A 72,089-nucleotide genomic window follows, 5' to 3' on the forward strand; every position below is an offset into this window, starting at 1 on the left:
ATGTTTCTAGACGAGAAGACAACTGCACTACCATGTTTACTGCAGCACTGCTTACTATGGCCAAGAAATGAAAAAAACTTAAAGTGCTCATCAAAGGATGAGTATAGAAAGAAAATGTCTCACACACACACACACACACACACACACACACACACACACACACACACAGAGGTAGGGAATCCTATCCACCCATAGAAAGGTGAAAACCCGGGGCTTGTGAGATGGTTGTTGGTAAAGGTGTCTGCTGCCAACCTGGTGATCTATGTTTAATCTTTTAGGCCCACATAACGGAAGGAAAGAACCAACTCTTTGAAATTGCTCTATGATCTCTACATGTGCACTGTTATGCATGTATGTCCCAAAAATAATAAAATAAAGTGTAATTAGGAGTGAAAGTCTATCTTTTGTGACTCTGTGGTTGGACTGCAGAGATGGTTAGGTTACTAAGATGGGTCTGGTACTGAATGTTGAGGCCTATGACCTCATTGAAGCATCTGAAAGAGGTGACTTCACAGAAGCAGAGAGTAGAGTGCTGGTTACCACAGGCTAAGGTGTTAGTTGTGAGATGTCAGGCAAAGAATGTAATTCTAATTAGATGTGAGGAATAAGTTCAAGAGATCTGCAAACAGCATGGGATTCTAGCAATACAGTCTTGAAATCAGAGAGAGCAGATGTTTCCACCACACAATAACCATGTAAGGTCACATATTTGCTAAAAAAGAGCTTTTCATCACTCTAAAATGAATCTATACCCTAAAACATCATGAATGCAATCCCGTTATTAATAAGATAATAAAAAATAGACATTTGTATGCATTGTGGCTGGTAGAATATGAGACTGTGAACTCATCATTCTAAAAGAGCAAAGTAGTATTCTTTAAAAAGAGGCAAAACAAACAAGTTTCAAAGACATGTTATCATTTAATTAAGAAAGCCTGTTGCATAGAAAAGCAACCTTTCTCCATGCTTATGTGACAAATTATAGTTTATAGTTTTGGGGACTGAACATACTCAAGTTTAAATGAGAATCTTACAAATTCCCATTTCCTTTAGCCTGATATGAAGCACTGACCAGCATTGTCTTACAGCAATGACACTGTGAGTTCCTTTGTGTCTTCTTCACTATTGCCAGGCTCTGGAAAGCAGTTCAAGTCAATGGTGGCAACTGATCAGACTGAATCATCAACCCTGATAGGGGTGACAGTTCTTGGATTGCTCCCTTCATGATCCAACAGTGTACAGGGTTTTTTTTTCCTTATATATCAATGCACAATAGGTCCCAAGAAACAACACAGAGAACAGAAAGGAATGTATCTTCTTTGGGTACCATTTTCTTCTGCGAGGTACTATTAGAATTGATTTATCCATCAGAGTTATTGACTAGTAGTCATTATTAAAGAGAAATTATTAAAACATATCAATAAGGCTATAATTAAAGCTGGCTCACCATTCTCAATGGCCAACGGAATGGGGAAGAACTGCACAGGTCTCTTTCTACTGTCAGACTCAGCATAGGAAATCCTGTCTCACTACAAACCCCATCTATCCCCATTAGTGAATGCTGATAATTTGAATCTATTGGTCTTAAAGATTTGCATGCAATAAGTATGTATACTTACTTGGCTGTTTCCTGGCTACTTAAAAGTGACACTTATCTGATATTTCTGATGTTTATAGCTGTACAAGTTTAAATTAAGTGTTTGTATGTATGCATGTATGTATATATACATAAATAGAGATAATCTATTATAATTTTTTTCAAGACAGGGTTTCTTTATGTAGCTTTGGCTGTCCTAGAACTTGCTCTGTAGACCAGATTGGCCTTGAACTCACAGAAATCTGACTCCCTCTGCCTCTGAGTGCTGAGACTAAATATGTAAGCCACGGCCTCCTTGATCCCATTGTGATTTGACATGCAGCTTTTAAGCTTTCCAGTGGGGCAGTAGTAGTACATCAGCTGCCCCTTCGAGATGGATGGCCTTAGAATGGTTCTTTGTTCCACTTTCAGTACAATGTTCAAGAACTCGCGTGAGATATCCAGGACTTTATTGTGTTGGGGGAGATTGGGTTCTTTGGCTTTGTGGGGTGCCAGAGACAGTAGTGTACTGCACAACACTAGTTGGGACAGAAGCCAAACAAAGAATCTGAAACGCAGTTTCCTACAACCTATGCCACTTTTGCATGTTCTGAAGCTGAGAAATAAGTTAATAGACATGTGAATTAAATGAATTTTTTAATTAAGTCCTTTTCTTTCCATAGAATGGGGTTGTTAGGATAAAACCTCACTGCAAATAAAGGAGTACAAAGTGTATTACTCAAATGTCCATGAGTTGATTCTTTCCAACTGGGTGACCCTTGCTGTGGGTGACAACTCAGACACCATTACGGGCCTCCACTTCTGGGCCAGAACATTAGTTCAATGAGTGGTCGAAATGGATTCTCCCCCTAGTGGTAAAAGTGTAGCACTGCGCTTAAGCCCTCGGCCACCATCAAACTCTAATCAGGGGTAAAGCAGAACACAATTCCCAGCAGGAGCTGCTGTAGAATGATGGGAAAAAACACAGAAACTGTTATGACTCCTGTTTTACTTTCTTGACTTCCGGAGCTGAGCAGACATGGTGATCCTCATGTGGGCCACCTGCCGTCTTTCCTAGACAAATCAGGGGCGAAACACCAGCGATGGTACCCTGTGCTATACCCTGTTCATCAGTTTCAGACCCTTGCTCATTCTAGCTTATTCTTCTGTCAATCATGTTATTACAAAATAATGAGCATTGTTTGTTTGGTGCCAAACAAGAAACTACATTAGAGCCAAAGTCTTTATTTAGTTGGTCTACAGATGTGACCACCACCTCCACAGAAATTTAGGTTAAAAGTTTCATGAGGAGTCAAACTAATTCAGAACCAGTTATGGGTAAGAGGCTGTATTTGTTCAGGCATTTGTAAAATATTCTCTGTGGGCCAAATCCAGTGTGTTGTCCATTTTGAATAAAGTTTTATTGGTGCACATCCCGGCCACTCATTTTTATTTTCTCCAGGGCTATTTTTGCACTACAATGAGATAATTGAGGACTTGACACAAATCTTTAGTTGCTGGTCCTGTACAGAAAGTTTACTGACTTCTGAATGCCAGAAACAATAGAAAAATTGTCCCTTCGTGGAGAAGCTGAAAGGGGCCACAGATTTTGCCAGCATGGAAGAACTTTTAAGCCACCTCTAACTCTCGGTTGCAAATAGTCAAAGCTCATTGAGCCTACCTTGGTAAATAATTTTAGACTTCATAATCCATCTTTTGCAAAACCATTAACAACAGAAGAACCACATTCCATAGGGTTGCGAAGTGTTTAATATAGGCTAAGACTGTAGATGGACTGCGGATGGGTAAATGGGAGTCCCTCTCTGCCAACCCGGCTGCATGTCAGCGTAGGATGAGGGTAGTGGAAAGTTTGAATTTCACTGGGCTTTTATATGAAAAGAAGTACAAACCTTAAAGAATTTGGACATGACCTTGATACTTACTGCTTAGTAGATACAGTTAATAACAGGATTTTTCAGTTAATTAACTTCAGAGACCTCATGGCCACACTGCACCTATCAGAAGAGGAACGGGAGGTTCAGGGCCTCACATTCTCCTACCACAGTGAGTGTAGGATATTGCCAGACCGGATGGAATGCTTGTCAAGGGCCCATAGTGTGCTGGCCCTTCCTCTGTGTATTTCCTGTGTGGGAAGTTAAGTGTCCATTTGCTCCCAATCTTTCAGAGAGAGAGAGAGAGAGAGAGAGAGAGAGAGAGAGAGAGAGAGAGAGAGAGAGAGAGAGAGAGAGAGAGAGAGAGAGAGAGAAAGAGAGAGAGAGAGAGAGGCAGACAGAGCAGACAGAGACAGATAAGACAGAGAACTAGAACAAGAGCAGAGTATGCATGGTCGAATCTTCCACTCTGTTCATAGATCAACCTAGGAGAAACACAGGACCCTGGGGTCTTGGAACAATCAACAGCCCAGAGCTTCCCTAGAAAATACAACACCAAAGGGTTGAAGCCAGAACCTTCGTCGCCCCTGCCCCTTTTGTGTCTGCATTGCGCTTGCGCCATCTAGTGGACAAACACGAGAAGTTCCACAGCCAGGTATCTTCACAGTCAAGTAGCAAGCAAGCAATTTTTGTCATCTTATTCCAGTGTCCCTGAAGGCCTCCTCCGAAGGCCTGGGGACAGGCCGACAGGCTCAAGTCTGGGAGTCAACATGGTAATGAATATGTCTGTGGCAGTACATGGGAACGAACGTGTTAGTAGCCAACTTTCTCCTCTGCAAGACTTACGTTCTTTTCAACACCTAGAGACATTTGGCAATGTCTGGAGCATTTTAGGTTTTTAGGACAGAAGATGTTACTGGAATCTTGTGGGTGGAGACAAGGCATACAGCTAAGCATCCTCCATAATTCAGGGTACCCCTACACTGTGAGTGACTTAATTTCCTATGTAACCTATCATGGGGAAGCCAAATAGTTCTCCCCTAGAAAATACATCAACACCAAAGGGTTGAAGCCAGACCCATCCTTGCCCAAGGAATGTAGGGGCACCAAATAGTATCCCTATGTGCAGATCACAAATAAAACCCCAGTATGGGCAGCCCAATATAATATTCCCAATGTAGGGAATCTGAATAATATTATCAATATGAGGGGCTCAAACAATACCCCAATATGGAAGTCTGCCTAAGAACTCTTCAATGTGAAGAGGCCTGCTCTGCCTTGCCTATAGAGCTAGTGTGTAGGAGGTCCTGACCCTGTGAGACTGTACACAGAGCCCTTGAACACATCATTCCGTCTGCATACCGCTCACTCTTTCAGAGCATATTTCCCCCCAAACTCTGCCCAGCCCTCATTCCCTCAGGGCTTCTCACTTGCACACCTGTCTTCTAGGCTTGGCTTGCTTTTCTATGGATGGATCTTAGATAAAGATGAAGAGACAAGCACTTTATATTCAAAGGGGACTCCAGAAGGTTCTGTAAGGGAGAAGGGAAGAGAGGCCAGAAGTGATGGGGCAAGAGGCAGAAGAGGGCAGGGAGCTGAAGTTTGGGGTCCCTGGTGGGAAGGGGTTACAGAGATTCATGCTGAGTGGGTTCTACAAGAAGGCAGAAGTGGGGTGCCCCTCTGATTCCAGCCCTCTGTCTTGAGGGACTGACAGAAGAACTGTGTATATACAGATGATACTTCTCTGATCTGCACAGATTTTTCCCTCCTCCTCTCCTCTTCCTCACTACTACTACTACTACTACTACTACTACTACTACTACTACTACTACTGCTACTGCTACTACTACTATCACTACTACTACTGTTGTTGTTGTTGTTATTTCTGAGACAGAGTCTTAACTATGTGGTTCCCCTCTGATCTAAAAAATCTTGAGCCAACTGCTCATATGCGCCCTTAATTTCTCACATGCTCTGACTGCAGGTGACATTGTGTCATGCAGTTAAACACGCACCTTCCTGCTCTGGTCTTTAGAAATGAGCAGGCTGCCTCAATCCACTAAAGCTCTAGAACACACACACGGGTTGGTTCAGTTGAAGAGTCCACATGGCAGGAGACTAGCCCAGCCCCGGAGGATCCTCAGGCTGTGATGTCATGTGATGTCATTGAATGGGCAATACTAGTGTGTGTGAAAGCCACTTTTCAACACTTAGGGAACTTATGGGCTTGTCAGCAGATCCCCCAGGAAACCGGTTACAGCGCATCCCAGACTAACTTGGCTTAGTTTGCTAAGTAAGAAAAGCAATACTTTTGTTGAATTTCCTTTTTTTTTTTTTTATCAAGTAATGAATTAACCTTTTGGAAACCACAGAGGAGATGCAGAAGAGAAATGAAGCTGTGTTAAGAGCAAGCAGGAGGATGGAGAGAGGAGAGTCCGGAGCACTCAGTTCTGAGGATTCCAAGCCTCCAGTGACAACCTGCTATCCCTGGATCCTGGTATCCTCCTATGTGGCCTGCTTCTGCGCTGTGTGCCAGTGGTACAGGGGTCCTCACACCTGAGCTGCATGCCAGGGCTCCTAAGAGCCCTCAGTGAGCCTTCTCCCTGCTCTCAGCTACATGAGTCAGTGTGAATGCGATGCATGTGTGAGTGATTGAGGAAATGTGCAGGGGAATGTGGATCGCTCTGCAGAGACACCAACTCACGGCTGAGGTGCTAGGTGGAACCACGGAGGCGAAGTCAGGTGAGCTGGCTGTCAGGGTGGAGCGCCAGGCTGATTTCAGAGGGCGTTGTGATAGGTGGGCAGCTGGGATTTCATTGTTCTTATTGTAATTGGGAACATGGCAGGGGCGTGTGTATGGTGATAGAAACAGACAGTTTACTAGACACATCTAAGACAGGAAGTGGGACAGGGCTGGGAAAAAATCAGAAGCTCAGTGCCAACTATGCCCAACAGAATGTAACCTTTCTCTATAGGCCATTTTTATAGTGTAAGATTTTGTTTTTTTCCTGAACATTTCTTTATCAGTTCCATAGTGGTCTTGGTGGTGATTTTAGTGTTTTTCTCTGCCAAGTAGTTTCTTTCATATGCTATTCAATAATTATATTTTATAATAATTATTATATATTATATATTATAACAATATGTGGGCATGTGATATATAAGAAGTCAGAGGACAACTTGGGAAAGATGATTTTCCCTCTTTTCAGTGTGGGTTTCAGGTATCAGACTTACTTGACAACAGGTACTGAAACATCTTTCTAGACTCTCATTCAATAATGTTGACCTCACTTTTTGTCCTACTGTCTCGTCAGAGAGTGACTGAAGTCTTCTTCCACATCATTTGGTCAGAATTTTTTCATTTTTTGGAGTCACTTCAATAAGCGTTCACTGAACACTTAATCTGGCCCCCGTATTGAGAGCGAAATGTGCAAGCAATAGAGTAGGCTGCTGTCTAAGTAGTAAATCAAAGGGTGTGTGCTACAGGACACAGACTACATTCCCCAGGCTCCCTTGCTCTCTAGCAGGTTCAGCCTATAGGAGGGGCTGATGGGAGATTGACAGGTGTTTGTCCCACCTTCTTCCTGATTTGTCTGTGTGCCCCACCCTGCTGTGTAATCCTGCACAAGATGGTCTGTCTTGCCATCTTCCATCGGTCCCCAACAGTCTCAGACAGAGACACCAGGCTCTTGTGAGCCTCATCATCTTTTTGGCACTGAGGCCTAGAGGTGATGTGGGTTCTGGTGCCGCAAAGATTGCATGTTGTTTCTAGTTTGGCTCCTGAGCTCTCTTTTCGCCTGTGTTGCAAATTTCCCGTCTTCAGTGGTCTCTGTGTAAGACCCCTAATGTGGCTTAGTCCTCTTTGGGGTCCTTTCCACCCCATGGAGACAAGGGGAGCAGGTACAAGGGCCCTGGATCGGAAGATCTCTTAGGACATAAAGGACGCCATGCAAGACGTCTGGAACCTCTCCTCCTGTGCCTTTCTTACACAGCCCCCTACTGTGCTTTTATTCCAGCAAATTCCTTTCCAGCATGTTCCCCTGGTGACACAATTCCAGCAAATCTTTGCCTCTGGGCTCACATGGGGAAGAATGCACTGGAAAGAGTCAGGGCATAGTAAGTAGTGCACTTTCTCTATCCCTCTAACTTAGTATCTTCCTCATCAGGACAGAGCCTGCGCCACTGGCAAGCCTGGCCTCTACCTGGGCCTGTGGAGGATGATCTTCCAGGAGTGTGCTGGACCACCAGCGTTATTATTATTATTATTTTATTTAAGATGAAATTTCTTTTTTTTATTGAATATAATCTTCATTTACATTTTAAATGCTAAAACCTTTCCCAGTCCCCTCCCCGCCCCACCCCAAAACCACCAACCCCTCCTCCCACCCCCACCTCCAAGTATATGCCCCGCCCCCCTCGATTTCCCTTTATTGGAGCATCTATTGAGCCTTCATCTGACCAAGGACCACTCCTCCCACTGATGCCCGGCAAGGCATTCCTCTGCCACATTTTTGGCTAGAACTGTGTTTTGGTTGATGGTCTGGTCACTGGGAGTCCTGGGGTGTCTGCATGGCCGACATCTGTTCTTCCCATGGGGCTGTAAACCCCTTCAGCTCCCCCAGACCACCCTCCAACTTATCCATCGGGGACCCCATGCTCAGTTCAATGGTTGGCTCACCAACAGCAATATTTACCAGTCAGTTAGTACGCAGAGGCTCAGGCTCTGCCCTGGAGCTGTGGGATCAGAATCTGAGAGTTGGTTCAGCACCACAGATGCCAATACTAACAGCTTTCCACAGGATCCAGCTCCAGGAAGTGTGGGGACACCACTTTAAAGTCACTCCAGTCAAATGGATGGTCAGTTCTCTTCTGCACTGACTACTGTTGGAAGGTTTACTTAGTCTAGGATCATGTGATGACTGTTGGCAATGATGACAGATAGTCTTAATATTATTTTACAAATATGGTTATTTTTGTTGTAGATAGATGGCATAGGGCTTTGCATTGGAGACCCCTATGTGGACCATGAGCTTTCATTAGTGTTGGGTGCATCCCTGGGTACTTTATCATCTCCATACTTGCCATTCTGGGGCTCATTCGTGCTTCCAGCAGCCAGTGCCTGTGTACCTCAGGGTGTCTGTCCTGACGCTTTGATTGTTTTGCTTGTGTGGGAAGCTGGGATGAGCCATTAACTAGTGATGCAAGAGAACACAACTCGTTTTGACCCACAGGACTCAGAAAGGCAATCAGAACCACCTATGTGTAGTTACAATGGCAGGACACAGATTAAAATCAGCACAGTGGAGTCACTGGGGTCAGGCTCCACCAAGCTGTGGCATTCCAGCTTTCCTTCCACGTGGGGCTCTGCTGGCAGAGCCTGATTCCCCTCCACTGATGAGGTAAGCCACACTCATAGAGCTTTGCTAACCAGGGACATCGAGTACCCAATAGTCACACACACATGAGTCCTCACCTGCCTCACCATTATCTCCAGCGCCCTCTGAGGTCAAACGGACACCAAGGTCCCTACCGTAAATGGAATTGTTAGCATGGGCTATCTGGTGTGGCTCAAGGTCCCAGCTAAATAAAGACTCTTATCACCTGGGACATTCCAAGGTCTCAGAGGTGGCTTCCCTTAAGCTGTCCAATAACCAGATCTTTCTTAGGATGAATTTAACCCTTTGCTGTATGTAGAACAAAGTATTCCAGATGTCTCCTCACTGCCCATTGAGCCTGCCCTAGCTGTGTCCAGCTGTAACACCATCTCCAGTGCTCCCTGGTGGAATGGATCCCTCTAGAGGACTGGGTCCTGGCTTATTTCTCCCTTTCCCAGTTTTGTCATCTCCCTTGTTTGTTGTTATTCTGGGGCCATATCCTACCTGACTCCATCCCCTTGTTTTAGGAATATATTCTTCAGGGAATTCAGACAACATTAGATGCTATAAGGCTTTTTTATGCCCCAAATTTCCATTTCCTTGAACCCCCCGTGAGTCATGGTGATGTCCTAGCCTCTACGTGCAGGTCCCCACACCAGATAGAGTCCTTCTGACATTGATCATGCTCTCTTACTAGTGCTCAGCTCACACCATTCCCTGCAGTGTTGCTCTCTTTGCACCTACATCTTTTCAGAAGACCCCTGGGGTACTGCGGTCCTATGCAGCATCCTTATCCTCTAGAGTCTGCCATTTCTGCTGGCCTCTGCTCCCATGGCTCCCCATACAACTCCGTGCCAGGTACCACAGACGCCATGATGGGTTCCCTGAGGACTGAAGCCACCTGCTCTGAAGCATGTTTTACATCTTTTGAAGCATCTGACAGTCCTAAGGGAGCTGGGACCCTGCTGAGGCTGCCATGCTCTTTTACTTGGTGACCCACTGTCATTAGCACAACAGTTCTCAACCTGTGGGGCTGTGAGCTCCACAGGGGGCATGCATCAGATATCCTGCATATCAGATATTCACATTATGATTCCTAACAGTAGCAAAATTACAGTTATGAAATAGCAACAAAATAACTTTATGGGTGTGGGGGTCACCAGAGCATGAGGAAGTGTATTAAAGGGTCCCAGCATTAGGAAGATTGAGAAGGACTGTTTGTAGGAGGGCTTCTCACTCAGGCAATGAATTTTCTTAAAACCTCTCAGGCAATTTCTCAGGCAAGGAGGATGGGAGTAAGGAGTGGAAGAGGTTTCACCTTAAACTTGGATTCTCCACACACAGGAAGGACTTTGTCCTCTGCCTACTGATATTTCTCTTTCCTCTCCCTCTATCCTTTGTCCTGTTAGTGAGAGCCTCCTTGTATGACTTCTGTTCAGCAGGACCAAGCCCTTCTTACACACCAGTGCCTCATTACAACATCATTGCAGTCTCTAATTCCATCCAAACCGCATGAAAGCCAGAGATAAGAGGACAGAACCATTTTACTGATGGAAAGATGTAGACCAGAGAAGTATATGGCCAGCTGTGCATGCCAGATGCTAGCATATCAATGTAGGATTATACTGTAGGAATTAAAATATTATTATTTTATAATACTATATTATTATTATTATTACATAGTTGATTGCCATTTTCATTTAAGATCCTGTGTATTTTGGACCCATATTCATCACCACTCTCCTCTCTTGCTCTCCTCCTAGCCACCTTTCTCTGACTAAATATCCCTGCCTCTGCTTCCATGTTATATGTTTGTGTGTATACGCATATAAAGCAAATAGCATTCTTCTTTCTGAATCTGTCTTATCTCATTAATATGGTGGTCTCAAGTCCCATCCATTTTCCCACAAATGATAGACTTTTATTTTTCTTGATAGTATGGAAAACTCCAGTGTGTGCATGTATGCCCATGTGTGTGTTTTGTTCTCTTTGTCTAGTCATCTGTGGTCAACACATCTTTTGAAGGGCACAGTTCCACAATTTCTTAGCTCACACAACTGATAAGTGGACATGACTCTCAGAGAGGAGAATGCAAGAATGAATCTAACACATGTACTGTTATTGTTAGAGACAATGCCTCTGGGTGGGCAGCCATGATCTGGGTGGTCCTGGCCCCTGAACATCTGTGGTAGTGTGAATGTTTCCTCTCCAAAAGTTGTTTGATGCTAATAGGATGTTGACAAGAGATGGGTCTCTTCAGAGGTGATCAAGCCATGAAGACTGTTCTCTCACAGGTGATATTAGGAGGCTCCTCACAGCATTTGTCCTCCCCCCATCTTTAGCTTCCACAGATACAAGGGCATCATGTCTCTTTCCATCCAATCCCAAAGGATGCAACAACACCAAGGCACCGTGTTGGAGGCAGAGAGCTGTTCTCACCTTCTGAATCCTTGATCTTGGGCTTTCTAGGCCCCAGCTCCAGTTAGGGAACTAGCCCATGATATGTATCCCAGCTGAAGGAATTTAGTACAAAGCGCTGTTAATAAACTTGGAACAACTGATAGGTAAGTTAGCACTTCATGCATCTTCCATGAGCTAGTGAGGATGATTTAAGATAGGGGAGCCTTTCAGAGGCCAGAGTCAGTCTCCAAATGGAATGAACTCAAGAGACCATCTGTCTATACCTGTGGCAAAGGAGAGGCTGGTCCTCCAGGGACACCATGAAAAGTGATGGGGCAGAGAAATACCCCAGCTTCTCCTTATGCTCAGTTCTTTCTTTCTTTTTTTCCTTTTATGTTCATTCTTTCTTTTTTGGAAATGAGGTTACTATGCACCTTAGGGTGGCCTTGCTATTTCAGTGATCCTCTGATCCTTCTGCCCCAGCCTTACAAGTACTGAAACTGCAGCTGTGACCTATTATGATGAGCTTGGTGGCTACATCTCTGTCTCTTGTCATAAGTTCTCACTGGTCAAACCTCAATGGAAACCACTTAACAAGAAAGTCCAAGAAAGATTGAATTGTTCTGGAGGTAGCAGCAACTCCTGGGCTCATGTGCTTTGCAAACACTGATAGGGAACGGAGATTAAAAATAAAATAATATGGACTTAGTGATGATTGGAGTGATTTAAGCAAAACGAACAAACTAGAAGAGCTATATAGTTTTTTGAACAGTAGGGCTGATGTGTACACGTTCTATTTGTTCTGTGCACTATCAAAGCTTGAGAGACCTTGGTGGCAGTATTGGGTTCCTCTATCCCTCCCATGGGTGGGCAGTCAATAGGCTGGTGTTGCCTCTTCTAGAAGATTAAACAGCCAGAGCACCTCACCCCTAACAGCTTAAAATGACATACTGAGAACAGCAAGTATAATCCCCTTATGTTTACATGGTATGAGTGCCCTTTGAAAATCTGATTAGCTCTTTTAATTACCAGGGACCCTTTCAGCATTTAGCTGGCAAATAGCTGGATCTAATTAATACTCTCTGTGTGTCAGGAAAACATCATTTACTTCACTATCTGTGCTCTCAGCTTTGGAGGCTTCAGAGGTCAGCACCCAAGTCGTATCTCTGCAATGTCCTATTCTCTTTCACCATTGCTCCACATGCTTCTGCTGGACCATAAAGTGGACAGGAACATTAAGGATGGTCTACCTAGGAGGGACAGATGCTCGCTGAATTTCATAAGTGCTAATTATGGTGGAAAGCTGGCACAGAAGAGATATGGGTGAGAAGAGGAGACAGTCTTCAGACTGTCCCTACCAAGTGCTGTGGATGGGAGGGGAACACTTCCCTGTTTGGGACAGTGATTAAAGTAAGTTATTTCCATGCTGTCTGAGAGCTGTGTGCTGTACAACTGGAAAAGAATAAGAACAAGAGCCTGGGGATGGGGAGAGCTGACATATGTATTGATTTGATCCTCATCTTCCACAGTGACAAGTGTTGCATACAGACTCACTCTACACCACAGGGTAAAGGTAGAGTCTTGAAAGTTCCTGTAAATCCAGGCAAAGGAAAAGTCTACAGAAGCTACCTGGTGGGTTGGTGAGGATGGAGCCAGGGGACTCACTTAAGCAAGTGCTTACATAGCCCCAGGGGTCATGACTATTGTCAGACAAGACCAGAAGCACACAAACTTCCATCTCTTAGTGTTCAGATGATCAGAGCTGTGACTGGACAAAGAGCTGGAAGGCCGTGGAGAAGCTAGAGTTCAGACTGGCACTCACATGTTCCTGCTGAGGGGAATAAATACCCACAGTTTCCATCTTCACATGCTGTGGATCTGAGTGTGTGTACAGACAGACTCTCAGACAATCTACAAGGGCTTCCTAGAATCCCATTAACCAATAATACTGCTGTTACAATCTAGAACTGACAGGAAAAACAAGTCCTGACTCCGGGGACTATCACTGGGACGTTCTCAGTATAAAGTATTGTCAACTAGGGTATCTATGCTAATACAAAACTATCCAAAATGCTTTAAAGAAGGTGAAAGAGAAATCATGCCCAAGAGCTAACTGCAATGAAGCATAATTAGCAGCAGAGGGCAGCAGAGGACACCCTTTGGAAGTTCATTCTGCAGCTGGGCACATTCTGCACTTTCTTCCTGTGCCACACCAGCTAGAGTTCACACACACACACACACACACACACACACACACACACACACACACACACTCGCCAGATCTGTTTGCCAAGGTCTGACCCTTCTTATATGACTACTAGTCACTGGGCCGGTGACCCACAGCTCAGGTCTGATGGAGAAGCTTTTTTTTAAAACAAAATTCAGATGGTGAGAGCTTCTTTACACTGGGGTCATCAGGAGGGTTAGGACAGGAATAAGGCAGAACGAGTTGGTTGGAAGTTTCACTTTCTATCCACGTGACCAGGCAGTGGAACCCAGATGTTGTTCAGTTGGTAAGCAACCTTTTCTATTGTCCTGGTGCTAATAAGAAGTGCCTTGGGGTTTAGGCAGCTGCTTGTTTGGAGGAAGACAGAAAACTGGTAACCTGTGATTTTCTCCAGACCCTCAAGCTCTGGATACTATAGACAAAAAGCCCCGTGTCTCTTCCCTGAGCATGGCTCAGGGGTCAGATGCCATCAGCCTGACTCTTCTTAGAGTCCTCTGAAGCTGGGATGAGTGTGTGGCAACACTAACAATGGGGGGAGAAAAGACAGAGTTGTTACAAACCTGGGAGAAAAGCAGGCCCCATTGTGAGAGCAGAGCACACTTTGCTGCTTTTATGTTCCATTAGCTCTGAGCTCTGGTACAATGTTTCCAAATGAGTGGCAGCAGGGACCGGGGTACTCTCATTTCTTCAGGGTCACGGATGAACCCTCTCTAACTTAACTGTTCCCTCTCCTTTTCTATCCCACCCCACCCCACACCCAGGTCCTGATAATTGCTCCTTTGCTCTGCTTCAAGGACAGTACAGAGGGCCTTGCATTTACCAATGGCAGTACCAAGGACCTTGCATTTAAGCTTTGCTAGGAGAGGCCAGATCTGTGCATTTCATTTCCCATTGAGCCAGTGATGTCCAACTCTCTGTTGATGCCTGTGTGTGTGAAGGAGGGGCAGTGCCTAGTCTCCTGTCCCAAAAGGCAGTTTTTTTTCCCTCTTGTCTTTTATTCCCAGGTTGCTGTACCATAGACTGGATGACTTATAAAGGACAGGTTTTATTTAGGTGATAGTTCTGGAGGCCCAAGGTCAAAGGGTAGAATCTAAGGACCTTCTAGCTGTTGGGGACTCTGCGGGGACACAAGGTTGAGCCACCACATGGTGAGAAGACACGGTAGACAGAGGGAGATAGCTTTGTTTGCAAAGTCACTCACTTGATACCTCATCTGCCTATCAAGGTGTTAACATATTCAGGAGAGCAGAACTCTTAGGACTTAGTCACTTCTGGAAGGTTCTCTTGGTCCAATAGCATAATACCTCCCAGTGGGGTGAGGATTAAATTTCAACACAAGCTTTGGTAGAGACCTTCAGACCAGAGAGGAGACATTGCCTACACTCAAGTCTGTTTAGCTGGAGACCTGAAGGGCTTCCGGCTGCCTGGAGCTGTCTCTGAGCCTCTCCTGAATACTTTTGGCTGCTTTACCCTTCGTCCCAATTTTCAGGATGCTCTTCACATGGGAGACAGCACCTCCTATGTAAGGTCTTCCTGGGCTTTGGGTTTATGTGTCATAGGTTCACCTGACATTGCTCCTTTCTCTGGGACTCCTATCTGAACTGTTTTCTAATATCTAAAAACCATCGCTTGGTGTTATATGATATGTATGTATGTGTCATATACATATGGCAGAGGGAGGAAGGGACCAAGTTATATGAATATATATGGAGAGGGGCCTTTTAGTTGTTAAGGGGATTGTCAATCTGTTACTCCGAGTCACACATCTCCATTTTCATTTCTTTTCACTCTGCTCCTGACCAAGCTCAAATCTCATGGTCAGTCACCACACACACAGTCTTACTCTTTTCCTCTTGCCAGCTAGACCCAGCTTTCTTCTGACTCCTTGTGGGATTCATGGCCAGGGAATAGGTCTGGCTTTGACTTCCTGGCCAGGAGTCCTCTGGACCAATGGTGATGCCTGACAATACCATTGCCGGTCCCACATTTCTCTTACGTTTTCTTACCTAGCTATGTCATCATATCTTCTCTGCTTACCTGCCAGTATCTCTCCCTCCCAACTTCGCTGAGAAAATATAATCAACCAGGTCCATTCTGAAGATCCTCTGTCACCTTTCACTTACCCCCCCCCCCCAGCACCCTCTCTGCCTTCTTGCCTGTTTCTGCTCCTATCCTCTCTCCTCGAGTGTCTGCCTTCTAGGGGCTCACATTTCTCCTCCTGCCTCCATCAAGTTTGCTATCACTGATCTCACCTTAAATCTCTCTCGGGATTCTTCTTCCTCAGCCCTTGTCCCCTGCTCCCCCTGTGAAGCAAAGCTTTTGATAAACCTCACTAGGGACATTGAAGCATGTCCTCCTGTCTCTCTTCACCCCACTTTATCGGGGTTCAGTGCCGACACCCGCCTGAACCTGCTCTTGGCAAGGTTGCAGTGAGCTTTGCGTTGCTGACGTCAGTTCTCTGCTTCCCCTTCTTTCCTTCAGTGGCAGCATCTGACTTCTTCCATGCCTCCTTGTTTCTGGAACATTCTCTGCTCTTGGTTTCTTTTTTTTTTTAATTTTATTCAATATATTTTTTATTTACATTTCAAATGATTTCCCCTTTTCTGGTTCTCCACTCCCCGAAAGTCACATAAGCCCCCTTCCCTCCCTCTGTTCTCCCACCCACCCCTTCCCACGTCCCTGTTCTGGTTTTGTCTTATACTGCTACACTGGGTCTTTCCAGAACAAGCGGCCACTCCTCCTTTCTTCTTGTACCTCATTTGAAGTGTGGATTATGTTTTGCATATTCCAGTTTTCCAAGCTAATATCCACTTATTAGTGAGTGCATACTATGATTGATCTTTTGAGTCTGGGTTACCTCACTTAGTATGATGTTCTCCAGCTCCATTCATTTGCCTAAGAATTTCATGAATTCATTGTTTCTAATGGCTGAATAGTACTCCATTGTGTATATATACCACATTTTTTGCGTCCATTCTTCTGTTGAGGGATACCTGTGTTCTTTCCAGCTTCTGGCTATTATAAATAGGGCTGCTATGAACATAGTGGAACATATATCCTTATTACGTGCTGGGGAATCCTCTGGGTATATGCCCAGGCTGCTCTTGGTAGCACTCCACAGCCTACTTGGCCTTCTTTCTCAGCTATGTTTGCTGGCTTTTTATGTTCTCGACCTCTAAAGGTGGGATATCTCACACTCAGTCCCTTGGTCTTTTCTTTCATTAAGAGATAACCCTATCTTCTTTCATGACTTGAAGTAACATTAATATCCTTAGACCCCCATGCTTTTTTATTGCTATTATTTTTCTGTTTTTGAGACAGGACCCTGTTCTGTAGCTCTGGCTGGTCTTGAACTGGTAGCAATTCTCCTGCTTCACCCTCCCAAATTCAGAAGCTACCAGGCCTGACTATGCCCTGTGTTTATATATTTAGCCCAAACTCCTCTCACAATCTCTCACTTCTGCCTTAAAAATAATTCTAGGAAAATAACACTAGGATTTCTAAGGATGCCTCAGGGTCATAGCTAATAAAGAATTCTTGTTTTTGAGACTGGACCTAGCCACCTTATCTACACTGATTAATGAGAACTCCATCATCTTCCCCCTCATCTTTTTAATGATTCTTTGCGAGTTTCACATCATACATCCCAGTTTCACGCATCTCCCTTTCCCCTTGTATCTGTCCTCTGCCCTTGCAACCTCCCCTCAAAAGAAAATAAACAATCAATAAACAAACCAAATCAAAACATCTCATTCTGGAAGCTACAGTGTGTCGCAGTGTGTCCCACAGTATACCCACCTATTCACACACCCTCACTTGCCAAGGTTCATTGTTCAAGGCCTCTGGCTTCTGACACACCATCAATATTGGATCCTCACTGGGACTCCTCCCCATTATCTTAATGTTGTTCTGTGTCATGGAGATCCTGTCGCTTTGGATCAGCAGGGCCAGCCCTTCCACAGGCTCCAACAGTTCACAGGTGATGAAGATTTTGAGGTGGGCCGACTGAAAGCCCTGGATCTGGGCCTGTGTGGTATCTAGGCTGGTCAGCCTGCCAGCTTCCCCTTTTCTACATGGCTAGGGTGGGCTCTCCAGCACTGCTTTGGCTAACCCACCCAAAGCAGACATCATCAGGAGGTAGGTAGGGCCAGCTCCACCATGCTGCCTAGTTGAGGTACCTGGGGTCCACTCTCCAAGTGCTGCATATAGCAAGGATCTGGGCAGCTCTCCCTCTCTTATACCCTCAGGGCTGGCTCACCCATGCCTTCACCATGAGGGCCAGCTCCACTGTATTTCCTAGACAGAACTCCATCATCTTAATAGCTCAGGCCTTGGCTTGTCCCCTTATATGCCACATATAACTGCCTGGACAAGATTGTTTGTCATCCCAAGATGCTAAGAACAGAAACAGCTTCATCTTTTTATTTCTCTCCAGACACCACAATTGAGTGGTTTTCCAGGCTTTCATACCTGTCAATCTATAGCCTATTATTAATAGAACATCAGAATAAGTGATCTCTTTAAAAATCTTGATAACTTGCTGTTGGGACTGTGTTCACAGTCGCTCCTGCTTCTGTTTAATTCTGAATGAAGACAAGTTCCTGCAATGTCTTTCAGAACTCTCTGATCTGGGTCTTCGGTGTCAGCGTCTGGGACTCTCTCTTCTACCCACTTTTGGCCACAGTGGTCTCTGTCATGCCAGGCTTGCACGTTCTGTCTCTCCAAGCCCACTTGCTCTTCGCTTAAGCCACAGCCCACCCTCTCAGGGATTCCTCCCGGCACTTCGCTTAGCTCTGCCTACCCTCTCTCTCCAGCTCTGCCTTCTCTCTGTCCCAAGCCCTCACTGCTGGGATGATGGTCTGCTCTTAGATTCTGCTTACTGGCTTCCGATTCTGGGATGTAGATATCTCACCTCCCATCCCTTGCTTTGTCTGCTGATGTCACCGAGTCCCTAGGACAGTTACAGCACTTGCAAATATTACAAGACTCTGTTAACAGATGCCGTTTCATCAATTGTCTTGCCTGCATATCTGGCTTTTCTTTACCTTTCCTGAGATGTCTAGCTGTTTTAATCTGATTTGACCTAGATTAAAAATATCAGGGCGTGGAGAAACAGAAGGACATTCCAATGACTTTGTACCATGGGCCATTTCATTAAAACTGTTGTTCCCATCTGTACTCCGCCAACGATGCATGGAAGCTGCCTGCCACCACGGTTTCTCTAGCGTTTGTTGTTTTTGTCTCTGTGACTATAGCTATCATCCTTAGGTGAGATGGTCAGTCGTGGTTCTGGATGCATTTCCGCAGTGGTAAGCATATTTTCATTGCAGTGTCATGGGGTAGTCAGAGAACGTTATATTAAGTGACGTAAGCTGAGCACAGAAAGAGAAATACCTCATGCTCTCATTTGTTTGTGGCAGATAAAGAAAACTGACTCTGGAGGAATAGAGTGGAACGATATGGTTATCAGAGGCAAGGAAGGAAGGGTGACAAAAACTCAGTGACTTGGGTGTAAAATTCAGTTAGATGGGAGGAATAAGTTCTAGTGTATTCTAGAGCAAAGTGCTATCCACACCTTACTAGTTCAGAAGAGCTGGAAGAAAGTATTTTGAATATTTGCAGCACAAATGACAGATGGTTGAGACAATGAGATGCTAATTACCTGATTCTAATCCCATAGGATAAGTTGTATAATTATTATGTACCCATTAAAATAATAAAGGAAACAGAAGGAAAAATTGTTATGCCCAAGTGTCAGGACTAAGATCAGTGAAGACAGTGTACACTTTCTTTGAACAAAGACACCTTGGTGTTTACTTCTTATTCCAGTGGTAGCTCTTTGCCCTTGTCTTCTAATAAAAGTGATGGGTCACTAATAATGCGCCTTACTGTTATCCCTTGGGCCACAGAGCGGGGGAAGTCGCTTTCCCAGGCAGTGCGCTGAGACAGGGTCATGCCACTAGAACACTCTATTCTATTTGATTGCCCCTGTGATTTCCATGGATCAGTACAGAAGCCAGCCACTCTGCTCAGCCTGTTTGATGGCTGATAAAAATAGGTGATGTCTACAAGTCTGGATCACACAGGTGGCATTCTCTTCCTTCTTGACTTCATGCAGATAGATAATTAAATCTTCCTACTCTATGCCTCACAGGTGAGATCTGTGTGTCTGGAGTTCTCACCTGGTCTGCCCCACCCCAGTACCCAGAGTATAGCCTTTGCATGCATACACACACACACACACACACACAGCCATATGATGATGAGAGTAACTGTGACACAAGGTTCTTAGGAATAAGTTCACAGTCTCATAGCTCAGATGATATGGTACCTGCTCTGCATTAGAAAATCTCATGAAATGAGCTAGTGGTAGTCAGTTTGGCATCTATAGTGGCACAGGTAATTGACTGTAGACATGAACAGTTGTCTCAAGACTGTGGTCAATCTCTCCACTTACTCTTCTTACCATCATTCTTTCTGTCTTATGAGTTAGGGGTGACATCTATTCTCTTCTTATCAGAAGGAATTACAAGCTCTTCCAGACTTAAACACACGGGCAGTGTGTTCATAGATAGATTTGATGCTGAAGGCTTAGGGACTGATGAAATTTTAACTATTTTGCTCTGTGGTGAAGACTGGACCCAAAGTGCTAGACACAGGTATGGTAAGTAGCTGCAGGGAGACAAGCTCATCTTCTCCATTCACTGTGCAGTGAAGATCCTACAAGTTCTCACAGTGCAGATGCATTAAACAGTAGTGATATGTGCACATGTTGTATATGAGAATACATGCATGTATGTCCATATATGTATGTACATGGATGCTGTCTAATGTTATATGTGCTTTGAGAAACAAGAGTAAAAGAACGTTTGTATTAGAGAGGCTAGGCAGGGCAGGAGACTTCTGCATTTTTTTTTTTGAGTTAGAGTCACTGGAGACCCAATGAAGTTGGGGTGTGAAATGCTGGCCCTGGTGGCTATTTTAATAATATCACTCAGCTCTACTGATTAAATGATTGTTAGAATAAAAGAGAAGTGGCAGTGATCTGTCACAGGGGGAGGAGGACAGGGCTGCCTGAGCCAAGTGACCTTAGATTAGTTGCTATTCTTCTTGGATCTTCTTCTGCATTCCAGATGTGATGGAATCGCACAGGAGAGGCCCAGTTTGCTCTTGCTCATAGCTGGAGCCATAGCCAGTCATGCTCGCTAGAATTCAGTTCCCAAGGGGGCTCAGATGAGCCCTAGATTGTTTCCCAGGAAGCCCCATCCAACACTCCCAGCAGACTGGAGCAGAGAATAGCGGTTCTACTTGAGTTCACCATGAAGAGCACCAGAGAGCACAACACTCTCACAAGGAAACACTTTCATTAGAGTTCTGTTTGCTTTATCTAGAAGGGAACAGAGCTGAATTAGAAAGGGTAAGGTCAAGTGTGTTCAAAGCCCAGAGAGAGGAGAAGATGGGGAGCAAGAGGAGAGGGGCCATTGACAGCACAGTAATGAAGCTTTGCAGCTTGCATTTTTGTGGCCTGTACCTGGCACAAATGATGGAGGCCGTTTCTCCTCATACCACAGGACAGCAGACCTATGAAGGTTTTGGATCTTTCCAAGGCCTCCTTTTTTTTGGTCTCAGCCTTACTTTTAGAGTCTCAAGGCAGAGATAGTGAAATATAAGGCTTTCACCCCAAATCCTTTATGTTTGTTCAGAGATTGACATCTCTTCCTTTCTTATGGCTTGGGTGGTAGCTTGTGGCTGTGCCCCGGAAGCCAGTGATGTAGACTGATGTCAAAGTCCGTTGTACCTTCCTCTCTGCTCAGTCCATGAACAATAAGGTTTCCCAAGATTCTCAGAGGAAGATGGAGGGACCAGGTAGAAGGTATACAGGTCTCTAAATGACTTTGTAAACCATAGCTGTCATGTTCCCACTCCAACCCCTGCACTGACTCTGAGTGATCATTCAATCAGTAGGCATCTCATTAGTGTGCTAAGACAGTTTTCCAAAGGAACTATGACGAAATGTCATAAAGTGTGTTGCCATAAAACATTTTTGTTTCATAGCTCATGTCTTTCATGCTATATGTGAAAGATTTATAATCATACCCAAATTCACCTAGGTTATCCCCTGTCTTTATTTTTTAGGAACTTTATAACTTTCTTTTATATTTCTATCTATGATGCATTTTCAGTTAATTTCTTATGCTGCATCTAAGGCTTTGTCTAGATTCAATTTTCTTTTCCTTTTTCTCCCCACATCGGGTGTTTGGTTGTTCCAGGATCACTTGTAAAATACACTTTGTGTGCCCTATTGTATCTTTTTGATCTTGTTGGAGGAAGATCATTGTCTGTTTTATGTGGGTTTATCTCTGGGTTCTTTGTTCTGCTCCAGGCAGAAGTTTGTGGTCTCAAAGCTGGATCAGTCTGTTCTTCGATAATCCTTTCAGTACTGAGCTTATTATTCTGGATATTTTGCCTCTTTTATGGACTTTCCAGTTTGGAAATATCTACAAAATGATCCTCTGATCCTCAGTGTTGCACTGAGCCTGTAGATTACATCTGGAGGAATTATTATTTTGATAGTCCTAAGACTTCCCCTCCAGTAGAGTAGAATGTTACTCTGTTTCACCTTCTCTCCCACTCCCAATTCCCACTTGTCCTAGTTTCCTTTCTGTTTCTGTGATAAAACCCTCACCAAGACCATCATTAAGAACAGAGAATTTGTTTCATTTTATAGGTTACTGCCCATCGTTGAGGGAAGCCAAGGCAGGAGCTCAAGGCATGAGTTTGAAGCAGAGACCATAGAGGAACACTGCTTGCTGGCTTGTTCTCCCGGGCTCATACACAGCAAGTTTCTTTATACAAGCTATACTACACCTGTCCAGGAATAGCACTGCCCAAAGTGGGTGGTACTAATTATCCATCGTTTGCAATCAAGAAAATGACAGAGAGATATGCCTCCAGGCCAATCTGATGGAGGCATTCCTGATTTGATGCTCACTTTTCTGAGGTGTGTCAAGTTGATAATCAAGATTAGCCATCACACAACTTAAATGTTTATCTGGAGTATTAGCCCCCCTGCTCATTTATGTCTGTGCTTACTAGCTCATACACACACACACACACACACACACACACATAATTTGACTTGCAAGATCAAGCTTTATCATGTATCATTCATTTTGATTAAGCCACACCCTATGCCTACTTATTTCTATATGTCCCCACCTCATCTATGTTTGAACAGTTCTGCCTCCATTATTTCCCATTTACTTTTATTTAACTTTTTTTCTGATTTTCCTCTCTTAAGAACTAGAAGACTTTAAAAATATGGAATTTCTAGATATGTGGGGATTTCCCAGCTACTTTTGCTTGCTGATTTCTATTTACCCCACCATGGTCTGAGGGAAGTCATTATATTATTTTATGGCTCAGAATGGGGTGTCCTTCAGTGCAGTTTCAATGTGATCTAGAGAAGAATGTGTGTTCCAGCGTACGCTGCAGATTTCAATTATGTCCAATTGATTGGTTGTACTTTTGAGTTCAATTTTGTCCTTATTGAGTTTCTGCAAGCTGGTTCTGTACATTCTGAGAGAGGAACATTGAAGCCTCCAACTATTACAATGGACTGGATCATTTACCTCTGCAGGGTTATTGATTTCCCCACATGTATTGAATGTTATGTTAGATTCATGCTTATTAAGGACTGATATCACTTCTTGAAAAACACCAGGTTATCATCATATAATTTGTATTTCTGAAAATTTTCCTTATTCTGGAGCTAGCATGACATCAGCATAGTCTTTCTCCATTTATTTGCTTTTAATCTATCTATCTATGCCTTCATATGTTTAAAAAGAGTTTTTTGTATACAATGTATACCAAATCTTGCTTTTAATTTGTCTATTTAGATTATCTAAGATTTGCAGTATACATTCAAGCTGGGTTTCTTTTCTCAGTTAATCGCCGCAGGAAACAACTTTACAGATCTGGAGTTATGTCTCCTAGGTGATTCTAAATCGAGTAAAATTGACAAGATGAATCATTGTCACAGGAAACATCCTGGACATTCAGTGAGTTTCTGCTCCTGGCAGTGGACTTCAATTGTGTTTTCTAACCCTTTCCCAGCAGCTGGAAGAGGGCGGCCAGACAAGGCAGCTACAGCTGGCAGGTTAGCTTTCTGGGCTGTGGCTTTTATGTTTCTAATAGAGTTTGAGAATAGTCACTGCATCCTAACAGAACAACTGATCAAGCTGGTTGTGGATAGAGCTCAGCAGAAGAGTGTTTGCTTAGATTGCACAGCGCCCTAATTTTGATCTCTAGCACTTGGGGGCTGGGGTGGCTATGGGTGATCAAACTGTATATATGCCAACGACTCTTCAGTAATCCTTCAAAGAAGTGGGGCTATGGGGGAGCTCACTGCACCCAAAGCTGGAGAAGTGAGTGGTTCTGGGAGTCACAGCTTTACCACTGCAGATGACCATCAGCAAAGCCTCTGCAGGAGCCACAGGTGGGAAAGGCTGGCTGTGGCTGAAGAATGGCTGTTGATTTGACCTTGACCCTATGCCTAGGTCTGTGCATATGCACACTTGTCCTTTCTCTCTTGCTGCCACTAGGACATAAAATGAAGGACAACATCTTTGGCAACATGTACTTAATCCTACTTTAAACTGTGATTAGTCTTTGGTTGGATGCTAGATATCTCTGTAGGTATCTGTTTAGTAGGTTTGCTGTAAAAATAGGAGGAATGTTTGGGACTGTCCATTAGGTGTCAAGACTGTGCTAGGACTTGCACAAATGCTTAGGGATTAATTCACTATGTTTCATACTGAAGATGAAGAAGCCAAATTTGATCAATAGGCTGGATTCCATTGGAAGGCTGAGAAATAGGTTTAGTTTTTAAACAAGATACCATGGTCACCCAGCTCATAAGTGGTGTTCTTTACATCTCTGACTCCAAGACTCCATGTTTGGTGTAGGATTGATGGAAATGTGGTAGGTGATGAATAAAACCAACCAATCTAGATCCTAATTTCTTTTAAGGATAGTAGGAAGTACTTTTATTTTTATTTTTTACATAGAATGACTATATTAGTTATCTATATTGTATTCCAAACTACAGTAAGATTTAGCTGATTAAAACAACAGATGTACATTTTTTTCCCCAAAGACCAGAAATTCATCTGTGGCTTAGTGTATGCCTAAGTTCAAAGTCTTGCATGAAGCTGAAGGGGAAATCACGGGTGAGCCTATGGCCTCTGAAATGGAAAGTTCTAGTTCTTTGGAAAGTCAGTTATGCCAAATTATGGTTTGCTGAGGGCACACAGGTGAAAGAATGTCTTGCTAAAGCAAACACATAAAAGACTATTTTTCCTGAAGTAGACACAGGTGAAAGGATGTTTGGATATAGCAGATATGTGAAAGGATGCTTGATAAAGGAGTATAAATATGATCCCACAGATAGTGGGAGACAAACACTGAACCTTTGTTGGATTTGCTCCTCCTTGTTCTTCCCTAAAGACATGCATGTATTGGTACACCTTACATAATGTTGTTGAGCTCAACTTGTGATAATTCTACTATTGAGAGAAATTCACCCAAGAACTGCTCCCGAGGTTCCTGCAGCAGCTTGTGGCTTCCATGGCCTCCCCTCAGGCTGGTTGGTGAGCCTGGTGGTTTCTTCAGAATTGAACTACAGCTGCCTGGTGTCTGCTTGTTGAAAGGACTGGACTGTAGCTGGTGGTTCATGCCTGGTGTCTGCCTGCCTAGAGGACTGATCTGCAGTTGATGAATCACATTTGGTGTTTTCCATGGGACTGAACTGCTGCCCAAAAAGATAAAGCTCAGCCACAAAGAACTATTGCTGAACAGATTCACTTTCCCCATATCCTAGTAACTTTTCTTTTCCGCTACTTCTGGTGGTGGTGGGCTAGGGGTGAGGTTGAACCCTTATCAAAAGGAGGTTGCAAAAACACTTATGCCTACAGATCTCTTGTGAAATTGTAATGTGTTAAAACACCAGGACCAAATGCAAGTTTGTAATGAAAGAGTTTGTTTTACTTTATAGCTTGTAAGTCCATCATCCAGGGAAGTCATGGCAGGAGGAACTCAAGACAGGAAACTGGAGGCAGTAACTGGAATGCAGAGGCCATGGAAGAGTGCTGTTTATCAGATTGCTCCTCATGGCTTGCTAAGTCTGCTTTTTTATAGCACACAAGAATACCTATCCAGGGTTGGTATCACCTACAATGGGTCATCTATATCGTCAACCAAGAAAATATACCACAAGCTTGTCCACAGGGCTATCTCGCGGGATATTTTCTCAAGTGAGGTTTCCTCTTCTAAGAGGATTTTAGATTTCTCAAATTGACAGAAAACTGGTAGGTATGGCTGCATCACTGATGGTGGCAGCCCACACATGTGGTTACTAGCAGGTTCTACACTCTAGTGTTTGGGCCATTATACATTTGGATGACTCCTCTATGGTGGGCAACTCACTGCAGGGGGACAGATAGTGCCAACATGAGAGGCATCTTCTTTCACATGCCATGTCTACCATATGCTGTGTATGAGAAGGACTCATTCGGTTCAGCTTCCACTCAAGAGGTAGTTCTGTCAAAGAGGTGAGAGAACTCAGGGTGGGGGGTGGCGTAAGGTAGAAATAGCTGCTATTGAGGCTTCCTGGCACAAAGCCTGTAGAAAACCATTTGTGCTAAGAAGTTTTTATAACTGATGAAGAAGTCATGTATATTTTTTCTAAGTCTGAAATTGCTTCAGGGCATAATTTTCACACTTTGCAGTCAGGGTGGTAAATTTTATGATTAATCCACTGGTGGATACAAGGATTTCTGTAAAAATCTCACTTTCCAGATTTGTTACTGTCATGTATGTTTCTCTGAAGAAGAAAAAACAATTCTGGAAAATATTAAGTGAGACAACCTCAGGATCGAACTTGGTGACATCTAGGCTAATGAAACTCTCATAAGCAAGAGGATTGGGAAAGCAAACAAAAATTCTGGGTTTGAAGTGTCTGAATATCAAGAAGATTTCATTGTTCAAAAAAGTCTTACTACCCCATTTCAGTCCCAAAGTAGAATACCTGATCCTTTGTGGGACCTTTGCAAGTTAAATTACTCTCACCAAACAGCCATATTGAGCCTATAAAATTGGAAACAGAAATGTGTCTGTAAATGCTTCCCAAATGAGTGTCAATTACCATACCCAAACATTTTCCCAGTAGACTTACAAGCAGGTACCACACAGTGACCAAGGATGCCTGGGGCTTTGACTAAAAGAAACAAGCAACCATCCAGAGAACTGTGACTCTGAAAATGAGATTTTGCTTAAATAGCAGAAATATTTAAATTGGGACTATGAGACCATAATCTTAAAAAGAAGGACAGCTGGAAAACAGTCATTAAAAGTCTGAGTTCCCAAGAAAGATTGGAGGGCACAGCCCAACTGCAATATTACAACTGGTTTGGCAAAAATAATTACAGAGAACACAAACTTATATATAAATTACTTTTGTAATGTTTTTAAATGTTTGAGGGTTTCATACAATTTGAATTTCATATGAAATATGACCAGATCTACCCTTATTCCACTCAACTTACCCCATAACTCCCTAATACAACCAACTTCATGTAAAATGTATATTCACTATGCCTAGTTAGTGCTGACAATATGCACATAGGTGTGGATCCATCCATGACAAACCCATAGTAGATCCATCCCTCCCCCAGCAATTGTTCATTGTCACTAGTGATAGAACTAAGCAGTAGGTTCCAACAAAATCACATCAGGCAACAGGTCTCATGTGGGAGGTTTATTAAAAGCAAGAAGTACAGAGGCTACCTATGGAGGGAAGAAAATAGGTTCGGGGAAGAGAATCACAACCTTTCATAGGTCCATGGTGCATGCATGGGAGGACATGTGCCAGGGGCATCAATGGAAATGTGTCATCTCTGGGCAGCTAGTGATGATGTGTTTTGTTGTCGGGCCAAGTCCCTCTGGGGCTGGAAAATTTCTGATTGCCAGCATTGTTGTTGCAGGGCTCATGGAGGTGCCTGATTGCTAAAAACTAGCTCCTTAGATAGGGTAGGATTGGAGATTATATCAACGTATCCCTGGGGTTTTAACTGGTTTGACCTTGTGCAGGTACTCATTGCTTCTGTGATTCATGATTGCTGTAGCCATGTCATGTCCAGAAGAACCAATTTTACAGCATGCATGCTCGTGTTCTCTGGCTCTTATGTTCCCTGAGCCTTGGTAGTGAAATGGTTAATATAGTTGACATATTTAGGACTGAACATTCAGTTTTTTATTCTCAATGCTTTGACTAGTTATGCATTCTTCTAGTGACTGCTGCCTACTGCAAAAATAAGCTCCTCTAACTGAGGATGGTAACCACTCAGGTCTATGGGTATAAACATAAATATTTGTAAGGCAATTTGACATTAGCATTTAGCAAAATAACAATAGTAGGTTCTACCTTAGGGAGTATAAACTGTATGAATGCAGACTTTTAACTAGGATTACAGACCAGGCCTAAAATTCCTTTGTGGAACAGGCCTCAAATCCAACCAGAAATCAGATAGTTGTGACTGTTATACCAGTAAGTACATCTTTCTTGACCTGTTGGTATTATAGCATCCAGGGTTCAGAGCTGGGTAAGACCATTGCTGTGCTCTATCATTCTGCATAGTATTTTCTGCCTCCATGAAAGCTAACCATCAGGGAGACAGTGTCCCAGATGATGTTTAGACTGATTCATCAATGCCCTACAGACAATGTGTAGCACATAATTATGATGGATAATCAATGTCAATGATTGTTTTGGAGACTTCTGGAGCTTCCATGTCCAATAACTCATAAGGAGGTACTCCGTTCTTTGAACTACAATATTAATTTATTAATTCATGCTCTCTGGAAGGGGCACTGTCCACCAATGATGGGTAATTCCATTTAAACTCTTTCTAAAGCTTTAACGGCTTTTGAAATTAGCTTATTAACCAGGAGGTTTCCATAAGGCTTGTTTCATACATCCTTTGTTTTGGTAAAGTCATTTGCTAACATCTTTTTTTCTCCATCATCTCAATGCCTATCTTTTCTTAATCTTTCAACCCTCAGTAGTCCCCCTATTCATCCTTTAGTCGGAGTTGGAAGTCATAAAACCACTCAGTCCTTCCCAGGGATCAGTGTGGTCCCATTGCTCACTCCCACTGGTGACCATGGCTTTGGGCTCCTGACTTCTCATCTGATTTCTCTTTCCTGATGATGTCATACTTCAAAGCCATTTTTAATTTTTACAGATGAAAGTCATGAATGTCACATGCAGCATTCCCTGGTTTGACAGAATCCAAGGCATACCTTCCCCAAATGTAACATTTTTATCACAGTGTACAGTGCCCCTTATATCAATCCAGTAAGCTATAATAAGTGCGGTCCTGAGACATGAGGTAATCATTTTCCACCTAAGGCCACTCTTTGCCTTTCCTTTGATTCACCCTGAAGCTGCTTGCTTTATTGATAAGCTCTGTAATGTTTCCTGAGATGATTTCTATCCCAAGTCACTTTTCTCTTTTGTAGCATTTCTTAAGTTATATGTTTTAAAGACATTTATCCATTGTGATGTTTGTATATGTTTACCCCAGGGAGTGGCACTATTAGAAGGTATGGCCCTATTGGAGTAGGTATGTCACTGTGAGTGTGGAATTTAAGACTCTCACCTTAGCTGCCTTGAAGCCAGTATTCTTCTAACATACTTCAGATGATGTAGAACTCTCAGCTCCTCTTCTACCATGCCTGCCTGAATGTTGCCATGTTCCTGCTTTGGTGATAATGGACTGAACCTCTGAGCCTGTAAGCAAGACCCAGTTAAATGTTATCCTTATAAGAGTTGCCTTGATCATAGTGTCTGTTCACAGCAGTAAAACCTTAAGAAAGACACCGATATAATTTTGGCACAAAGTTGACCATACTGTTCTTCAAAAATTGCTCTGCTGTCTGAAGAATCTGTACTGTATCTTCTCTCCTTCTTCTAGTCTGTTCTATCTACCTTCTTCCATTGTAAACCCAGGATTACTATTCTTGACCCCTTTCTTGATTATTTCTATCTATATCTTTTAAATCAAGTTTTAATTCAAACTATTTATGTCATTTTATTTTTCTTTCCTAAAATGTGATTTGGTCAGCAGATGGGGAGTCTACAAGACTGGGTGAGGTCAGCTCACATGAGGCTAGGGGAACAGTGGAGGTGGGAGGCAGGGCCTGATAAGGGACACATTCAGTGACTCATAAAGTGGGTGGATGCAGAACTGGAGTGGAAAATAGCAGTGTCTACACACCCTTCCGCAGTCAGCCCAGGGATATTTCCTGGGAATGTATTGTTAAAGGACTACTTCCCCGGCTGTTAAGGAACTGCCAGTTTGTGTTCTATAGATGCATACTAAACCTACAGGAACTTCAGGAGAGTTGAACTATATATAGAGTGTATATTTCCCCTAAATCAGAAAGGAAAGAACACAATATTGAAGAGTCCAGACAGGAAAGAGATGCGTTTTCTATGCTCTGTTTATGTAAGCCATAATTACCTCCGGGATACTGAAATTGTGGCGTTTCCTACCTCTCATTTTTCTCACAAGTGTTATCAATTGTTTAATTAAAAATACATATTTTATTACTGTTGAAGCTACAGTTTTGACTATGAGAACGTGTGTTAAACAGCACAGGAAAATACCAAGAATTTCAAGAATAAGAATAAAATTGAAAAAATAAGATAAATCAAATAAATATAAAATAAAAATTCAAGGGCAAGAGGAAAACAAACAATGGCAGCAAAAAACAAAGACTGACCTCCACTGTAGAGGATCCAAACTGGCCCTTGCCCTCAGCTAGAGCCAGACAGGGCACTTAGCCTGGGTGTCAGCTGCTTTGACAGTTATGACAAGCTCATCACTGTATGCAGTGGGCCTCTGCGTCACTGTAGTGTGGACTGTTAGTAGACTTTCTAAAGAGCTGGTGGTAAGGAACAGTCAACCATTAGGGGTCCCTGAGTAAGTGAAAGAGCTAAAGGTAAAATTTTCCCATGATTCTGTAAGAAGTTTGGATTCCTCAGGCTAGCAGTGTGGCTATGGAAGCTGGCCCACCTGGTCTTGTTTTCTGGTCTGGCTACTTTCTACCCTTCTCCATCCTTCCTCCACCCTTACAAGCCCCTAACACTAGATAGGAGAGAAAAAAAAGGATAGAAAGAATAGGGGGTGACATTTTTATTAGACTGCTTCCTGCTGATTAGGGACATTGAGTTTCTTGGGGAAAGTGTGATCTTCACTATCAGGATACCTAATTTCCTATTCTTTTTGTTTCTTCTTTGTGCACCAGTACTTAACAAACCTACTTAACAAAGTGCAACCACCAACAACCAACCAACAACTAACTAAAACCAACAACCCATCATCCCTCCCAGGGCCCTTGTAGTTATATAACCTCTGAAAAGTGCCCAGAATTCCAAAAGTCACACAATTGCTGAAACTATCTGCTGCTGGCAAAATTACATGCCTGCTAAAGCACCAGGCAAATCATAGTCAGTGGCTGTGGACAACCTAAAGCAGTCCCATACCCTACATCTGGGATTAGAATGGAAACATATTCCCATAATATTCTCTCTCTCTCTCTCTCTCTCTCTCTCTCTCTCTCTCTCTCTCTCTCTCTCTCTTCTGTCTCTCTCTCTGTTTGTGTGTGTGTTTTAAAGAAATGAAAATTATTGCCAACAGTAACCTTTCAAGAATAATTGTTTCACAGTTTAAATGAGGAAGCCCAGTCTTTCATTGTGTAAAACATCTTCACAGAGGTAGACAGTGCTGAAATGTACCTATAAAGAAATGTTACACATTCAGATTTCATATGCATCAAGAACATGTTAAACCTGGCCTGGGAGAGGGTTCAGGAGATGTAACTCAGCTAATAGAATGCTTTTCTATCATGTATAAAGCCCTGGGTTGGATTCTCCAGCACCACATGAGAGCAGGCCTGAGATGCACAATTGTAATGCTAGCACAAGGGTAGAGGCAGGAAGGCCAAAAATTAAAGGTCCTTCCAAGGCACATAGTAAGTTTAATCCAACCTGCCTATTTGAAATCCTACTTCAAAACAAAATCTGATCTTGAATATTCACTGAGGTCTGTTGTTCTTGCTTCAGGTCCCTAAACCACTCTATGAGACTCATGGCCTCACATTCCACATAATAGGTTCAAAATGTGACCTCAAGGGTTCACAGAGCTGCTGAAACTCATATGTATCCTACTCCAGAACACTGCTTCAAGTTTACACTCTAGATAAGGGGATTCAGAAAGCAATGTCATAACCGGGTGGTGGTGGCTCACACCTTTAATCCCAGCACTTGGGAGGCAGAGGCAGGTGGATTTCTGAGTTCGAGGCCAGCCTGGTCTGCAAAGTGAGTTCCAGGACAGCCAGCTCTACACAGAGAAACCCTGGTTTGAAAAAACCAAATAAATAAATAAATATACATACATAAATAAATAAATAAATAAATAAATAAAGCAATGTCATAGAATGTTCTGTGATGGTCCCCACAAACTTCCCTTTGCTACCAGATGTTCAGAAGTAAAGCTTTTAGCTGTTATATTTTGCTTTAGTTGAGTATTCTCAGAGTTCTATATATGTTAATATATTAGAGGAGTCTTCATAGTATTGATTTCAAACACCGTGGTCCACAGACCCCATCAGAGTCCCGCCTTACAGTTGCTCCAGAGCCTCAGGTCTGCAGCATCCCTGCAACAAACATTTCCCTCTAGAAATAGCATAATGCAAGATCCAAGCTGCAGAGACATTCACAGAGAGGGGAAGCCATGGATGGTGTTAATAGTATCCTTTGGCCTCTTTTCTTTTTCTCAAGAGGGAACCTGGGTGGAGGCTGAGATGAACTAATAAGGTCCATCCATAACAGTTCTAGGGCATTGGCAGCAGGAAGACTTCCTTAGTTCTAAACCCAGGAGGAAGGCTTCCAGCCAGCTCAGGGATGTGCTAGGCTAGTAACTATCTTCCTTCCCTGTGGGATGATCCTATGGGCTGGGCCAGGAGGAGGAAGGGCAGGGGTGGGATACCCTGGCATTGTTTCATATACTCTGCTGCATTCCTCACAAGATGAAGCAAAGACAGGCTCTGTCTTAAAATAGAACTTTATCCCAAGTCTTAGTTTTTCCTTCTGGCTTTTCCCAAAGCTAACTAAGTTTAATTAAAAAAAATAATCATTACAGGAGAATTAGGTAGGAGGGGTGATCTGCACTCAATGCACACAGACATTGTTTTTGACATTATTATTTTCTAAATGCTGTGTTCATATAATGTTTTTAATATATTAGATAGTAAAGATAGAATAAAAGATCTCTATTATGGAAAACATAGGACAAAAATGAAAATATACTCCCATGTAGCTGTAACTGATCGAGAGTGACCTGTGACTTCAATGCCTCTCAGCCCCTGGGGGTATCTTTGCAGCAAACTTCATACAATATTTTGTCTTTCAGCTTGTATTCTGATTGGTAAGAATATAAGCATGCACTCTTGTGATACGGGAGCTTATGGTTCCTTATATCATATCCAGTAAGAACTCTTCTGACCTCATGATTTCACAAATGCCTTTGAAGGGTATTTTGTTTGAAAAACAGGCTCAAAATAAGCTGTGTGTAATGTACTTAGTGAGCAAGTCACAGTCTTCCTTCATTTCAAGGCTACTGTTGCCAGCTGTACTGTGCACTGTTTTTGATTGTGCTAATTAACGATGTGTTAGACGTTGACCTCTGAGTCTCTCATCAACCAAGAACATTTCTGGCTTCTGCTGCTTCTGTAGTTAGCCCACCGCTGCCACAGCTGAGGCTCCTCTTAACAGGCATTTATACCTGTTCCTGGGAGTTCTCATCAGGTGTTTTTTGGTGTACGTGTCTTGTCTGTGAGACTCACTTGTGCTGTTGTGATCAACATTTGATTCGCAGTAATCCACTGGTGAATTATAAATTCTCTTATGCTATTCGTATGATAGATTGCTGTTGTTTGGGTTGTTATTATCAGCTCTACTATTGATCATCTTGTCCTTGTGTTTTACAACATGAACCCTCTTTTCTGAAATATCTTAATAGACTGCCTGCACATTCTAGCTTTTAGAAACACCCCTGGCAGTTTTCCAAAGTGTGAGTAGCAGTTATCCCAGGCCCTTACACATATTGGGCACAGGTAGAGCTGCAGATCTCAAATCTCTCCAAGGACCAATTCAGCACCACCAATGGGGAACACACCACCACAGGGCTTTAGTTCATGTGCTGAATGTTGATTGAAGTATTGTAGAGCTTATTGTGAGAAAATGGCATAAAACTCCCTCCAAGCTGCTTGGACAGATGCACAGGAAGCATGAATGAGCTCTGCCTTTTGACTTGAGTCCCATCCCTGGGATGTCCCAAAATGCATGTATGAATATTACAGTAGCTGAACAACACAAAATCCACAACACCATGGTTCTGAGTATACTAGGTGAGACATACTTGTGTATGCTATCTTTTATCCTTTTTGTTTTTAAGGCTAGTTTTAAAGGTTTATCTTAGTTTTAAAATTTGTGTGTACATTTTGTGTCTTATGTGTGGATATGTGCACCTGAGTATAGGGTAGGCTTGAAGACTAGAAGAGGGCATCAGATCCCTTAGAGATGCTGGATGTGGATGCTGAGAACAGAACTCAGGTTCTCTGTACTCTTGACTGCTGAGCCATCTTACCAGAAAAAGGTTGGTTTTATATAGTGACAGATTATTTCTTTGCCTGAGCCCTTACTAGGCCTCCACTGTGACCTGTAAGGACTTGAATAAACACTCTTTCTAACAGCTCAGCCATGTCCCCCCAATTCTACCCTCCCTCTTTGAGAGCACACAGACTGCCAAGATGATGTCCTATGTGAAGCAGCCTTACCTGAGTATAGAGCTCTATCTGCAGTCTCAGTTACCAAGGAATCCAGACTCCTAGCCCTGGTGACAGTCTGCTAGTAGATGCTGCAGGCTTAGTCATAGCTGCTGACTCATAGCTACACTTCACTTCCCCGACTCCCCTGCAGCCTGTCCTGCCTTCTCCTCCTACCTCTCTCTTCCTTTCTCTCTTGTAAGCAGATTTCACCTTTGCACAAATTGAACATGAGCTCGCTTCCACTGACTTTCTGATTGCAGTATATCTGACCAACTTCACTCTGCCATCTAGCAAGGGGGGGGTGTCTTTTTGAATGTGCTCACTGGCCATATTTCTTTTCTGTTTACTTTATGTTGCCTATTTACTTTTTTTGTTTGTTTATTAGGTTGGGCTATCTTCTTGAGTGTTTTTGTGTGTATAAATGTTTTCCCCTGTATTGAGAACATATTGTCCACAGAGAACCAAATGCATTAGTTAGGACCACACAGTTGAAGAATTAAAGAACAGAAATTAAACATAAGGCAGTTGCAAAATAATGTCCTTGGAGAATTTAGAAAGGGTGGGATTATGCATGGAGCCTCTTCAGGGGAAGCCTAAACCCTGAGAAGAACAAGAATAGGGGCAAATAGAATAAAAACAGAAATTCCATAGAGGGTTTGTGATGTGTGTGTGTGTGTGTGTTTGTCTGAGGAATCATTTGCCAATGTGTGCTAGACTATGGGTTCCAAGCCCAGCACTACCAAGAGTAAAAAAAAGACTTAGCAATTTAGAAGAAAGGATGGAGTCTTTAAGATTATTGGAAGGTTTCTGTAAATCCTTGATTTACATCTATGGATTCCAATGGAAAGAGTACAAACTTCAATATATGAAACTGCGGATAGAGTAGCTGTTGTGCACAGCACTGGAAGGCTTACCTCAAGGCAGGATACAAAACAACCCTAGTTTACTTAGTGTGTTTTAAATGTTTAGGGAATACTCCATGAGTCTCTAAAATAGCCCTTTGCTGTACAAATGGAGAAAGGTTGCTTCTGATGAGGCCCATTCTGATCACTCTGATGAGGCCCATTCCTCTGCATCCCCTGGAATAGTCCTGTAAGTCTGAAGCCGCCAGCACTGTTGAGGCTTCTTGGGGATTTGCTGGGTGGGGAGCATCCTGCCTAGGGGAGCTTGCCTTTCCTGAAGGAAAAGTGAGGTGTCCCAAGCGGAAGGAAAAGACATTCAGAACTAGGGAAGTTGTCCACTCCCAGGGATGATGGGGGAGGGATGGCTAGGGAGTATCCTGGTTTAGAAGGAGACAGCTCTGAGCTACCAGGTCACTGGGGCCACTGTCATTCAGGGCAATGCAAGCTTCAACTCGGCCTGCCCTTATTCGCATGCAGATCTATAGTCATATCCATGAGGCACCATGGAATAGTCCATCTTGGCAGGAGGTAAGAGTTAGTGTGCTGCAGCCTAGGCCAGAGTGCAGAAGGAGTCTCAGCCACACAGGCTTGTGCTTGGCTTAGTGAAGAAGCTCTATAAAGACGTGACCCTGTTCATCTCTCCAGGTTGGGTAACAGTTGGAAATGAGCCAGGGGCCTTCTGCATGCAGGGATGCTTCACTCCTGGAATCCATAGCACTCAATTCCAAAAGCTCGTTGTGGCCATACTTCCTGCTGCCTCAGCCCAGTGGTAAATAAACTCTTGAGTCAAGAATCAAGGTCTATCCAAGGATGCCTAGAGTGAGTTGCTGGCCTGTTGAAAGCACTGAATGCTGGGAGCTTCAAGTCGACAGAGATTAAGCAATAATACCTAAAGCCCACAAGACATTTGAACTTTCATGAAGTAGATTTTAGAAATATCCACTCACATAATTCACTAAGACAGCTTATGGCCTACTGGGCCAGGTCAATTTTACTTTATGCAGCTTGGGATGTATTTACAGACTTCATTCTACTTTATATTTTTCTACTCCAAGGACCATGTAAGGAAACTATGTTCAAATTTTTGCTTTGCCTAGATTAGTCTGATCATTGCTTACTTAGCTGTTCCTTATTTTCCTACAAACCCTTACGGGATACTCCCATGGGCCAGTAGCAGTGCTCCTCTCTGGAGGCTCAGGACACAGATGTCTGAAGGTATGGCAATCTTGTGTGACAGATGCTACCCAATAGGGCATCACAGTAGGTGCCAGGCAATTTATCAATTCCAATTCTGTATGGAATGTTGAGTGTCTTGTGCCCCGAGTTTCAGAACTTTCATCTTTACATGGAAAAAGGCACAGGGCAAAGAGGCAAAGATTGTACCAACTGTATTCATGGGAGCACAGATTTGATGTCTGAGTTACCTCTTAAGGACACACCTCTTATTACTCAGATAAAGATAACTAAAATTCAACATGAGTTTGGGAGGCAACAGGCACTAAAATCTTAGCAGACACCTCAGCTCTTTATAGAGATGTTTAATTTGATACCGCAAACTTTGGGTAGAAACTTAATTTTCACATATAGACACAAGCAAAGAAACAGGTCCAGGTGAGTTTGTGGGTTTACCATTTAGCAAATGTTTGTAATGAGAATGTAGCAAAAGGTTGGAAAGGACTATTTTTCCTGATTGAGGAGACAGCAGGAAATGGGTTTGTTTTCACTGGAGAATTTAGCTACATCAAATATTCAGACTTTGACAGGAACAATGTATGCATGTATTAGTTTTATAACCAAAAATAAACTTAGCTTAGACATTTCCATTTTGGGAAAATGAAAAGCAGAATTAAAATTGGTGTTTCATGAAATTTTTGTTACAAGTCAAATAAGAGAACTACATACCAAGTCTGTAATCTTGGTAGAAACAGAGTCTCCACTGTATGATATGTGCAGACCAGCAAACACCTTTCCAACTATCAACCACCTCACTCCCTCTGAGGCGATTCTTCAGTTACCATGAAGAAGTTGTAAACTGGAATGGGAGTAGAAACAGTCCATATTCAAGTTACCAGCATCACTGGTCTCAAAGGACTTGGCTGTGTCGTAGCCACTGTCAGATGAAGTGCATATATTTGGTGATTTGATAGGTGCAAGAAAAAAAAGATTGCACACATTTTTAGATTAAGCTTTTCAGTTAACATATAAAAAAATAGGTCTGGAACTATTAGACTCAAATCTGCACACAATCAAACTGTAGCCTTTGGGGCAAAGCTTGCCCCATCTGAAGGCAAAAGCACTGGTCTATTTAAACAGCTTGCCTCTCTGCTCTCTGCATATGTGACTAGCAGGCCTTTGTTTCCTGTGCCCTGCCCATCTGCTGTTCCTGAAGAAAAACTCCTTCCCCAAATCACTCTCAATGGGATGCAAATCATTTCAATCTATGGCCATTTCTGCCTTATAAACTCAGTGGGTCTACAGCTGCCTATATCTAGTTGTGAGATTTTTTTCATGCATTTTTTGGACAGGGCCATATTGGGGCAGTCCTGCACATGGTCAGAGTTTGACTTTGGTCAAGGTTAACTTCTCCCAGATAGCCAGGATCCTGCTCCACCTAGGGCCGAGTGCTCGAAGTAAAGGTTAAGTTCATTGTTCCTCCAGGTCTAGGAATTCCTGAATTAAGCAGGTGACCCACTCAGCTGCCAGAGCAGTCAAGACGAGGACCTCCAAGAGAAGCTAGACAACTTCCACCGGAACTCAGCCTGGAGTCTGGGGGGAAGGGTTTGCCCAAACTGTTAAAAAGTCTGGCGCCATTAAAGTTTCGGGCTTTGATCAGTGAATATTGTCTTAGCCATACTTCTTTTCGCCCCTCTTCCCCATTTATCCCTCAGCTTCTGTTCCAGAAACCCACTTCGTAATAGCTGCAGGCAGCTATGGAACCCAACATTTTTTAAATTTGATGTATTTTTTATTTACATTTCAAAATGATTTCCCCTTTTCTGCTCCCTCACTCCCGAAAGTCACATAAGGCCCCTTCCCTCCCTCTGTTCTCCCACCCACCCCTTCCCACTTCCCTGTTCTGGTTTTGCCCTATACTGCTACACTGAGTCTTTCCAGAACCAGGGGCCACTCCTCCGTTCTTGTACCTCACTTGATGTGTGGATTATGTTTTGGGTATTCCAGTTTTCTAGGCTAATATCCACTTATTAGTGAGTGCATACCATGATTGATCTTTTGAGACTGGGTTACCTCACTTAGTATGATGTTCTCCGGCTCCCATTTGCCTAAGAATTTCATGAATTCATTGTTTCTAATGGCTGAATAGTACTCCATTGTGTATATATACCACATTTTTTGCATCCATTCTTCTGTTGAGGGATACCTGGGTGAGATTTTTTTCTTTTGAATTGAATGGACTCTGAGAGGCAGAATCCAGGCAATTTGCATTTTCAGTGGGAACAGTTTGTTTAGTTTCATTGTTACCCTCACAGAGAGGGTGGACGATGCTTGCATCTTCTGGAGTGTCATGAGATGAGGTCCCAGAGGGACTCACTCCCTGCAGAATGCCTTGAGAAAATGAGGAAGACCTGGCTGCACTGAGCTACCAGGCTTGTGGGTGGCAGCTTCCAGCTTGTTCTGTGATTTTGCTCAGCAGATAACATGTGTGCACCCCACATACACATTTACATAAGTACACACACACACATTTAAACACAGATCCACACTTTCCTCCTTATTGTACTTTCTTCACTATTTTTATTTCTAGTGCTGGGACTTCTGTCTAGTATTCCATGAGTGCTCAATAAATATTTCTGAAAGAATAAACAATGACACAATGGAATGGCTTCCCCAACTTTCCCAGAGAGCAACAAGGCAACAGCAGTATCTTCATCGTGTGACTGTAGTATCCTAAATTTTCCATAAAGCAAGAGTGTTAGTGCTATAACTTTCTGTGTGCGCACGTGTGTGAACAGATTTATGTGAAATGCTCTTAAGCTTTATGAAAACTTATGCAGTAGACACTAATGAACATGCCAAGTTTGACAGAGAAAAACCCATAAAGTCTCAACTCTACATAAAGAACTATAGGCGACTGAGAAAATCTGAGAGCACAAATGATTTTTATCCAAGGAAGAACACACTAATTGGCTGTCCAGTGCCAAGCAGTCAGCCCTGAAAACATATGTGCAAGTAACATCATATGGACTGTGCAGGTTGTATTTAGGAATATTTGTGCATATACAAATACATATCTTCATGTGATAATAATTGATGAAAAAGAGGCCATGAATTTGAAGAAGGGTAGGGAGGGGTGTATGAGAGGATTTGGAGGGAGGGAAGGGAACCGGAAAATATTGTAAACAAATTAGGACTTCAAAAATTAGCCAAATGACATCATTTTTCTGTGTCAAAGTGGATGAATTTAGAGAACATGGTGCTGATGAAATAAGCCAGACAGGAAAAGACAGGCCGTGCATCTCACTTATATGTAATCTAAAACAGTCAAACTCATAGAGTGAGTGGGACCAGGGATGGTGTGGAGGATGGGGAGATGGGCATCAAGGGGGTTGACATGTCAGTTAAACAAGGATTTCTGATATCGGTCATACAGCAGAGTTATTTTATTTTTTGGATGTGTTTTTTTTCCCCTGAGACACGGTTTCTCTGTATAGCCCTGGCTGTCCTGGAGCTCAGTCTGTAGACCAGGCTAGCCTCGAACTCAGAAATCCACCTGTCTCTGCCTCCCAGAGTGCTGGGATTACAGGCATGCGCCACCACCGCCCGGATGCAGCAGAGTTATTATAATTAATTATAGGGCACTTGTATCCATTTCTTTTGCACGATTGTTTCAAAAATACTCAATAAAAGCAATCTAATGCAAGAATATGTTCTTTTTTTGATGATGGTATCAAAATTCAGTCTATGATCACTTGGCTACATGATGTTGGGCAGAACATCTTGGGGTAGGACCATGAAGTGAGAGAGTTTTTTCATCTCAGGTAGACAGAAAGCTGAGAAAGTCACATGGAAGGAAAGCAAGGCAGGGTCACGATTTAGGCTCCAAGGATCTGTCCTCAGGCAACCACATCCTCCATTAAGTTGCTCCTCTTAAAAGTTTCCAAAACCTCTTAAGACAGTCCCCCAAGCTGGGGGCCAAGCACCTAACATGTAGGCCTGACATCTCATGTTTAAACCTTAACAAAATTATGTATTTCAAAATATCTGAGAAAAATATCAAATACACTAGAAGCCTGACTTCCAATGAAGATCAGTTAGGACACTAAAAGCCGGTACAGGGCCCTAGGTACTCAAAGCAGACAACTATTTGAGAGGGTCAAGCCTTAATGCCAGTCCCTCACCTGAGCTTATTGCGACAGAGAGGGAAAAGCTAGTTTTTGATAACATTGCTTTTGTACACACATAATCGGAATAAACTGGCAGTTTCTGTTTTCTTCTGAAACTAGAGTGGATTAGAAATGTGGATTGATAATGATCAGTCTAAAGAGATAAGTGATCTTGGTGCCCAGATGATAAGAGAGCTTCTCCACATGGGGCGTGGCAGCCACTGCTCCACATCCCAGTAACATCTCCTTGGCATCCTTTTCTTCCCTGGAAAGGCCTTTGCCATTCTGGGCAGGCACACGGGTGTGATAAGCAGGGTTTACTCTGCTCCTCTTCTGAAGAAGGGGTGCATTCCCTGGCCAGACGCCATGGCTCACTTGATCTGTATATTGCTTTGAACTTCACAGGGAAAAAAAATAAAACTTTTATGAAAGTGTCTATAGAACAGGAATGCTGAAAGCCCCGCTTACATTTCACAGGTGCCAAACAGCCTGCATTCTTGCCAGCAGAGATGTGCCGATTGATGGAAATGGGGTGGAGTCAGCTTTCTTTTTTTTTCCGTTTTCTTTTTTTAATTCGATATATTTTTTATTTATATTTCAAATGATTTCCCCTTTTCTGGATTCCCACTTCCCGAAAGTCCCATAAACCATCTTCCCTCCCCCTATTTCCCCATCCACCCCTTCCCACTTCCCTGTTCTGGTATTGCCCTATACTGCTACACTGAGTCTTTCCATAACTAGGGGCCACTCCTCTGTTCTTCTTGTACCTCATTTGATGTGTGGATTATGTTTTGGGTATTCCAATTTTCTAGGCTAATATCCACTTATTAGTGAGTGCATACCGTGATTGATCTTTCGAGACTGGGTTACCTCACTTAGTATGATGTTCTCCAGCTCCATCCATTTGTCTAAGAATTTCATGAATTCATTGTTTCTAATGGCTGAATAGTACTCCATTGTGTATATACACCACATTTTTTGAATCCATTCCTCATGCCCAATTTTCTGAGGAACCGCCAGGCTTTCTTGACTATGACCAAATACCTTAAATACTCAGCTTGAAAGAAGAAGGGTTTGTTTTGGCCCCCAGGAGGTCTCAGCACTGGATTGGATGACTCATTTCTCTGGGGTTGTGTAGAGGCAGTACTGCAAGGCTAGGCTTTCTCCAGCTCAGTGGTTCTCCAACCGTGGGTCATGATCCCTTTGTGTAAGTTACACATCAGATAACCGGCATATCAGATATTATGGTTTATAACATTATCAAAATCACAGTTATGAAATAGCAACAAAATTACTTTCATGGTTGGGCATCACCACAACATGAAGAACTGTGTAAAGGGGTCACAGCATTAGGAAGATTGAGAACCATTGGGTTAGCTGGATCAGTGCCCTCCAGGGACCCCATCTCAAAAAGCAAGGTGGTTAGTGACTAAATGACAGACTGGGGACCATGTCTTTATCACATGGGTATTTTGGGGGAAGTGGTGACAGTCATTCAAACCATAGCCAACAAACAGAGATTTTATATCCTGTTACTATGTGCAAACCACCTCAGGAGATCTTCTACAGGTGCCTGTAGTCGGGCGAGGTTCCTCAGTGTCTTTTCTATTGTTTCCCCCACTTCCGTAGCTCTGCTTGATGCCCGGTGAAGTGATGCTCACTGACTGGACATGGGAGGACACCAACAAAGTTAAAAGAAGAAAACTTTTTTCAAATGTCTCTCCTACCTCAACTGCTTCAAGGACATCAGTGTCAGTGAAAATGATATGGATACTGTACCATCTGGGCTTCCTGCTCCGATTTACATATGTTATTTTCAGTTAAACAACAAGGAAGAGAAGGTCAAGGGCACTTGTGTATGAGGTGATGGTGGGAGCTGCACTGGAGTTCTCTGATGTCTATGTGTATCTGTCACTGATATGACACTTCTACCCTCATCTCCAAAGCCACAATTGCTCCTACATGAAAAGTACCATTGACAGCATAGTATAAGCAAGTTCAGTGGGAGTGTGAGGACCTGATTTCAGACCCTCAGTACCCATGTAAAACTCTAGGTGTGGTGACACATTCCTGTTAACCTGCACTGGGGAGATGGCGACAGGAGAAGCCCTGGAGTTCATCAGCCAGTCAGGCTAGCTGAATCAGTGAGCTTCAAGGCTAGTGAGCTTCAAGGCTAGTGTGAGACTCTATCTCCAAACTTAAAGTGGAAAGTAAAGACAGAGTCTAGCCAGCATGCTATGGGCTGAATCATTGCCCCGGCCCTTTGCTGAGACTTCTTAGCCATTCTGGATAAACAGGCACTGGCTCTTGGAATAAGTCATGGGCTAAAATGTTGAGTGACAAGGACATCCAAGGATCCTTTGTGGAGCTAAAACATGTGGGCTCTAGTGTTTCTGCTAGAAGCAGGGATTGATCATGGCATGGTGGAATCTTTCTGGAAACTTCTGTGTAAGTTTCTTACCTTTGCCATTCATCTGACACAGTATGGAGAAAGCTATTCCTGACAGGGGTCTTAAAAGTACCAGTTCTCAGATATGCTTTAAAATCCTTACTGACAAATCATCTTAAAATCTGAAACTACCTACCTAGGTGACAAAAGACTTGAAGGGAACATGATGATAACTTCCAGGCACATCTACAGATTCCTTGAAAGAGATTGAACTTGATTCTTCTTTCCTGAGAGTAGCCTGGACTGACTGACTGACTGCACACAAAATGAGGCCTATATGGAAGTGTCTTTCTCTTTCTTTCTTTCTTTCTTTCTTTCTTTCTTTCTTTCTTTCTTTCTTTCTTTCTTTCTTTCTTTCTTCCTTCCTTCCTTCCTTCCTTCCTTCCTTCCTTCCTTCCTTCCTTCCTTTCTTCCTTCCTTTCTTTCTTTCTTTCTTTCTTTCTTTCTTTCTTTCTTTCTTTCTTTCTTTCTTTCTTTCTTTCTTTCTTTCTTTCTTCCTTTCTTCTATTTACAATGCTAATTTATTTGGGGGGAATTTTTAATTTTTTACTGGATATTTTACTTATTTACATTTCAAATGTTATTCCCCTTTCCAGGTTCCTCCTCTGGAAACCCCCATTCCATTCTCCCTCTCCCTGCTTCTATAAGGGTGTTCCCCCACCCACATACCCACTCTGGCCTCCCCATCCTGGCATTCCCCTACACTGGGGCATCAAGCTTCCCAAGACCAAGGGCCTATCTTGCCATTGATGTCCAACAAGGCAATCCTCTGCTACATATGTGACTAGAGCCATGGGTCCCTCCATGTGGTCTCTTTGGTTGGTGGTTTAGTCCCTCGGAGCTCTGGAGGGGGGTCTGGTTGATTGATATTGTTGTTCTTCCTATGGAGTTGCAAACCCCTTCAGCTCCTTCAGTCCTTTCTTTAACTCCTCCATTGGGGACCATGTGCTCAGTTCAGTGGCTGGTTGTGAGCATTCACATTGTATTTGTCAGTCTCTGGCAGAGCCTCACAGGAAACAGCTATATAAGGCTCCTGTCAGCAAGCCCTTCTTGGCATCCATAATAGTGTCTGGGTTTGGTGTCTGTTTATGGCATGGATTCCTAGGTTGGGGCAGTCTCTGGATGGCCTTTCCTTCAGTCTCTGCTCCACAGTTTGTCTCCCTATTTCCTCCCTAGAGAATTTTGTTCCCCTTCTAAGAAGAACTGAAGCATCCACATTTTGGTCTTCCTTCTTCTTGAGCTTCATGTGGTCTGTAAATTGTATCTTGGATATTCCGAGCTTTTGGGCTAATAGTCACTTATCAGTGAATGCATAAAACATGTGTTCTTTTAACTGGGTATACCTTACTCAGGTGTTACGGACAGTCCCAGCCGGGAACTATCAGATCCGAGGGGGAATTCTGGATATCAGGAGAATAACAGGTTTCTGCGAGTGACAAACAGACAAGATCACAGAGGTGGCTTGAATCTGAATGTATGTTTTCTGGGTATCCCCTAGTCCAGTCAAGTTAACATCTCAAATTAAGCATCACATTCATCTGTCAAAGCTTCAGTTTTCTCTCGCAGTACAGGGTGTTTACCCATTGTCCAGGGCACATGCAGTTAAACAGCTTCTTTGTGGCCCTGTTGTGCTAGCCCAGGAGCTAGGGAAGGACGGCTCCAGCGCCTAGCTTCCCGGCAACGATGGTGACATTGCAAAGCTTGGAGAGCCGCCTGGCCTGTGCTGTCTTCCTAGAGCACCTCCGCCTAGTCCTCCCACTGCATTCTTCTTTGTGCCATGCCCGGGGCTGCTCTAGGTGCCTAGCAACTAGCTCCAGCTGCAGCCCCCTAGTCCCAGCCTGGTGAACTAACTGGTGAGTCCCTGTGTCAAACTCCCTGAGTCTAAAATGAGTCTTCGTGAGTATTAATTATGAACTGTATCCCGAATTGCTAAGAAGGTTGTTTTGGTCAAAGACTCCCTAGGTTGGGTCTGCAAAACAAAAGCAGCTCCTCACAAACTTCCTTTGAGGCAAATCACACCTAGATAAGTTAAGAATGTTGTTTGGCTAAAGATTCCCTAGGTGGGGTCTGCAAGCATCTTTAACAGACACTGTGGCACTCAGGATGATATTTTCTAATTCCATCCATTTGCCTAAGAATTTCATGAAGTCAATATTTTTAGTAGCTGAGTGGTACTCCATTGTGTAAATATACCACATTTTCTGTATCCATTCCTCACTTGAAGGACATCTGGGTTCTTTCCAGCTTCTGGCTATAATAAATAAGGCTGCTATGAACATAGTGGTCAGAAAAAGATGGTTGCTTTCTGATTTATTCTGTCCCTTGTGTAGGCTGATGTTCCCAGAAAGAAAAAAATGCTTTACCTGTGCTAAATACTTCACAAAGCTACTTGACTGATTAGGACTTCTTGGTTGTGGTAAGTAGGAAGGTCTATAGCCACATTATCTTAGACTGTCTTTCGCTCCAATGTGCCGTGATTTATGACTTCATCTTGTCCTATAACTACAAAAACTTCACGAATCCATTTCCACATTAGAATGTGGTGTTTAAGGACAACCCGAATCTGTTCTTTGGCTATGATTGCTCCCATTCGGCTCCAGAACAAACTCAGTCCCTTTGAGCTGAGAGCTGTGTTTTGTATTGACATGATCTTGGACTGTTCCCAAGAAGCCTGCTGCCTTGTTGGAAGACTAGCATTCCCCTGGAGAAGACACCTAGCCCACAGGTAAGCACTCTTTTGGACAGTTATATGAATGAGTCAACTTTAGACCAGCTCCAGAAGCCCAGCGACCAGCATCCTTCCTAGGTCTCCTAGACAAGAGTCTTCAAGCCAGTGACCAGCTAAGTCACACTCAATATAGTTTTTATCCTCAGAAACTGAGTATAATAGTAAATGTTTGTCTGTTTGATGTGCTAAGTTTCAGGGCAGTGTTTTCTCCCAAATTAGACAGCTGATACACAGTGCGTAATATAGATACTATAGTCTGAGGCTTCGATACCTTGAAGTTGTTATATGGGTGGCTAGTCCTGGTTAGTCCGGGTCTAGAAATACAACTTTTCTACCTTCTTCTTGTGGGGAGTGGGCACAGTGGCCAGTCTAAAATGGCGCCTGGGCTGGTTGCCAAGTCACATCACTCACCAACGCTCCCCCACGTTCCCCTTTAAGAGTCACTGGACTCATTGGAGAAGTGTGCATGCGCCCTTTGATGTCATATCAGGCCACTCCAGGCCATGTCTCGATCCTATCACGAGCCTCCACGTGGCGGTCGCTGATTGGTGCAGGCTGGGATATATAACTGGGGCAACGGGCTAGGATTGGGGGCTTCCTGAAGTAATGTTCCTGAATAAACTGCGTCAAGAAGAGTCTCCCATGTCGTCTCCCTTATTCTGCTGGACGGATTTGGTAGGGACATCTTTTCTCATGTTATCAGAATGTTCTATACAGAACGAGCATGCTGCATCTGAAAACCTGAACTGCAAAATGCTCTAATGTTTGAAATGTTTTGAGCATGGACTTGTGGCCCAACTTAAAAAGTTCATACCTTCAAGTGTCAAAGGCTCCATTGAAATATAGTTGTATTGTATTGCATAAAGCTCTGTTCACCCTATGTGTATAAATACATAGGAAAAAGAAATGAATTTTGTGTTTAGAAAAGAGTTCCACCCTCAGTATAGTTCATTACATATGTGTGAGTATTTCACAATTTGAAAAAAAAATTCATTCAAAGAAGCTTCTGGATAAAGAGTACTCAATCTCTGTCATACTCCTCTGACTCATTTTGGGCTGATGCTTATCCCGCAGCATGTCTGCACTTGATAAAGTCACTGTACCTGGATCCCGGATATCACGGCAACAGCACCTATGCGGTGGACACTCCCAAGCCCATTTCAGCTTATGCATAATCCTGTGCAGCTGAGGCCTTTGCAAAACGAGGTCAGGCTCTGTGTTAAAGAGGTTTGCCAGCCTGGATCATAGCTCTTTTCTTCTTGTTGCTGAGGGCTGTGTGTCCTCAAACCTTGCCATCTTTGCCTTTTTGCTCTGATACAGGCAGCTGGAGAAGAGCAGAGACAGGAAACTATGATAACCTGAGGTATTTGCTTTCCTAGGATGTTCTATGAAGCTTCTCCTGTAAATTACCCTAGTGGGGTTCCAGTGCACTAGAAATGCTTAAAATCCCCAAATCTGAGTGGACACTTTGAATCTGCTTGAACCTTTGGAATATAAAAGAAGCAATCAGTTGGGCTGCAAAAGACTTGGCTTAAGCTCTACTCTGCAAGTGCAAGTTATTGTTCTCTTTGAAACAGCCATTTGCTGCTGAGCCTGAAATAGGAAGAACAGTGTCCTTGTCTGTCTCCCAGCAGGATGCACATGTGAGACATGGTATCCTCTAGTGGGTAGGCCTCACATCCAATTAGACACTGCTATGTTACTCCTGTAATGGTCATGCCACTGTCATGCCTATGGATACATCTTGCTGACAGGCCAACATAGCACACAAAGTCCACAGCTGTTTCACAAGGTCCGTTATGGGAATGTCTTGGGCCCTAGGAGAGAACGTAACACAGATGTTTTACTGAAGCTGACATGCTGTCTAAATGCCTCTTGAATATTTATGCTTTTATTTATGGCTTAGAAATGCTCTCAGACTTGATCAGTGATGCTCCCTTTTGCAGTGGGCTGTGATAAACGTAGAGGTTGGTGACTTGGCTAAAGTAACAAGAATAAATGTCTTGAGTGCTCATAAGCACTCAATTTGTGTTGTTCCTTCTAAGGCTCCAGGCACTTGGGGGAAGAGGGCTTGGGAAGAATGTTAGAGTTGGAGGATGGGGAGGCATGCAGGGAGATGCTATCAGATCAGGAGATTGTTGTTAAATACGTGGACTCACAGCAGCAGCAGCCATGGTTACCTAAGCAACTCCTGCAAAACACAGGGCCAATTAATAATCCGTCATACCTGGGGGTTTCATGAAGGCTCCCCTCTTTCTGAGGAGTTATTAGGTAGTTAATTGTTGCTAGGGAGTTATTCCTCAGTGGTGTAGCCTCTAGTAACTTTCCCTGCTTACGTGAATAATCCTGACTCATGTAAGTAACCCTAATTAAAAACAGTGATCACATGCATGCATATGTATACACACACAGACACAGATACAAACACAGATACACACACACACACACATGATATGTGAGAAGGCCATTTGTTGGGGAGAAGAGGTTCAGTGGGAGTGAAAGAGGGACTGAGAAATGACAGTAGCAAGATACGGTCAAAGTACCTTGTACACGTATATACATGTATATATGAAAATATGAAAGAATTAAACCAAAGAAGACATGGTATCAAGTCTAACAATGTTGCAGACATGCAATCCCAGTACTCAGGAGGCCGAGGCAGGGGGACCATAAGTTCAAGGCCACAGTGAAACCTTACAAGCAAGTAAACAAACAAACAAACAAAAAATAGAGACCTAATATGGAGACATGACCTTCACCCCCCATAATACCCATCCCCCAAGTCCCAGGGGCTACTAAACAGCATGGCTCTCCCGAGCACCACTCTCTGAGGAAGAATGCCACATTCCCCTGAACTTCTCAGCAATTGCATTTCTTTCTCTTCTTTCAGTCCCCTCCACCTCCCGATGCCACAGCAGACCTCTCCCCTGGTTTAGAAACCTTTGCACAAATGTTTCAAAGGTAATGAATATTGTCTGGACCCTGGCAAGCCTCTGTGTTTTGATGCCTCGGAGGATGATAAAAATCATGCTTCAGAGACAGACGGCCTTGTTTATGGAGAAAGTTCTAAAGAGAGGTGGAGTTTAGATAGTGTTTCATGGGGCTATTCCAAGAGCCCAGGAATTTTCCCTCCTTTGTTGTTCTTGGTTGCATGTCTGAGAGATGAGGGCTTAAAAATAAAGCCCCGACATCATCCCAGACACTAAATCTGGAGTTCCCAGCTGTGTTCTCCGCTCTACTGAAAGAATGAGGGATTTTTCTGTCTCAAGGTCACTTGTGGCTTCATTATTAAACTAGCAAGAAGGGTGGGGTTGAGCCAAGAGAGCAGGACCTTGAGCTTCAGCAGCTGTGGCTTCCATTGTACTAGTTTTCAAGGTTTCTGGGACTGCCAGAATACTTCAGTTCTATTGCACCACATTCCCCTCTGGATGTGGGGTGCTGATTTGTGCTCCTAAGCATGCACACGCCAAGCCACTGTGTGACCCTCCTTACACATCCGACTCCTTGACCCCTCTAGCCCTACAGACTCAAGGGCAACCACCCTGTGTCTTCTTTCTTGGGGTGGTAGCATCTTGCTGAGTACTCTTTTTTGGTTTCAGTCATGTATTCTCAGCCTGAATGCTTCAATGCTACATAAGTCATTGCTTGCCACACACCAGGTCCTCATCTCTGTACACTGTATGGATGACTCAAAAAGGTACCTTTCCTATTCAGGAGAAGCTTCTGGAGTTTTTCCTGCTGTAGTGCTAATAATCTTAGTTCTCAAATTGGTTCCATTTCTTGAGATTTGGGCTTCAAGAAGCTATCTACCTGTTTTTCCCAGGCTCTGACCACCTTCATTTAGCTTCCTTCAGCCACCTCAGCTATTGTGTTACTTCACAAACTCATTGGCTTTTCCTAGGCTCCTCACTGTGGAAGAATGATGGTGCCTACCATTACCCATGTCCAACCTATTCAGATCCCCTGAAATTCTGCTTCATCCACTGCCTCTGGATACAGACAGACACAAGGACACAGATTACATCATTATTTACTTTCCCTGTGTCTCCCTGTAAAGGATCAGTTAACCCAACCCGCAGAGGCCAAAGAGTTCATGTCTCATAGGGCAGAACTTGGCCAGCAAGATAAAAGAACGAGATACACAAAAATGAACCTCTCTCCCCGTGTGTCCTTCCTGTCCTCAAAGGCCATCCTGAGTCCAGACTTTCTCTACTCACCCAGAGAGCAGCTGCTGCTTTTGTCTCTGCCTCCTTCACCTCCTCACACCATCTTGCTGCTCTGGAGCTCTGAGAACAGGCAGATTGCAAGCTACTGAGCAAGCGGTACTTAAGATAGAGACACAGTTACTGAGCTTCCTGCGTGCACTTTAGGTTCAAGCCATGCCATAAACCTGGGGAAGAGATCAATCCTTTTCCTGCTCTTAACAACCATCAGTGCCCAACAACCTTCTGTGCTAACTCCTAAACATCCCAGAAGTCCCTTGTCTCCTTTGCATTTATGCATCCTTACTTTTCATATTTCCATTGACATTATCAACTTGGATTATTGTCAGATACAGGATATAGAATGTTGCTCAGTTTTCAGGTCATCCACAGGCATATACACAAAAGATTCTTTCTGAGATACAAGGTGAGCCTCGTCTCTATTTAGAACATTCCATTGTCTCCAACCTTGTTAGAATCTATGTATTCATAGGATGAAGGCCTTCAAGATGCACTTTTTCAGTCATGTCTCTGGTGGCCTGTTCTCCATCCCTCTTTCTGACACCTTCAGCAGCTTCTGCTTTCAGCTCCCAGGCACCATAGCAGTATGAAGGCACCACCCACAAGCAAGAGCAGATCCTCTGAACTCTAGCTATGTGGTAGAGGCTCTTGGGGACGGCTGTCTTGGTGTGAGTCCTACGGCTATAGTCTCTGGGACAAGGATTTAGGTGTGATGTACATTTGGAGGACTAGCCAGGAAACTCTAGGAAGTTAATGCAGAAGTGAGGCAGGATGGCCAAGTAGCCATGGGGAAGGTAAGGATTCTCTCTCTCTCTTTCTCTCTCTCTGTCTCTGTCTCTCTCTCTGTCTCATGTATATATGTGTGTGTGTGTATGTATGTATGTGTGAACATTTAAATCTCTACAATGTCAGTCACCAGGCTGCTGTGAAGTGAATCTGGAAGGCATGTGGAGCTGTGGGTGTGGGCTTCTAAGCATGAATGCTGCAATGGGGAAGAGAAGAAGAGAGCAGTTCAGACATCCTCTACTTCAGGCTTATGGAAAGGACAGAAATGCAGTCGTCTTCCCATATTTGTGCTTCAGGGCCTCACCGATACCCAAATCCATGAGTAAGCATTTACATGCCCAGTCTATGGGAGTTATCTCACTCAAATAGCAAACACACCGCGGATCTGTGAAGTGATGGAGATCACTGCAATGTCACTCTATCCATTCAGCATTCAAGGAGCTGCAAAAAAAAAAAAAAAAAAAAAAAAAAAAAAAAAAAAAAAAAAAAAAGGTTTGCTTTTGGAATTTTTTAAATGAGTATTTTTGACCCACAGCTGTTTGATCCAGGGATCTTTGGATGTGACAGGCAGGTTAAGGCAAGAGAAAGCAATGGGTGTCAGAGTAGAAGTTGCATGTGTAGAGGTTCACAGCAAGGATGTGCTGGGGTTTCTGAATTAAGAGCAGAAATGGAACCAAATGCATGATTGACTACAGGGAAACCGTGATTGCCTCATCGGCAGTGGAAGAGTCACTGCAGGTGTTGAGAGCCATTCCTCTGTCTCTGAGGTCAGATTCTCTAGATCTGGGGCACTTGGGTGACTTAGACAGAAATCTGCACGCTAACAGGTTTTAGCTGCTTTTGCTGATGTCACAGAGTCTTCGACTTCCACTAATTTCCAATTAAGCACTCTAAATGCCACTGGCATTATCACGCTTGTTACCTTCCCCTCAAAGAAGGGGGTCCTCAGTCTAATTAGAAAACAGTTAACTACGGCACAACAGCCATACTACCATTGCACCAGTGGCAAGTCAGTGTTAGAGCACGCAGGCTCCAGTCTTGACTAAGAACAGTGATTTCTTTTTTTCCTCAGGAGCCTGCCTGCATAGCACCTTCTGGTGCTCCAAAAGCTAGCCAGCAGGGAAGAACTTTCTGAGTCGTTAGAAACTGATTTCTCTTTGTACTGGTAGTCTAATTTCCAGCTTGAGAAATTATGCAGAACATCTTCCAAGTCTTCCTGGAGCCACCAAACAAATTTAATTCCGTCTTAAAGTGAGTGCCAAGACAGGAAACCTAAGAAGAGAATAATTCCACCCACTGACAAATCTTGGGGGTTACGGGCTAAGATGTTGGAGCTTGGGAGTTGGGGCAACCCAGGTCACAGACACCAGCAGGTTCTAGCTGTGGTTGGAACTCTTGTGGAGAAGTCTGACTGCTCTAGAATTCCTCTTCCCTTGGCTTCAGGCTTCTCTGTCAGGATAGACAGAGAAGGGCAAATGAGAAGCAGAGAACAGTCTTTTCTACATGGATAAGAGATGCTAAACTCACTGACCACAAGTAAACCAACACCTTATGCAGAAGGTACCATGGGATGACTCTAGCATTGTCTTCTAATCTAGCTTTCTGCTGAAGGACTTAATGCCCTTGCTCCTGCAAAGAACCTCTGGACAGCACTGTTTCTTCAGTTAGTTAATTCTCATTGGTTGCTGTATGACTTGAACTGATATAATGAAATTCATGATTTGAGTCCAGATCCCTGCACATGTGAGTTGATTATAATTCACAAACAGAAAAAAAAAAAGATAGATCAATCAAATGTAGATGGAGTTGTCACCTCAGGCTGAGGGCGAGCCAGATCCTACTGTTCAACAGACTGAGAGAACTTCTTGATTTCTGGGCTCAGTTGGACTTGCCTATTTAAATAATTAATTGACTGAGTATTAAAATAGTGAAGCCTGGGAGAAGGATGGGACAGTGGTTTTCATAAAACAGAATTGTCCGAACTCTGGGTTTTCAGTCATTTTTTTCTTTAGTAATTGATAAACACTAGATTATGCATAAGTATCACACTGACACAAAATGTTTGAATTCTAAAGTGATATTGGATTTATTATTTCAATCAAATCTCCTAATGGCTTTTTTTTTTGGTGACACTCAGGTTATAGTCAGGGCAAATTGTGTTCTTGATCTCACACAGTTCAAAGGGATCAGAACACACACTAGGATCCAGATCCTCTAGGACTCCCCTCCTGGTGTCCTGGAGTTAGGTCTTTCCCCTGCTTGTCTTTGTATTCACAACAGGTCCTGGAATGGAGACTCAGGACACTCCAAAGGGGGATAGCCAGGCAGACTTGGCATGCCTTATGATGTAGGTCAAAGTTAGGAGTGGCCTCAAATTTCCTTTGACTGATAGCCACCTTCACCCTCTATATACACAGAAGAGCTGGGATTGCTGAATTTACATTGCATATGATAAAGCTACTCCCAGGAGGAGAGGTGTGCCAAAAGGCACCTGAAAGAAGGGCTCAGGTCTGCAACACACCCTCTAAGACAGTAAGAGAGGTCAGCATGGCCAGGGAAGGCATGAAAAGACAGAGGCTTCCTAGGGGTCCCTCACTGGTATGCCATCCCTAAACTGATGGTTTATGACACAGTAAGTTCAGGGGATAATATGAAGCAGGCCAGGGTCCCTGACACTGAGAGCAGGCACATCTGTAGTTGGCCATCTTATGTTTGTGTATTCTCAGCATACACCTGTGCCCATGAGTCTCTTAACTACTTCTCTAATTTTCCCTGCATCATCTTCAGAAGGAGATTGGTGGTTGTATGGTACCAGACCCCCACCCCACCCCCCACCCCACCCCGCTGTGTTCCTGTGTGGCCTCCTGTGCCTCAAGGAATCAGCATGCAGGTAGGAACCATTTTCTATTTTGACTCTGACTGTGATTTTTTTTTTTTGATATATTGCTTGTTTTTGTAACAGCCTGTATTTTCAAAGGCAAACACAACTGAATGCTGAGGTTGTGGTAGGGAGCTGCCTTAACCTGACCAGCAGAGTCATCTACCTCATCCTAAGGGAGGCCACATGATTTAACCCCATCCCTGGGAAATGCTCAGAGTCACCTCTGTGCCTTTATTTAGTTGTCAGTGATCTCACAGGCAAGGTGTCAGTTAGGGAGAATGCCTGAATCATACTTTCCAAGTAAGAAAGTGCAGGTTAAGGAAAGAATACTGCGTAGTTCATGCTAGGAAAATGATGTCATTCTACCTTAATTAAAATTTTTTTTTTCTAAGAAGAGAGAAGAATTTCATAAAATGTAGCTGAGTCCTTGAATTTTAACACCAGACTCAATCCTCAGTTCCGGCCACCTCCAACCAGACTGCCAGAGCTCCAAGAGACCTTTTAGTTCCAAGCCATGCCAAGTTCAGGAAGGGATGTCACCAGTTCACCCCTAGATACACTTGGTTCCTAACACTCCTGCTGGACTCAAAGGGTGGGGTGGGATCGACTCAGGGAAAGAGCCCGTGACAGCCTGAGCCCAGTGTCCTGCAGTGGGTGGTTCCAGGAAATTCCAGGCCAGAGGGCCTAACTGGCTGCTATTTTTAAGGTCTATGAAACAAACCCAGGGAGAAACTCAGTTCAGTCAAAGCAAAGCGATCATCTCAGAGAAGGAAGGTATGGATGATGTTCGCTAGTCTCTGTGCCTCTGGGTGAAGCCATGAGTGTGTGAAGCTTATAGCTACAGTATCCCCGTAGGCAACCACACAACAGTTTATGGTCATACAAGTCTGGGCTGACCCTTAAAACAGCATCTTAACAGAAGAGTGCTATGTTTCCTGGGATTGTATGAGAATAATGGTCGTGCTCCAAAAATCTACATTCCAATATATTGTACCAAAGCTCTGCAAATCAGAGTTTCAAATTGAGGCAGCCCTTAAGGGTTCACATGCTTGATAAATCCAGAAGGATTACTCCAATATCAAAGTCATGGTTCCCTGAACCAGCCCACATACCATCCGGTATCTGTACATGTCACCCCTGTTTCCTGCTGGCCCCTCCCTCAAAGGACACAGAAAGTTCAAGGGAAAAACAATACCCACATCCCCTCTAATCCTAACATTGCTTCAGAGTCCAGTGCATAGTCTCTGGTCACGTGGATGCCAGTCTAAGGGACAATGCTGTTCCTATCGGACTCACACTCTAGTAATGTTGTTTCTTGTTTCTCCAGGTTCCTTCAGGACATCAAAGCCCAGGCTGTGGATGTAGCTCAGTTAGTAGAGTACTTGCCTCGCATTCAGGAAACACTGGTTTGATCAGAGCATGGCATGAATGAGATGTAGCAGTGTAGTCTATTATATTTCCAGCATTTGGGACATAAACACAGGAAGGTCAGGAATTCAAATTCATCTTTACCCACATAGTGAGTTCCTAGCCATCCCAAGTCACAGGAGGCTCCGTCTTAAATAAGTGGATTAATTTGGTTGTTTAAAAGAGAGAAAAGAACATTAAAACTTACACATTATAGAAACAGAGATGCTCAGGGCTCCTCTACTGGATTAAACCTTTATGAAACTTTGTCACAACACTGGGGCAAACCCTGTCTTTACCTGTCCTACTGTGTCTAAGTCCAGCTCTTGGGATTTATGTGGGATCTAAGTGCAGATTGGCCTGTGAGTTCTGGGCTGCTGGAGGTTCAGTGTTCCCCCTTTGAAACAACAGGATACACACACAGCTCTGGAATCTATAGAGCTTGGTGGCTTCTCCCCTACTTAGTGGGCTTTGCTTAAGAACAATTTGTCATTATTCTCTCTCTCTCTCTCTCTCTCTCTCTCTCTCTCTCTCTCTCTCTCTGTCTGTCTGTCTTTGTACATCACACAGGTGTAGGTGTCCTTAGATATAAGAAAAGAGTGCCAGGTCCCCTGGAGCTAGAATTTCAGACAACTGTATGCTGACATAGATGCTAGAAATTAAACTCTGATCCTTTGGTGTTTTAAACAGCAGAATCATTTCATCAGCATCAAGTAAGAACTCTCTTAGAGTAAGAACCAAAGATGCAGTATCTTAATGGCATGGCCACCACATGCATTTTCACTGTCTGTTTGGCCATGGTGTGGCAAAGAGGGAACTCTGTTCAAGCTAGCTGTTGGCTAAGTTCCTGCTAAGGGTCAGCGATGAGGATCGTGCCAGAAAAGGTTTGTGATGTGAGGAATACTGAGGTGCCCGGTGCAATGTAAAGGGTAGTGATAGACTAAGAAGCTTGTTTATAAAGCAAGGAAGAAGGCTAATATCCTGAGGACTTAACATGCTTGAGTAAAGGATTTAGTCTTTATAACACTTGCTAACAGTTGATCTGCCCTCAAGGCAGTAGAAGGCAAAGTAACCACAGCTGAGATGCCTTCATAACGTAAGTTTCAGGTCATTTTAAAAGGTAAAATGTATTTTGAATGCCCGAGGGATACAAACTCAAGCAAGTATTATGTACTGGCAGATGACAGAGTTTTTGTTTTTGTTTTTTTGTTTTTTGACTGTCATTGGGTTCTGGCTTTGGTAAGCCACCAGCCCTGAGGGTGGACTTAATAGAGTCTGGAATGCAGGCCTGATGACAGGCCACCAGTACACCATGTGTTTGTTTGGGTGCTGGGCCACTTGACTCTTCTTAAACTGGGGTGGGAGATAGGGCATGGTAGATGCAGCTGTGGCATGCTGTGGTGAGAACAGGCTAATTAGGAGGAGCTCTCCTTGTGTGTAGGGAGAGCTACTTTCAAACCCTGATGAAGTAGAGTAACTGAAGTCTTCAACCACAGAGACTGAGATGAAATATGTCACAGGTAGTGGGCCATACCTATGTTGGCTGTTAAGATACAGACACAGGGAACCCAGTGGCCCAAAATCTTAATGCAATAATGTCACAGGACTTTTCCAAACAAGCAGGGGGAATGGAGGTGCCAGAAATACTTGTATGTCCTTAGGGTGGAAGTTGAAAGCCATCTCTATCTAGTGGGAACCCACACTGAGTTGCAAGTGCCCAGAGTTTCAACCTCAATAGGACCATAGCCTACCGGAATACTTAGAATACCTTCTTAGCACTGAGAGAAACTCGTGCTTGGTATAGATACCACAGGGAGATATAACAGCAGACATGAACTATAGCTTCCCAAAGGAGTCCTCAATTAGAATTGGCATGGGCACAATCAAGAGAGTGGGAGAGAAGTGAAAGGGGAAGAGAGAAATGGAGAGACGAGGAGAAGAATGGGGCAGGAGGGATATCCTTCCCCAGGCAAGGCTAAGATGATAGTAAGCTAGTCTGGTCAGGCAAAGATCTTATTAATCTTCTTACCAGACTTAATGGCCTCCCCTTTGAGATATCGTCTGTTTAGTCAGTGTAATGTCTATTGATTTAGAAATATATTGATTGTATGAGTTGCTCTGTAGTTTTATTCTATACATTTCTTATTTGGTCTCATTTCATCTCCACAATCAACTGCTATATGGCATCACTCCAGGTTTTTTGGATGAAGAAACAAAACTAGAAATTAAAGAAGCCACCTTACTTGCTCCAGTCACACAGACAGTGGAAGAAGCAGACCCTGAGGTTATACCTCTGCGAGGCCATCTTCTACAGCTTTCCACCACAAGCCATGACTTCATGAGGGTCCTGATACCCTCCTTCCATTCTCCAGTAGAAGCCACAATAGACCGGACAGGGTCCAGTTCATCTGGCTCCTACAGGGTTGCTCAATGGTTTGGAATATAGTTGTGGCCTTGTAGTGGATTAAACAAAGAACAAGTCTTGGACATAATTCCTTCCATTGAGGGGTGGGGTCTGTATGTTCTTTGAATCTGACAGGCTCACTGGATCCCTTGAGGTATATGGATGATATGGATGGAATGCATCTTGCAGCTTTGGCCTTTGGCATTCGGATCACATCTTTTACAGATTTGTCCCTGGAGATGCTTTCTAATAGAGCTAGCCTCAAGGAATGGAAAGGCAGACCACACAACAGGTCCAAGGTGTTAGGTATCTAATAGATAGCTCATTGAGAAATTAGAAGATTGAATGAATCCCTAGCAAATATCTGATATCGATTACTTGAGTAAGTCTAAATAAAGAATTACCAGTCATTTTATTCCTAAATCCCTGGTCTTAAAATCGTGATTAAAATACCTTAAGGGCTTATTTGAAGTTGCTGGGTTAGAGTTAACATTGATTAGCAAAGAAATTGTTGGCTTTCATGGGTCATTTTGAATCCAGGGTCAGATGAGCCATCTATAGGCTGGTTACGGGATGAGGGAATATCTAGAGTGAGTAGCTCTGTCTGCTTCGCTCAGACAGAATGAAGAATTTCTCTTGATAACCATAACCAGGGCACTGTCCCAGCTGTGAACAGGAAACTTCCAAGGACAGATTCTAGGAACAAACTTTGAATTGATGAGTGAAGAATCCATCTCCAACAGAGCCAAGAAGGGCAGCAGGAGCCCAGAGAGCAGATGAGTTGTCCAGATGGATCTCTGAGAAAGATGAAGGCTCAGAGATGGCGGAAAGAGAAAATAGAGGGCGGAAAAGCAAATACCGCTGTGTAGGCATGAGCAGTGCAGTGACATTTTGCTGTTATTGTCATTTAGGCTTCTCATTTCAGCAGCCATCTTGTTTCAGGATTCTAGCTCCTCTGGGGCAGGATTTGCGTTTTTCACTGAATAGGACTTGTCCTCTGAAGATAATCTCCCAGTCCCCCCGAGCATTTTAAAGATGGAGTTTCTGCTCACAGCAACCATAAGTTTATGGAGACAAGCGTAAGAACATTATCATTCTCTACCTTGTCCCCCAAAGATGGGTTAGCATAAATCTGATTTATAACTCAGCATGAGTTCATTTTGAAAACAACAGATGTGAGTGCCTCAGCTCTTGCAGTCTCTGACTTTATATTAATGGCTTGAAATGCAACCTGCCCAGGCATCCCTCTGGCTGCCACCAAACAGCACCAGTGTCTGCCTTGTTTACAGACAGCTTGTGTACAGTCTTGCCTTTGGGCTTCAAGTTGTATAAAAATTCAGATGCTAAAGACAAATCAGGTTTCTGGGCTGGGTAAGAACAGTGATGCAAAACCTGATGCCAGACAATCAGCCCGTCGTACAAAGAGAGCAGGGAGGAAGAGGGAAATGGGGAAGGGGGAGAAAAGGTGAGTGTGTGGTTAGGTACTTGGAATATGTTGTGTAGCTGCTGATCTGGGGCATAGCCGAGTAACTCGGGATAAACAGCCCTGGGGACTCAGTCCTGGGCTTTTAGCCAGTGCATGGTTTATTTTCATTTGTACAGAGGAGAGCATGGCTGGACAAAAGAAAGGAGATTAGGATAAAGAATTGTGACATTGCAGAGAGAGCAAAAGAGAGACAGACTGAGACAGAGAGAGGGGACATTTGTTGTTAAAGAGAGAGATTTATTGTATCTGAAATAATTGTATAAGATTCTAAGAACATCTGCAACTTAACAAACCCCACAAGAAATGCAAGCAGGCACTTGCATTTGTCTTAGGATGCTGAAGGTATCCAGGTGGAGCTTTTCACATGTGTGTTGGAGCTGATGTGTCTAAATCCTGAACTTGGCATCTTTTCAGGGTGGTGATGCGGAACTGTGATGGAAGAAAATTAATGACAAGGGAGTTTATGGCTTACCATCTAGATCACAAATGGCAAGCCCTATGCCAAATTAACGTCCCCGACCGGACTGCACCTTGGTGTGGCTGCTTTCTGGCTACGAAGCCAGCCATGGATGGTTTCAATAGGAACTCTCTATGGCCTATAAAGTCTGAAACATTTACTATCTCGTTCCTCACCAAAAACATGCACCTCCCTATCTAACTTGAGTATGTCTTTGCTCTGGAGAGCACCAGGCACTCTTAACTTGGTGCCACTTTGTCACTGCTGTCCACAGATAGTGTTGGAATATGCATATTTACCAAAGTGGAGGGAAATGTAAATATATATAGATACACACATGAACATTCATATATATAGATAAACACAGGCAAACACACACAATGGGCTTCAATGGGCCCCATCTGAGTTAATAGTCCAGTTTGTCTGATTGCACTAAATTATTTTTAAAGAAACTGGCATTTCTTTAAAATACATGAAGCAAAGCATGTCCTTGCTGTAGGCCCATTATTGTTGACAGGCTCTCTGGTAGCCCATGAGCTTAATGAAAGAGTAGTGTGGTGTGTGGTGAGGGTTCAGGGTAACACTTGACAGTGTTCATGGAATGCTTACTGAGAGCCAGGACTCTGTATATCCGGAAGTCAAAAGTATCAGGAACTTGAAGCAGTTAGTCACATTATATCTATAGCCAAGAGCAGAGAACAATGAGTTAATGTGTGTATTCCAGTGCTCAGTTCACTTTCTCCAGTCTTATATTTCTCAGGATCTTTTGTTCAGGGAATGAATGGTACCATCCATATTGGATGGATTTCCTCACTAATTACAACAACACCCTACAGAAATAGCTCCAGGCTTACACAATCAAGACAATCCCTCATTGGGATTTCTTTCTCAGGTACTTTTAGATTATGTGAACCTGAAAATGTCAACCAACCATCACATCATGTCGTTGTGTCTCAAGAAATTATTCAATTTGCCCAAGAAAACTGACCAGTGTATATACCAGGGACTTATCCATGCTGTCTGCCATTCTACTACAGAGTTACACTCCCCAGCCATGGGGATGACCCTTGGTGAAGTAATATTACTGCACCTACCACCTGAGTGGTTTTTTGTAATCCTATACTCTGCACCACAACCTGAGATGTACAGGACCCAAGTGCAAATGCCTTGATCCTTGGAAGCTTCTCTGAAGCATGTAAAATATGGGGCAGTGAGAGAACACAGTGAGTGGCATTTACTGGAGCTTGTTCCTGCTGGGAAATTCTGGAAAGTGGCAGAGGACTCATCTTAGGGAGGTGGAAAGTTTGGAAGTCCATCATTGGCTGAGTATTGGCTGACCATATCTCTGGAGCATTAACTCCTTGTTGCTGCTAGCTTCCCTTGGATGTGAGAGTAGCATGTCCCAGAGAGGAAAATGCCCTCAAGACTAGGGCTTTCAGGTGATTGGTAGAAGCCATCCCTTAGCAGAAGTCAAGTCAAGGCAACAGGTCAGGATATAAAGTTTCAACCATAAGAGAAAGGTCGGGATGAGAAACCAGGAATTTTAATATGTCTCTTTTTTTCTCGACAAACGTTATTGAGAAACTGGATTTCCACATTAAAAAAGAAACTGCACTTGGAGTCTTATACTGTACAAAAATGTTTGCTGAAGGACAAAAGCATAAGATAAGAGCAAATCCATAAGACTCTTAAAAATGGAGAGAGATGATTGTAGGAAACGATTTGGCAGTAGTTTCATAGATAAGATTCCCCAAAGCATAAGCAGTGAGTAAAACAAACAAAGAAACAAACAAACACATAAAAAGTAGACTGAATCAAATTAGACTGAATACAGGCTGCTAGTTTTCCCAGGCTGAGGGAAGAGGAGTGTTATTCAAGGGGTCAAGGGTTCCAATATGACTTGATGAGCAGAGGTTGGAGTTTGGGTGCACAGCAGCAGCCCGAACCTAGTTAATGTTCTAATCTGTACACTAAAAAATGCTTGAGACTGCAATTTTTCTGTGATGTGGATTTCACCACAATCATGGAAGGAAACATTCTCTAAGCAGCTCTGATGTGGAGCCAGATCGGGTGGACCAGATCCCGCATGTTGCAGGTCATCAAAGAGGCTCATGTCTTTTGAAATCCACATGGAAGGGAGACTCCTCTGGGCGTTACCCGATCCAGCATGCCAAAAGTACTAAAGAACGAAGGAGGAAGAGCCAAGGGAGGCAACCAAAGGAAGTTGAGCCTCTCTGAACTCTCACAGAATCAGCAACATTCCTCTAGGAAGTGTAGAGTGAGCATTGCCATTTTCTATTCTGGTGACATGAAAGTGGTCAGCTTTCTAAAATATCTTGTGACATGTGACACATGCATGCAGGCTTCAGCTCTGACCGCCTCACATACTAGTCACTTTTCTGCCCAGGTCAACTCATAATCTCAGTGGCTTCTCCCTAGACGATTTTATTTGTGTGTTCACAGATTTGAGGTTTGTCAGATCAAGGCTGGAATGAGCTGGGTTGGAACTGATTTTAGTGTCTTCTTGAATTCAGACCTGTGGAGATTCCCTCCCTATGGGGGTCCAGTCTGGAAATACAGTGGCTACTTGATAAAACTCTTGTCATAACAGCCAGTAGGAGTTTGAGCACAGCTGGCAGAGGCATTGTGCCTCTCAGAGCTTACAGCTGGCATGTGACCTGAACCTCTGTTTTACCCACCAAGCAAGTCACACTGCCACCACTGACATTGACAAAAACCATTACAAGATATTGTTAAGCTACAAGATAAAAGGCTAAAATGTGTTAATCTACAAAGTGCTGAGATCAACGATCTGATTGGGCACATTTCACTGGGGGCACAGCAGATCAGGACCATTTAAGGGAAAACAAAACTTCGGAAAAATGCTCCAGGACATTTATTCAGAGCCAAGTCCTACAGACTCAACATTTCTTCGTGGCCTGGAGTATGTGTACTAAAGGGGCAGGTCCAGCTGAAATGATATGGCATTGATGTGTTTGGCATGTCTGGTATAGAGGAAGTCCAGATTAGCCAAGGGTAAGATGGTCAGAGTGAATTTTCCAACAAGCAGACCCAAGGGGAAAACATGAATTCAAGTGTCAGATTCTGAAGGCCTCAATTTTTGAAATCGGAGAGGTATTCACTGTTAAGCAAGTTTAGAGAACCTCATCCTGAATCCGAGGGACTCAGAAACTGGTCAGCACCAAATCTGAGTTGAAAGAAAAAGAAGCAAGAAGCACCAAATGAAAACAAGTGTAAAGAAAATGGTGTCATGTAATAGATGGTATTGAGATGGATGTCATGCTGTAGGTGTGACCTTCTGTAGGTGGTATTTGTGTGTCATGTTGTGGCTGTTGTGATGTGTGCCGTGCTGCAGGTGTGTCCTGCTATAGGTGGCATTAGGCTGCATTGTGCCACCAGCAAGCAGCAGCCTGGTGGGTATGTATGCATGTCGTGTCTGAGGGCCCAGACTTTCCTAAGTTCATTTTGGGACTCTTCCTTCCTTGGTCATGCCATGTGACCTTCCAGGAACCAGAAAAATTATGACAGATTGCAGGCAAAAGGGGAAACTATACATTTTTGTAGCATTACATTCTCTGGCATCAAATAAAAAAATCCAGCCTTAGAAAATTTCTGATTGAGCAAAACTGAGGGGTAAAATTCTTTCTTCCTGATGTTCTATGAGGCTAGAACCTTTCTCTAAGAACAGAGATGAAAGTGATTTCTGCGAAAGGACATTTCCAAAGGTAGCAAGGTAGGCCAGATGTGGTGGCACACATGTTTAACCCTAATATTTGAGAGGCAAAGGGATTGCTGTGAGTTCCACGCCAGCCAGAGTTACACAGTGAGACCCTGTCTCAAAAAGATCCAGCAGCAGCAGCAGCAGCAGCAGCAGTAACAGCAGCAGTAGCAGTAACAGCAGCAGCAGCAGTAACAGCAGCAGTAACAGCAGCAGTAGCAGTAACAGCAGCAGCAGCAGTAACAGCAGCAGTAGCAGCAGCAGCAGCAGTAGCAGTTAACAGCAGCAACAGCAACAGCAGTAACAGCAGTAACAGCTGCTTACTTTCCTTTCCTAAAGGTTGCAGAGGGCCTTGCAAAGCGTACAGCAGAGGCTGTATTTCTCTGGGCTGGGAGACTGCCACACTCAAAGCAGAGTTTCAGAGAACTTTCGTGCTTCACTGAAAATGGGACCTTGAAAGAGAAGAGGATGAGAGGAAATGGTAAGCTAAAGCAGCAGCCACCAAGGACTCTTATTGTGTACACTTGGAGGGGGGATGGGCTGTTTGGAGAGGTAGAGACAATGTGCTATTATTCCCTAAAAGTCATTAGGAGATGGTTCATGAATTCAACTGCACACTTCAGAAGACTCATAAAGAGGGAGTGGAGCCCTAAGGACACATGCCCCAGCCTTTAGGGAGCGTAATATGATAAAGCAGGAATCTGGAGTGGAAGCAGTAAAGGACCACCCAGTGGAGCCCATCAGTGAAAGGCTAAACATGAAAGGGATGCCCTATTCAAGAAGCGAAGGAAGTACCTGGCTCTTGTTAAACTCTTAGTCAACACTACATGCTGCTTTAATGACTTCCCAGAATATTTGTACAGTCCATCTACTGTGTGCATCAGGGTCACTGCCTGGTTAGCACCCAGCCCTCCCTCCCACTCAAAGCTAGAGCTGACTTTTCCGGCAGAATCAACTCCTTGATGAGGAAAGAGATGGATCTTAAATCCAAAGACCACCCTGACACCTGTGATCACACATACTTCCCTCCTACAGGAAATGTATGTCTTGGCTCTTCTGATGCTGATGGATGGAGGTCTTGTTCCTTAAACTACTACCTCCACCGAGCATGGCTCCCAGCATGCCTATTTGGTTGTGGTTTGATTTTTGTTTTTTGGATTTTTTTATAGGTTCCTTCTTAGTCTTCCAAGTAGTGGGGATACAGATGTGTGCCACCACCCCTGGTAGTCTGAGTCACTGGGAAGTTCCGATGGCATAACCTAAACTGCTAGGTCTTTGGTTTGAACTCATTCTCTATCTGCATGGTGCACAGTGTAGATTGAGACAAGCTGGATCTTGTATTAAAGTATAAGAAGTGATCTGGGAATTAGTAAAAGCCACCACAGAGGCATAAAACTTCCCTGCAGTGAAAGGGTCTGAGAGGTATCTGGGGAATAGGGAAGTTAACTGAGATTAGAACCATATGTAGGAGTGATCTGTAGGACAGGAAAAAGTGAGACTGAGGATCAGAACACTTGAGGCTCCTGTGTGACCAGAAGGCTGACAAATCATCATCACCATCAATATATAAATACATACGTACGTATGTATGTATGTATGTATGTATGTATGTATGTATGTATGTATGTATATGGCAGAAAGAGACCAATGGTAGATCTGGGCCTGACTACAGAGACGTTATGAGACTAATGAGCACTGGAGCTCCCTCTGCGCAGAGGGGAGGTGGTTAGTACTGACTTTAGTAGTGGCCTGATTTGAAGCGATCATTCTCATGTTATACGTAAAACAGTGGTATGGGAGGGCAGAAAGAAGGCAGTTACAGTAGCCAGATGTGACCTTGTGTTCTGAGGTAGAGTCTGCAGCATAGACAGATGTGGAAAGGTGGTGGGCAGGTATGCCCTAGCTGTTGAAGTTGTCTCACTGGAGCTTGCTACTTAGATTAATATGTGGTGAAGGAGGTACTTAATTTTGTTTCTTGTTGTGACAAAATGTCATGCTGGGGAAAAACAATTTAAGGGAGCTAACATGTATTTGGCCACAATTCTAGTATTACAAGAAAGGAACAGGGATTTGAAGCAACTGATCACATTGCATCCACAGTCAAGAGCAGAGAATGATGAATTCATGAGTACCAGTGTTTACCCCGCTTTCTCCCTATTGTTCACTCCAGGGTCCAGTCTGTGAAATGGTTCCACCCACATTCCAGGTCAGTCTTCTGGCCTCAGCTAAACCAACTTTGGAAATCCCCACAGGTCCACATATTCTAGACAAATTCTCACTGAGACTCCCTTCCCAGGTGATTCTAGGTTGTGCCAAGAAGACAAAACCAACCATGAAAGAGAAGTTTCCAGCAGTTTGGGTTGGAGTGCCTGGATATATCTGAATGGGAATATCTGGAAGCAGATAGAGGGTAAGAGAATTATAGCAAACCTAGCCCCAAACTTCTGGTTGGGAAGGGTCCATAAACCAAGGTTGGTGACGGAGTGGTGGCTGCTACATTGTGCCTCAGCTTCTGGAAAATTGTCCACACTTCCCTCCTAGGGCTGGTCTGGTTCAAGGAACTAATCCACATTGGCTTCCCAGAGGCAGGAAAGCATTGAACATCCTGGATAGAACATTAACTTGGGGGACTGATGAGTTAGCAGAGAGAAATGAAAGTTGCAAAAATGTTGTGACAGTAGAGGAAAATACAGTCAGTAATGGATGGCCAGCCTTCCTCTCCAAGATCTCAGAGTACACACACATCTTACATCCAGTTTTCTGTGTGTACATCTGCTATGAGAATGTGTGAACAGGCCTGAGGTCTCCTACATTGCCATGTGTACAAAGCACAGTGATTAGGAGGAGATGAGGAATGAATCGGAGATGGCGACTAGGGAGAAGGTCCCGTGCTCTGGCAAGTATGTTTGTGATTCTTGTTCCTATGACACAGCTCAGCAGGGTGACTGTACAGGATGAAGTGAAAGTCATATTCGAAGAGGGTGGGTTTCCTGTGGGTACCCACAAACCATGACGTGAAGACTGGAAGTAAAGGGAAATGGTAAGTGGGTTGGAAGTTCTAAAGGGCAAGAGGTGATGTGTGTGTTTCCAAGTGTAGAGAAATGGCTGATTACACAAACTTCTGATAAGAAAATTCACAAGAACACGTCCATTCTGTTCCAGAACAGGGGCATCTCAGGAATGTGAGGGGAACCATTCTTGAATGAGTCATAGGGCATGGAGACTTGGTGATAAAAGCTTGCTTTTAATACCAACCTTCTATTCTATCTGCTTTTTCTTTAGAGGGTTACACTTTTTGACTCCTGAGGTAAGTGGGAGGCACTAGAGAAGCCAAGGGAAGCATCTGACTGCTCTGGCCTCACAAACCTGAAGATGCTTGTAGTACGAGCAAGAATGTCTAGAGGTCTGTCTCAGCATGTCCCTGCATTGGGGGAACAGTATCCAAGCCCTAAGTTGGCAAAGATAACAAGTAGACCTGCCAGCAGCTAGGGTTCCTAACTCCCAGTCATCCTACATGCAAAAGCACACCTATTGGTTTCTGAGCCACTACTCCTAACAAGTCAGCCCAATCTTTAGTGGGTTACCACAACCTACTTCTTTTTCTTTCTGTTCTGTTGCAGCTGGCTGGCTAGTCTTCTTCTGAGCCCCTCATTCAGCTGAATGACATCATCCCCTGCATACCGGGTTGTGAAGGCTCTCTGATTACATCGTGCTTGCTCATTGACTGAATTAAGTGACATGGTCAAGGCCAGGAGTGAAGTGCATTTTCCATCATTGTAATAATCTCACAGGAAAGATTAAGGGTTTCTAGCAACAGCTGAGTCCACAACTCAGGTTCCGCACCTTCAGGTCTGTGAGGCCAGATCTCTGGTTCATGTCTCTTTATACTTGTGCTCAATAGTGCTGGCAAAGTTATTTACCCTGCAATAGAGAGAAAAAAAATAATAGAATACTGTGTTCATTCTGTCTCAGTGGCGGTTATTGAGAACCAAAGTAGTGTCTACCATGAAAAAGGAATGTCACACATTATTCTAGGATAAAGGAGAGTATACAGGACTAACGTTGCTCATAACTTAGGAGAACAAGCCACTCACATAGAGAAATTTGAAACACAATCCATAACATGAAACACTATAAGTCAAAAGCACTACCCATCACTCATTGAACACTTATCGGTGGCTGGGAGTTTTCATCACAGTAGGTCTTACTACCAAACAAATCTGAATGAAAATGGTCTGGCTGGGGCTAAGTTCAGTTGGGAGTGTGCTCCATCCTGCATACATGACGCTCTGTGTTCCCTCCCCAGCACCACATACGACATGCCCATAATATGCCCATAATTCTAGCACTTTGGAGGTAGAGGCAGGAGAACCAGAAGTTTCAGGTCTTTCTTGTCTAAATTGTAAATTTGACACCAGCCTAAGTTATAGGAGACACTCTTTCCCCAAAGAAACAAGGGAAAGAGAGAGGGAGGGAGAGAGAGAAGGAGGGATGGAGAGGAAAGAGGGAGAGAGGGAGAGAGAGAGAGAGTGAAAGTGAGATTGAGAAAAGGGCATATAGGATAACAGTGAGGATCAATCAGATTTAGCAAATTGCTTTGTGTTTTACAACGCTTTGGATGATGCAAGTGATTGGGAAATAAGAGCCGTTCTAGATTCTTCTCCCACCCCAGAGGCAAAAATTTCTCCTAATGTGTCCTGCAAGACCAAGCATGCTGTAGGATGATCAGAGCATTATGGAAATATCAGTAGTTGAAAGCACTGGCTGTTAAGTTTTTCACAGTACCTGCCAAACTCCCTATGTAGTCACCATGTCGGAACCCCTTCTTCAGCTATTCAGCTGTTAGACTGCCAGGCTGGGTGACAGGAAGTAGGCTTTCAGAATGGGCATTGCTTGCATTCCTTTGACCATGAGTGAGACAAAGTCACTTTCAGTATTTAAATAAGCCATTTGTATTTCTTTTCCTGTAAATCATATTTATCTTCCACTTAAGCAGTGTGTGTTTTACTTTTAAAATCTACATGTACTTTCAAGTTAAAAAAAAAAAGAAGGATTCTTGTGACAATTAACTTTCTCACTTTGTCAATTGTCATCTGAATTTGTTAGCACTTACAATAATTTATTTTGATATAATGTCTCACTGTATATAGTATAGGTTGGCTTGGAATTTAGAATCTTCCTGCCTAGGCTTCTGAAATGCTGGCATAGAAATCTGGACCACTACCCTACATTTAATTTAATTAGCCATGTTCACTGACATTTGACATCTTTGAGTTTTTTGCCAACTTTCCAATGCCAAGGCTATCTAGATGTATTTGACTTTACCTTTATGAGAGTCTTCTGATCGAGGGAGATAGTGGGTCATCTCTGACTTGATTTGTGGTTTCTGAGTTGCCAATCTATGGTGGGTCACAGGAAAATGTGGCAAACATGAGAAACGTTTGTACTTGGGAGTACAACCTACAGCTGATCTGGAGTTCTGAAGTCTGCTTTGTTACCTTCCATTTTCTTAGGAGCCGTAAAACAGAGTTCTCTCAATGAGTCTGTGGTGACTTTCTGTTCTCCCTAGATGGAGCACAAGGGTGAATTTTGATATATATATTTGAAGGAAATGCCAGTTTGATAGGAAGGGATCATTTTAAGGGCTGGTACTCTGTGATGACATTAGTGCTTTTAGTAATGAAAGTGATGTGATAGCAGTATGTCATCGAAGGAAGAGGATCTGGAAATCTGGTGTTGCCTTCTATCTTTTCCCCCAAGTCCCTGCTAAATTAGTGATCAGCTAGACTTACCTCTCTGAGTGGGGTTTTTAAAAAACAACCTTCTATTTCAAAATGTCCAATCTATTTTTTTCCTACCAATGTATCCTGTGTCTATTTCTAGTAACAGATGATTAAGAAAGTCACAGGTACTGGGGAGAACTTTGCTCCTAATAAAAGTCATGTGATGGGACTTTTTATGATAAGTTGGCAGAGAAGAAAACTAAAAAGCACTATTATCATGTGGCAGCATTTTATATGTTCTACTTTTGTGGATGAAGACTTCTTTTTGACTGTCTGATCCCACTAGGGCTTGATATTTTCCTTTTGTGATGATACTGAAGCAAAAATGCACTTGTTAGACTTGGTTCTAGGAATTTTAAGTGTGTGCCTTCTCCTCAACTAGTGACCTGCCCTGCCATATTTCTCCTGAGATGGTAGGCAGTGGTAGCCAGTGACAGTGGTATGAAAGTCAGTGGTCTAATGACTTAGAATGCACTACATTGACAACATTTTTGGATACAAACATTCGATAAATTTTATGAGCTCCTCAATGATTTATTATAAAATAGGCTTTGTGTTAATGATTCCATCCAGCTTGAGGAAAAGGTCAGTGCTCTGTCGTGTTTAAGATAAGCCAGGCTAAGCTCTGATGTCTGGTGGACTAGGTGAATTAATGTATCTTTGAACTGGAGAGATAGCTTGATTGATATAAGTGTTTTTGTATAAACACGAGGAGCTGAGTTCAGATTCATGGCATTCATGTAAAAATTCTAGGCAGGGTAGCATTTGCCTCTAATCCCATGGCTCTGGGGATGGACAAAAGGGTCCCTAGGTCTCACTGGTCAGAAAGTCTGATCAATCAATTACCTACAAGCTCACAGAGAGACTCTTTCTAAAGCAGGTGATAAGTGATTGATGAAGATCCCTTGTATAAACCTCTGGCCCTTCACAGATACACAAACATGCCGCCAAGTGAATGAGACTCAAAATTGGGGGGGGGGGGATTACCTATTTAAAAAACACAAACCACATGCCACAGTTGGAGAGGTGAACTGAGATGCTACAAACCAATGGCCTATAGGCAGATCCTGATGGAACTGGCCGTGACGATACAGGTACGCTTTTCAGTTCATGCACCAATGCCTGGTGGCCCTTCTGTTCCCAGAGGGCAGCACACAGACACTCTATGGACTTTTCATACTCCCGGAATTACTCCAATTGGTATTTGCTTGTTTAACATTTCTATCTTTGGCCTCCATATCTCCTTCTTAGGGGGGGGGGGATTACCCAGATAATTGCACAGCTGTGCAGACTTCCCCGCAAAGATTGTAAGCTTTCATCCCTCTGTCAGTTGGAAAATACATTTCTCTACTCTGAAAGGGTTGTTCTTGGCTGTGGTTTCCAGCACTTAGCTCTTGTAAAATTGAGATAAAGCACATTGGCGGCTTCAGGACATCTTTGAGCCAACAATCAAGGACACATTTTGGTGCAGCTGCCCTGAACATCTATGCTAGGATTGGAAGTTGTGTTTCTTCTTGTAGGATTTTAATGGGAGCCTCGGAAGCATTCAGTTTTGTTCTTTAGCCCCCAAAGTGATGTTTATTTTCACCTAGACATTTTCAAGCAGGATGGTGAGCTTGTTCAGAAGAAGCTTAAAGCAGAAACAGGGACATTATATGCAAAACGAGAGTTTGAGACATTGAGTTTCATCAGTGGTACACCTCTGAACAATCAGCACTTAGAACAAGATGGGGAATGTTTATATCATTCCAGACAGTTCTCTGAGTCTTTTCCAAATCAAGTTTCCTGCCTCATCCAGGGCAAGCACACTGGGACTTCTAGCACCAACAGATCAATCTTGTCAGTTATACAGCTTCATATACATGAGAGTGTTTCTAGGCTTCTTTTGCGTATGTGATAGTTGTCAGAATCAAACTAAATTGCTTCTGTCAAGTCTTCCAAAAACAAAAATAAATAAAGCAAGGGGGCTGAGAAGGATGTTAGCATTCAGTGCTGCCTGATGATGATAATTACCATAAAAAAACCTCTGAGAACCCCAGCTTACTCAAAGAGCACTTCAGCCTTAACTGAAAACAAGCAAGGGACCAAACCCTTCTTCAGGGACATCTGCCCAGTACTTGTCTGTCAGCTTCAGATTGGCCTCTTCTGCTATTAGATCTTGTGTTATAGTTATTGTGTTGTTAGACCATGAAGTATTGCTTCAGAATAGCATGTAAAACTTTCCTAGCTTTGGGTTTTAAAAACTTCACCTTACCCCAACCTCCTCAAATGTTCTCATAGTTTAGTAAGGCATGTATTTCCTCATTGCAATGCTATTCTGTTCCCAAGTAAATGTAATTCTTTTTTGGAGACTAATTATCTAGTTTGACCCTCAGGACATTTGCATGTGTACCTATTTATGCTTATGACTATGTCTACCAGTACCTCAGTGGTTACATGGGATTCCATGAATACACCATTGATAGGCATTTGGTTGACTTGATCTTTGGGGCCATTATCAATCATGCTGGTAGGAAGATTCTTTGCCTAAAATTTCTTACCGACATGTGCTTTCCTTTTTCTTGAGGAGGCACATAATAGAATTGTTGGGCTGGTGTGTGCTTAGCTTTATAAAAAGCAAAATGGGGTGTTTAGGAAACCTGACATTTCTACAGACTTGCTGCTTCTCAGAGATGGAAGGGAACTTCGGTTCTCTAGTTCCTGACTCTAACCTAATCCTTTAAAATAAAGGTCATTAGAGATGCAGACATGCCATTCAACTTTTCCCTATAGTCCAGTAAGTAACAGGACCCTAAGACCTATCCCTTCTGACTGCGTCCTTAGAAGAATATCAGAAAACCTTTCTCATTTCTTTTGTTATATATGTGAACTTCATTGTACATAAATTTGATTTTAAGATGTATTTTCTTTTTATAATTTTTATTAGATATTTGCTTTATTTACATATCAAAAGGTATCCCCTTTTCTCCTTACCCCTCCAAAAACCCCCATCACATCCCTGCTGCCCCTCCTTATGAGTCCCCCCTACTTTCCTGACTGGCATTCCCCTACTCTGGGGCATCAAGCCTTCATAGGAC

General features: G+C 43.3%; 1 non-coding gene across 1 annotated transcript; it reads left to right on the plus strand.

The window, feature by feature from the left end:
- Positions 1 to 37,181: 37,181 nt before the first annotated feature.
- On the plus strand, positions 37,182 to 37,476 carry LOC127686605 (small nucleolar RNA U85). Its single transcript, XR_007978203.1, has one exon. It is a non-coding gene; the product is annotated as a small nucleolar RNA U85 (small nucleolar RNA).
- Positions 37,477 to 72,089: the final 34,613 nt, after the last annotated feature.

This window comes from Apodemus sylvaticus, chromosome 5, assembly GCF_947179515.1.
Source record: "Apodemus sylvaticus chromosome 5, mApoSyl1.1, whole genome shotgun sequence".
NCBI classification, from domain to species: Eukaryota; Metazoa; Chordata; class Mammalia; order Rodentia; family Muridae; genus Apodemus; species Apodemus sylvaticus.